Source organism: Eretmochelys imbricata, chromosome 19 (assembly GCF_965152235.1).
Source record: "Eretmochelys imbricata isolate rEreImb1 chromosome 19, rEreImb1.hap1, whole genome shotgun sequence".
NCBI lineage: Eukaryota > Metazoa > Chordata > Testudines > Cheloniidae > Eretmochelys > Eretmochelys imbricata.
This window is the reverse complement of record NC_135590.1, coordinates 19,569,975-19,630,922: the sequence shown is the minus strand read 5'-3', so window position 1 is coordinate 19,630,922 and position 60,948 is coordinate 19,569,975. Positions and strand designations below refer to the sequence as shown.

Below are 60,948 nucleotides of genomic sequence, written 5' to 3'. Positions count from 1 at the left end.
GCCTGTACTTTAAGAATTTAGGGGTATTCTTATCACTTGGCTAGTTCTAGAGGTATAAAAGAAAGAATCAAAATCACTGTCTGCTGGTGTAAGGGCCTTCTCTTACTGTGACAGTTTGAGGCCTGTTCTTAGGCTAAGGCCTTTGGCTAAGCAGCAGAGGCAGCCATAAGCTAGGAAGCGAACAGTCACATCCTCACATTCCAAACTAGTCACATTGAAATAAGGTGCTATTGGGCTGTTTGGCACTATCAGGACAGGATTGTATTCCTATCACCTCCAGAGAAAGGGAAGTGCCTAGAAAATGTAAAAGGAAACTTAGTTTGATAGCATCCTGTTTGGCAAGAACTCATTTATCAATAGCTGGGATGTGAAATCCTCACTTCTGTATTGTTTTGTCATTATAGTTCTCACTTTGCTATTGTTTGTCTGTATAATCTCTGTGATTGTTTCTGTCTGCTGTATAATTAATTTTGCTGGGTGTAAACTAATTAAGGTGGTGGGATATAATTGGTTAGCTAATCATGTTACAATATGTTAGGATTGGTTAGTTAAATTTCAGTAGAATGATTGGTTAAGGTATAGCTAAGAATATTACTATATAAATTAGGGGCAAACAGGAAGTAAGTTGGGATTCGAAAATAAGGAAAAAGGAAATTGTATTTAAGCTTGCTGGAAGTTCATCCCAATAAACATCGAATTGTTTGCACCTTCGGACTTCGGGTATTGTTGCTCTCTGTTCATGCGAGAAGGACCAGGGAAGTGGGAGAGTGAAGGAATAAGCTCTCTAACACCCCCCATAAGGCTTTATGGAAATATGCTTATGAATGTACATATGACATAACTGGAATATGTTTTATGCTACATATGCCATGTAACATCTCTCTGTAAAGGTTATGATCTACTGAATACATTCCTCCTATTGATATGCAGGTATCATTTTTGTACTTGAAGTTATGAATATTGGCTGTATGCTTGCTTGATTTCTAAGTAAGCTTTGTAAGGCATTTGGTCAGCTTCTTTAGAAAGGAATTTGCAAAGCTAAGTGCCCAGTCAAGAAGCACTTAATGAACAATGGATCTTGGAATGCTCCAATCCACATAAGAAGTCTACTTGAGGACATTCAAGGTAGCAGCCATGGTTCATATGCTACCTGTAGTTCTGAGTCATGCAGGGACATGTGACTGGCCCATGTGACTCCAAAACTCCATATTGTAGCTGGGATTCTACACAGAGGGAGGGAGGGGTGTCCACCCTCAAGAGAAAGTCTATTTAAACCCCGGGGGGACCCCTTCATTTTGTCTTCAGCTGGCTAAAGAGATAGCCTCTTCACCCCCAAGGATTCCTGAAAGAAAGTGGAACAAAGGACAGTAACTACAAGGAGTGTGAGTGATTGCTTGACCCAGACTAGAAGGAGACTAGTCTGTAAAAGGAAGCTTACTGGAACTGGTGAGGTTTTTATCTGTATTCAGTTTTATTACTGTACTAGACTTAGACTTGCATGTTTTATTTTATTTTGCTTGGTAATTCACTTTGTTCTGTCTGTTACTACTTGGAACCACTTAAATCTTACTTTCTGTATTTAATAAAATCACTTTTTACAGGGGGCGAACAATTTAGGAGTTTACCCTCTATAAGCTTTATACAGTGTAAAACAGATTTATTTGGGGTTTGGACGTAGTCTTGGCACATCAGGTGGCAGCCCCCAGGGGGTTTCTGTGATCCAACCCGTCACTATCCCCAACAGTAATTTTCTGGTCTGGGAAGTAAGTCCCTTCTTGCAGCTGCTCAAACAGCCCAGAGTTCCTAAAGATGCGAGCTTCATGCACCTTTCCCAGCCATCCCACCTTGATGTCGCTGAAACGTCCCTTGTGATCCACCAGTGCTTGCAGCACCATTGAGAAGTACCCCTTGCGGTTTATGTACTGGTTGGCAAGGTGGTCTGGTGCCAAGATAGGGATATGCGTTCTGTCTATTGCCCCACCACAGTTAGGGAAACCTATTGCAGCAAAGCCATCCACTATGACCTGCACATTTCCCAGAGTCACTACCCTTGATAGCAGAACGTCAGTGATTGCGTTGGCTACTTGAATCACAGCAGCCCCCACAGTAGATTTGCCCACTCCAAATTGATTCCCGACTGACTGGTAGCAGTCAGGCATTGCAAGCTTCCACAGGGCTATCACCATTCGCTTCTCAACTGTCAGGGCAGCTCCCATCTTGGTATTCCTGCACTTCAGAGCGGGGGAAAGCAACTCACAGAGTTCCAGGAAAGCGGCCTTATGTACGCAGAAGTTTCACAGCCACTGGGAATCATCTCATACCGGCAACACTATGCGGTCCCACCAGTCTGTGCTTGTTTGCTGGGCCCAGAATCAGTGTTCAACTGTATCAACCAGCTCCACTGCTGCCATGATGTCCCAATTGCCACATCCCGTGCTTTCAGGAATGTCTGTGTCCATATCCTCCTCACAATCGTCCTCGTGCTGCCGTCTCTTAGCCAGGTTCTGCACATACTGCAGTATAATGCGCGAGGTGTTTACAATGCTCACAACAGCAGCGGTGAGCTGAGCGGGCTCCATTCTTGCTGTGCTATGGCGTCTGCACTGGTAACCCAGGAATAAAGGTGCAAAATGATTGCCTACAGTTGCTTCCATGGAGGGATGGAGGGGAGACTGATGACATGGACCCAAAACTACCCGCAACTATGTTTTTGCCCCATCAGGCATTGGGAGCTTAACCCAGAATTCTAATGGGCAGTGGAGACTGCGGGAACTGTGGGATAGCTTCCCACAGTACACCGCTCTGTGAGTCAATGCTAGCCATGGTAGTGAGGATGCACTCCGCCACCTTAATGCGCTTAGTGGGGACATCGACAATCGACTGTATAACATCGATCTCTAAAAATCAACTTCTATAAAATCAACCTAATTTCGTAGTGTAGACATACGCTTAAAGTACAGGCAGCAGTAGCGAGTTTAGCAAACTGAGAAAGGATATAAAGGAAAACTTAACCGGTATGTAAAAATATTTGAGAAAGAGGTTCAGCGAGGAGTGGGGCTCAGCTGGGAACCCGTACCCTTGGTTTTTATCCTAGCTTTAAGAGGAGAGTGTGGGCTATTACCTGCTTTGGAAAACCTGAATTTGTTCTCCCAGTATATGCTGCTTTTGTGTGCATGCCAAATGGATTGCGGGAGTGCCCTTGCGTGTTGTGCAGTTACTGTTTCTGGGCAATTCCATGTGCTAATGCATCAACTTTAGGTGTTAAATCACTTACTCTCAGTTTTTCAATTTGAAATTCTTTTTTGTCCACCCCTCCGCAATCAAGTTGCAGCTCTTGTCTCCTAATGTGCTCTGTGAACTATTCAATTTTTTCCTTCATCTGATTTATCAGTCCAGTGAAAGTATTGTTTGCTACTTCTCCCTCCCATGCACTTACTTCTCCTGTTCAGATACGTACCAGTTTAGGTCTTGATTTAGGTTTTCCTGGAACCTGGGTTTTATTATATGGTGGTGGTTGCAGCGCAGTGGCCCTCTTCCTTTTTTTAATTTTGCTAGGAGTACCTTTTTCCATTTCTGTCCCCATTCTGTAGGCACAGGGTAGCTACCTGAAACCTGCTGCTGACCACCAATATTTATAACAGGGGACAGCACATCTCTTTTTTGCAGATTCTCTACTGCTGTTTCCAATGTTTCATTCTGTTCTTATGCTTAGAGTAAAATATCTCTGGATTACTTGTCGGCCCGCTAAGAGAGCGAAAGCATTCCAGGGTTCTGTTGCTTCTCCTGCTTCTTTTAACTCTATCTTTTTTTATGTTACTTGCCCCGCCAACTTTGTGGCGTGTTGTCTTAGCCATGTAATAGCCATGGCCATAGTTTGCAATATTCTACATTACTTACTCTTATGTTTCAAGGCTACAATCTCTGCCCCAGCCTTAAAGACTCCATTCCAGGTTTCTTCCCCACTATCATTTTAAAATTCATATGTACCGTCTTTGCTGACAATGCAGCATGTCCAGATCTTATCAAAACTTGGTTTCATTTCATGCACCAGTAGCTCTAGTTTCTCCATTTTGTTACCTAGACTCCTCGCATTAGTGTATAAACATCTTCATTTTTGCTGTTTGGCTTCTCTCGCATTCTTTACCCTATTAGGCACAGACATTCTACTGCCATTATCACCTATTAGACTGGTATCTACACTACCCTTCCTCCTTATGTCCATTCTCCTACCCACAGCTGTATCCTTTCTTACTTAGTTTTCTTCCCTCTCAATGTTAAAATCCGGCATGGAGATTACCTGGACATCTCCCAAACATCTCCCCCAGATTCCTAGTTTAAAGCTCTCTTGATCAGTTGGGCCTCCTCCATCCTAGAAGTCTATTTCCCTCCTTACTCAGGTGAAGTCCATCCCGAAAGAACAGTTCTCCGTCCATGAATGCTTCCCAGTGGCCATACATCCCAAAGCCCTCCTTATAGCACCACTGCCTGAGCCATCTGTTGATCATCATAATCTTGTCACACCTTTGTTGCTGTTCTCTAAGAACAGGCAGAATCCCACTGAAAATCACCTGAGCCTCAATTTCCTTAAGTGTCTTCCCTAGTCTGGCATAGTCTCCCTTGATACGTTCCAGTGAGAATCTAGCTGTATCATTTGGGCTTCTCCGAACTTGACCTGGCCTGGACTGCAGGCAAGAACATGAAATCTTTACTCAAGCTTAGAACAGAAGGTATTTTCAAACAGTTGGACATTATAGTTATCTGTACAGCAGATATGGCCACTGGGCTTTCTAATTTAGAGCATATCAATAATTGAAATATTTGGCTAACCTGAACAATAGTACATAAAGGATGGTCTTTATGGCTGTTTCCAAACTATGCAGATATTCTATCTAGAAAGGATGTATATTGTTTTTGAGAGCTATAATGTCAATCTTTGTCCGCACTGGTCTGGCTAGGTCGAAGATTTAATCATACTTTCTACTTGCTTGTAATATGTACTGTCATCTGAGAAGATAAATTATGAGTTCCATTCCTAGCACAAATACTATTTACTGCACTAGCTCAAAAACTAGAGTATTTTTTCTGTAGTGATTATATAGGTTATTACTGTATTTGCCTGCAAATACAAGAAAAATGTGTGTGAAAGGATGTGTTCATAGAATATCATGGTTGGAAGGGACCTCAGGAGACCAGCTAGTCCAACCCCCTGCTCAAAGCAGGACCAATCCCCAACTAAATCATCCCCGCCAGGGCTTTGTCAAGCCTGACCTTAAAAAGCTCAAAGGAAGGAGATTCCACCACCTCCCTAGGTAACGCATTCCAGTGCTTCACCACCCTCCTAGAGAAAAAGTTTTTCCTAATATCCAACCTAAACCTCCCACACTGCAACTTGAGACCATTACTCCTTGTTCTGTCATCTGCTACCACTGAGAACAGGCTAGATCCATCCTCTTTGGAACCCCCTTTCAGGTAGTTGAAAGCAGCTATCAAATCCCCCCTCATTCTTCTCTTCCGTAGACTAAACAATCCCAGTTCCCTCAGCCTCTCCTCGTAAGTCATGTGCTCCAGCCCCCTAATAATTTTTGTTGTCCTCTGCTGGACTCTCTTCAATTTGTCAACATCCGTTCCGTAGTGTGGGGCCCAAAACTGGACACAGTACTCCAGAAGAGGCCTCACCAATTGTATGACCCTGAGGAAATAATGTATTTTTGTTAGTTTATTTTTGTATATTTTTTTGATGGTGGAGGGTTGATTTTAAAGGTGTAATTGATTTTAGGAGAAGAGCTGTCATACGTTTTTCATTTTTGTGTTTTTAAAATGTGTTAATTTTATTGAGCAGTGTTGGTTTTAAAACATGTATTTGTTTGATATGAATTATAGCCTAGGGCTACGATGCTACATTAATAAATTTGATTTCAGTTGGCTGTGGAAGCATGGATGTGAGGTCATGTCAACTCCATAGATGGAGAAGCTAAAAACCTGCCAAGTCACAAACAAGATGAGTAAGAGAACCACTACAGCCCCAAATCACACATAACCCAATAACACGTACAAAGGGATAATTTTATTGATTACATATTGTAGAGCTGACAGCATCAGTCAGGAGATACATGCAGATAAACTGTGTTTAAACTTGGCATGCAGACTAGAGCACTATATAACTGGTAGGAGGTGAGCACCATCTTTAAGCAGTGTGGAGAGGAATGAGCAGGCTTTCCCCTACTGAACATGCTTACATGAGTTTTGTGAGAGTCAGGACACTGCTGGTAGCTCTCTTGGTGTGTCTGGAGTAGAGGGGAACTGTAAATAATAGAACCTCGGAAAAGAATTAACTTGAATTGGACTCACATAATTTAGCAGGAATATGTGAAAAGGAAAAGATACCTGGTTTACTGTCTGCCTGTAACACCATGACTGGACCCAGTTCCCCAATCAAACATCTACAAATACAAAAAAATGTATTTAGTCTCTTAAAAATATATTCCACACTATCTGGAGTACTCAGGGGCTGAATGGCAGCAAGGCAAAGATGCCTCCCCAGTGCACACTGGATAATCAAGGAAGAGTTAGCTGATCCCTTGTGCTGTATGCCCTACAAAGCAGCTACATCACTGTTCACCTTTTGCGCAGTAAATGGTCTTTATGCACGAGTGGGGTGAGTGTGGCTAGTTCTATTAAATGTGGGCATTAGTTTAATTATTTCTCACTCTGTGTAAATCCTTCCCCCCAAATACCCACCGGAGCCACATGCACCCTATTCCTTGTTTTCCTTGCTTTTCTGAGCATCTTCAGCATCATAGCCCTCCTGTTGCCTCTGTCATGTCTAATGAGCTGGTACCTGGCAATTCCCAGCACTGATAGACTAAGACAGCAATGAACATCAGGAATTCAGACCCCTGAATTTCCAGAGCCACTGGAGGGGCCATACCTTGCGCAATGCATCCCCAGGGATGGCTGCAGTTTCATTTCCAGACAGGAGGAAAGCTGAAGGGAGCTACTCTTGAACCACCTAGTCCAAGAGGTGCCTGAAGCAGGCCCGGCCTGAGGCTGTCCGTGGCAGTGTGAACACCCCCTCGGTAAATACCAGTTTTGCCAAAACCTCCTCTCTAGCTGGGAGGTGTGGTCTGCATATAAAGGGTTGGATTTCTTTTCAAGTGTTTCTTGGGAGATGAGAACAACAGTTATGCACTCCCACAGGCAACAAATACAGTTACAACTTTGGAATTCTCTGAATGTCTGATTCACATTTTCAGCATTATCAAGTCCATGGAAACCCCACCATATTCATATGCTACAATTACAAACAACATTTCCCCAGTGCTGACAATATTTACAAATATTTACTCTATTTTACAGCTGTTCTCAAAAGTGTGCAATTTGAGTAAAATAGCATGTTTCCTGAAATCATTAATATTAGTTTAATAATACAATCAGCTCCTATTGCACTCAGGTTTAGGGGATATGTCCCCGTTAGGTTTCAATGAGGATTTCTCGCTCAGAGTTAATCTCAGATTTGTTAAGAAGATAACCCACAACCTACAGTTACTGACTGACATTTACATTCATTATTTACAACCAGTGAAATGGTAGTGAGATTGTTTCTGTTCAAGAACAGGAATCCAAATAATATGTCTTAAAGTAGTGAATGAACAGTCCAAACTACTGGCCAGGATAACTGAAGACAAGTTCTTATCTGCTCCTCTCTCTGGGCCCCAGGGCCCTGGAGTAAGGAGACAGCACTGGATCCACTGTGTCTGGCTTCCATAGGACCCTCCTGTGGAGTGTAGAAGTGGCACTGGACACTCCAGTGCTTCTTGTCCACAGCTGAAAGGCTGCTGATGCTGCGTGTGGACAGGCTCTGACGGGAGCTGGAACCATTCAGAGTTAACGATGAGGCCCACTGCATTTGCCCTTGGCTCTGGTGACAAGGCCGTTAGAGGGAAAGGGCAGTGGTCGCATTGGATTTCAGAAATGAGTTTAAATGCAGGGAAGGTGGGCTGCCCCCCTGTGCTGATTGTGGGGCTTGAGTTTTATGGCTGTCCAAATGGGGAGTTCCTGTTTGCAGGCAGACCACTACCCAGTGTATGGAGAACTGCATCTAAGCCCCATTCCTGCTCTCAGTGACTTGTCTGGCAACACCCCCTCTGGCTTCAGTGGGAGCAGATGCAGGGGCTGTGTGAACTCTGCCTCATTAGCAACATAAGGGAACGAGGTTCTGTCCTCCTGCCCAGGTTCTGCACAGACTGAAGGGAGCTGGAGTGATGGTGCATGTCGCACAGCTCCCGCCTCAGGAGACACAGGGGCATTAAGCTGAGGAATGGCAAGGCCAGAAATCACTGCAGACTGCTGGCTGCGTTTGCCCAAGGCCCTGATCCAGCAAATCATCTATGCATGTGTGTAGCTTTCATTCTGAAGTCAGTGGGACTGTACTTGGGCTGAAAGTTATGCACATACTTAGGAGTTTCATTGGATCAAGGCCAAAATCACTTTGCTGCACAGCATCTTAGAGAGGGAGCCTGTGAGGGCTAGAGGACAAGGCAGGGACTTGTGGGTACATGACTGGCATCTGGTGACCTCAAAGCTGCCCCAGTAAGGAGTGAAATGAATGCCTTGGAAAGAGCCAGTGGCAGCCCTGTACTCAGCTGAGGCAGGGCGGGAATGAGGAAAGGCTGGGAAGGAACCACAGAGTCTATGCTGGGTACGTGACCCTCGAGGGCACTGAGAAGGGTTGTCCAGCAGGGGAACAGCCACAGCACAGACACCTTCACCGAGGCTGCGATGAGTTACTGCAGGCTAATGCCCCTTGGTAGCCATGGGAATGGTTCAGCTAGTTCTTTGCATGAATGGCAAGGCTCAGAGAGCTACTCTAACCCTGCACAGAGGGGCAGACTCAGCCAGCAGCAAGCTAGTGCATGGACCGGCACAGAGGCACAATGGCAGAAGAACAAGCCTTTGGAGGATGGGCTCACATGCTGCTGGTGCCCAGGGAGCCATTTACCACGGATGACATAGCCCAACTCACTGCTGAGACGAGGTCCAGTGAGAGCACTGGGATTTAGGCTTCAAAGTGACTTCAGCACTGTGAAATTTTAGCCATGAACCTTGGGAAAGTAAGGGGGAAAGAGGTAAAAAGCAAGGATTGGTTTATTACCACCATACAAAGAAAGCCTTGTACTGTGACTTTGACTATGCTTAGAGCGGAATTAACACAAAAGTGCAATCACCCTTCCCAAGAGAACGAAACCAGCCTGGTTGTGCTGCTCGGCCGGCCGGCCGGCCTGGGGAGCACTTCTGCCTTACTGCTCACACAGCGCTGCCTCCTGTGGGGTACCCTGGGAATTTGGGTCCAGTGATGGTTCAGGGCATTGCTGCTTCCAGATGTGATGGGACAGGATGTGCCCAGCTTAAAAGGAAAGAAGGCAAGTGAAGGCTAAACTCTCCCTCCGCACCCCTGGAAGGGACAAATATGGCAATTGTGTGGAGCATTAACGCTGTCAACAAACACTGAGTTCCAGCCTCGTTCCCTTTCAGCAGAAGTTCGTGGTGGCTGTGAGAGGGTGGGGAGGAAACTGTTCTATGCAAGGGCATCCTACCAGCAGAGGGCGAAGAGCCTACTGCAGCTGCCTCAAAGCGTAGGTGGAGGAGTCTGCAGGACTCCTTTTGCCCAGCACATGGCGCAAAGTAGAGGGACTGGAGCAGTGGGCCCCAAGGGGAATTGGTGCTACATAAGGTGTGAGGGAGGGTGTCAGATGGACCCCAGGGCCTGAGCCTCACAGGTGGGCCAGTCTGCAGTGTAGCAGCACAGACTTGTATCTGCAGCAGGCTGCTCCCCAGCAGCTAACAGTCTTACAGGGAAGCCCTGAGATGTTACGTAGTAAGATATTTGTTCTGGGAGCAGATCACCCCCTCTCTTCACCACAGTGACTAAGGCTCAGGGCACTCTTGTCATCAGGGCATGCTTGGCTCTGCTGTCCTTACCATATGAGGTGGCAGCATGGGCAGGAGGCAGCCACAAAATGAGCTCAGCTCTCCTGGTGTGGGGCTGAGGGCGTGAATGTCAGGCAATGAATCCTCCCCTCACATTGCACTGGATAGGCCAAGCACAGGGGCTCTGAGCGAACTGGCCCTTACCCAGCAGCCTCCCAGGCTGAGGTGCTGGGGAGACCCAGTGGCAAGCATGAGGGCAAGGCAATGTTGTTTCCTGGGACCTGACAGGGACTCCTTCCTTCCTGGGCCTGAGTGCAGAGTGCCCCAGTTACAGTGCACCGGGGCTCGGTGGGTGCAGAAGATAAGGGCTCAGTAGACTCCTATTATTGCTCCAGCTTCCCTCTCTAACCTCAGCCCCTGGATTGGCTGGGCCCACTGGTGATCTCCTATGGGGAGGGGCAGCCACTCCTGAGGGCTAAAGGAGAGGTCTGGGGAAAGGAGCAGGTGTTTCTATATGTGAGTTGGGGATGGGGAGATGGGACAGGGATGGGGTTGCCTATGGGAACATGAGGGCTCTGTACCCGTCTGTGGTTCACATGCAAACTGCCTTCCCCGAGAACAAACAGACTAGGAGATCACTGGACTGGTCTGGGAGCCAGGCAGCACCTCTCCCCACCCCGCCCTCCGCACTGACCGGGCTCGGAGCCATGCTGCACCTCTCCCCACCCAGCAATGACCAGGCTGGGAGCCAGGCTGCAACTCCCCTCCCCCCTCCCGCACTGATCGGGTTGGGAGATATGCAGCACCCCCTTCTCCCTCACTGACCAGGGTGGGTGCCTTGCAGCACTAATAGCCAATGCAATGAAGTCTGCTTCTGTCCCCTTCCCCTCCCCATCTCTTTCTGCTGAGGACATTGACCTTGGAAACACACTTCTATAGTCTTTGATTGTGCCTGGATCCTAGCCAGGGTGGAATGGCTCCCAGCCTGGCCAGAGGGGAGACAGGAAGGTTCAGACAACCACCCTGTCCTGAAGCATGATGAGGAGATTCATGGAATAGCCCCTGTCCAGAGGGGTAGTGGGGAGAAGGTAGAACAGCCTCAGGCCAGAAGGGAGAAGCACAGGATGACTCCTGGCAGGGCTGGAGAATGGCCTGAGCATATTAATCCCATCTTAGCTCAGTGCTCATTTGTGCCTTTTGGGAAGGAAGAGAAGCCCCTCTTGGAGAGGAGGGTTCTGCCTTTGAGTGCAGGGTGCAAAGCTCCACTCATGAACCTTAGTGCATGGCAGCTAAGGCGGGGGAGGAGGGTGGGTGGGGGGCCATGGGAGCAGAGAGCTCTGGTTGAAAGGCAGCCAGGTCCAAGCTGGGGGAAGCATTCATTGCTGTTTCGCTTGGCTCAGTAAACAGCCTTGTATTATCAAATCTCTGGCCAAGGAGGAATGGGGTGGCAAGGCATGCCAGGCCTGTGGCAGGAGGCCTGGGGAAGAAGCTCTCTAAGCAATGTTCTCTGCACAGGGATGTGACCTGGGGTGAATGCGTTCCTCCTACATGTGGTTGAAGAGTTCTTGGAAATCCTGTGCTTTCCTGGTGCAAGGTGTTTTGACTGAGCAATAGCAGAGGCAGATTAAGAATAACGCAAACTTTCATCATGACACTGAAAACTTTCAGATGTGGAAGGACTTGGTTCCTTTTGACAAACCAGATGTGCTCAGCAGCTGTGAGAGCCAGTTGCATTGTGGCCCCTGGGGTAGGTCTAGCGTTCTTTATAAATTACAGTGGTTAATGTAGGGTTCTCTTTTGTACTGCAAGTACCGTAACAGGCTATAGAAGCAGTGGCCATGGACCCAGATGAATTTCCATACTGATACAGACCTATATTCCCGTGGAGACAAATCCAGTCTCAGCCCAGAGATGAGAAGTGGGGTTCCCCTGAGAGAAGTCTCTGCAGCCACCTTCCTGGCAGAGAAGGAAAATGTGCTGGTTAATCTTCTGTCCCACACAAATCACATCAGAAAACAGATTCCAGGCTAGATGAAGGCTTCGTTGCATTTACAAGGCAGGAATGACACCCATGCAGCTGGTAACATCCTTGGTTCTTGCCTCACGAAATGGAGTGTTCATTTGGTGAAAGGAAAGAAGTTCATCTCCTAGAGGTCATCTGGGAGGAGTGGGAAATGGCCTAGAAGAGAGAACCCCACAGCATCACATACTGAGCAGCTCAGAGATCACAACTTCTCTTGGAGAGCCACCATCACCCAAGCCTTCTCCCTTTATCTCGCTCCTACCTTCCCCTGGGGGCAGCAAATGCCACAGCCTCATATACCAGACAGGGCAACTCAGAGGGAGCAGACAAGGTCAGATCTGGCCAGTGGAACCTACCTCCTTTCTGTATTTACACTGCAACAGCTCTGACATGCCCCATCTCATCCTTAGGCTTCCCAGTGATACCATGGCCTTGTCCAGGGACAGGTCCTATTTGTTAAATCATTGTCCTTGAGCTACAGAAGGAGCACACAGTTTTGTAGTTGCTGTTTTCTCAGTTTTATGGAATTTATCCTTTAGGGACCTGGCCTGTTTCCCAGTGGATATAACCTGGGCACTAGTTTCCAGGGTTTTCCAGCTGCCAATCTCAAGAAGGCAGCCTATGAATCTATGAATCGCACTGGTTCATCTTGTGCTTCATCACCAGTAATAGGTGACCCTGCAGGGCCAAAATAAGCCCTCAGCTAAGTCTGTGGAGCCTCATTTTCTGCAGATCATGACCCTTATGACACCTGTGAGATGCCCCTAGCCTTAAGGGGTCCCTGTGGGAATACTTTGGCTGCAGAACAACTACCACTGGTGATGATGCAGGTAATGGAAAGAACCCAGCTTGACTCTCAGACCCGAAGAGGAGTTGGTGGCATTGACAGTTATAAAACAGGTCTTCTTATTTCCAAATTAGACAAATCTGATCTCGAGTCATGGAGACACAATACATATGGAGCTCCATGATGCCATTTGACAGTCACTTTTCACAGCAGTCACATTAAGTTGCATAGTGCTTACTTTGCTAACAGCATACATCGAAAAAAGCATATTCAAGACAGATGTCATGCATCTCTAAGTGCCAGTACAGACAGGCTCTGCAGGAACAACAGCCAAATGTCAAAAAATTCGTCTCTTTATGGGTTCCCAGGCGGTGTTTCCCAGGCTTGGCCATGCACATGCTCAGGCCCATGTCAGCTGACCCAGGCTTGCGGGGCTCAGGCAACAGGGCTGTTTATTGCTACAGAGGCATTTGGGCTCAGGCTGAATCCCAGGCTTTGGGACTCCATGAGGGGGAGGGTCCCAAAGCTCAGGGTCCAGCCCAAGCCTGAACATCTGCAACTACAATTTCACAGGCCTGCAGTTCAAGCCCTGCAAAGCCAAGTCAGCTGCCATGGGCCAGCCATCGGTGTTAAAGTGCAGTGTAGGCTCATGCAAACCCCCTCTGAGCTCTCTGTGTGGGGAGGAAAGTGGTGCTTGTGAGAGAGGATTTTCTCACCCCCCACTGCTCCAAACACTGACAAACGAAAATCAATGGCAAGAGACCCTGCACACAAGCCTGTACCCAATGCAAAGTTCAGAGTGAGGCAAAACAGGATGTCACCCCAGCTGATTTGCAATCTGTTGGGTTTGCTTCTCAATGAACACTGAACAGAAAGAGTTCTGGGCAGCTCCAGCACTGTTCTTCACCCCTAATCACACAGGGAGCGAAAATAGCCACCTGACCTTCCACCCACTTACCTATGCCCCTGTGACCCTGTCCCCTGTGTGAAAAGAGGTAGGAAAGATCCTCATACCCCAAGCACATGGGCAGGAATGTCCCTCCAACCCTGCAGCAGCAGTGGCCCCAGGGCTGACCTGGCTGTAGGGTGAAAGTTAGTGAGCTTGCAAATCTCTGAAGCGCGAGACTCATGCTTCACCCTTGGCCAGTTTAGTTCTCTTTAGAATAGACCTACCTGGTCCTCTGTCTTGCTGCCCAGCTGTGCATGGGGGCTGGTTCCAGTGCGCCGTTGCAGCTCCATCTGGGAGGTTGGCCTTTTCTCTGAAGTCTCAGCCTGGGACAGCTGTTCAGAAGAGCCATATTGTTTTCTTCTGGAACTGGGAACAAAATCTTTGCTTTCCTCCTGTAGTAATAGAAGCAAAAATTTTGGAAATCTTGTGCTGTTCAATACATCAGAGAGTGCCTGGATCTGTAGCTGCCTCCAAGAGTCCTGCAGGTTTGCAGCATCAGAAAAGTTATGGCTAATTTAGCTAATGTGCCCACTTGCCCACAGTGAGTTTCACCATCCATTGTGCTGCCCAGTCTCACAGAGGCATAAAGGCTTCTGGGGAACCTCACAGTCCTCTGTCAGTTTTACTGAAGAAAATAACTTTTAATCATCAGCAAACAACCTGCTGCCCATGTATTCCCACAGCAAACACAGAGTGCAGAATAACTGATGCAATGACAAAGTTCCAAAGTTAAAAAAACAGTTTAATCAGTCAAGAAATGCAGAAACTAGGACTGCAACAGCACCATTAACTTGGCTTCAGGGCAAACTGCTTCGTTTTCAATTAATATTTACCAAAATAAACAGCAGTGTTCTGAAGCCAACATTTTTCAAAGTGGGCACTGAGTGAGGGGTTTCCCTTTTTGGGTGCCCAGCATTAGACACATAGGCCCAGATCCTTAGAGATACCTCAGCATTGCTCTGATCAGGGTTGCAATGCATAACCCCTAGGTGCTCTGCCACCCTGTTGCATTTCAGCCTATGCTAGGTGCCCAGACCCCCCATAAGAAGCCAGGTAGCTGAGCAGGGAGCCATGTAAGCCAGTCAGGAGCAAAAGGTTGAGGAGAGGGGTAGAGAGAAGAAAGGGGCATAGATGCCTAAGTGGCTGACCTGTAAGACCTGGCATCTCCCTCCACTGAGGATCCTCAGCCACGAATGCTCTCCTGCAGTTAGGGTCCTAGGTCCAGATTCTCAAAGGTATTTAAGCACCTAATTCCCATAGGAGTTAGGTGTCTAAATACCTTTGAGGATCAGGCTCTAAGCCAGTTCAGCAGCTCAGGTAGCCCATGTCCTAGCATCTGCAACCATTTCTCTCTCTCTGTTTCTTGCTCATGCTTGCCCCCTCTCTCATGTTTGCCCTACATTTCCCTTTGGCCCTGGTGCTCTTTTCTGCAGATGCTCTGCTGCCTATTGGTGGCCTGTCTCCAGCCCTCCTGCTGTGGGGTCTGACTGGTATCAGGACTTAGGCCTGCTCAGAGAATGCCGACTGGATTAGGCCTCACTAGCAAACCAGGCATTCCCCTGCCTAGTTTGAGAATCCTGCTTTGGGGGTTATGGGGTTTCAGCTTCAGCGAGGGCTCGGAGCAGCTCAGTAGCTGTGGGGCAGAGTCAGTACTTCAGCAGTTGTGCAACTCCGGACCAGTGGAAACTTAGGTACCCAGGGCACTTAGGCGCCAGCTGAGTCACGGCTTTCAAAATGCCAGTGGCACCTGGCAGAGGAAGATAGGCCTCTAAGCACTTTTGAGGATCTGGGCCCTAGTGTTTGATTTTGAGAGATGAAGAAAGTCTACAGCTCCCATTGATTTCAACCGGGTAGCCAAAAACTGGATACTCTAAAATTAGCAGCTGTCTCTGAAGATGGGACCCTAAACTACCTCTTAAACAAGCAAAGCAGAATTAAAATATACTCCACCTTTGCAATGCATCTGGTTACATATTGCTACTGGAAGCAACTTTTCCATTTCTGGACTTTGTGGTTGCAAATGTGCATAGTCACATAAACATAATTTTATGTATTTAGTTTGTTTTAACGAAAAAAATATCTACTAACTCTGAAGAGTTTGGTTTAATTCAGTGGGAGTCAGATCAGCCCCACATATTTAGCAGAGAAATGTATAACACCATCCAATGTCTGGAAGTTGAAGGAAGAGAAGTTCAGTATGGAGATACGGCGTACATTTTTAACAGTGAGAGTAATTAACCATTGGAACAATTTACCCAGGGTTGTGGTGGATTCTGAATCACTCACCATTTTTAAATCAAGATTGGCTGTTTTTGTAACAGCTGGGGCAGTTCTCTGGCCTGTATACACAGGATGATCACAATAGATGATCAAAATCATATGATCCCTGCTGGCCTTGGAATATATGAACACCCTCATTCTTTTCTTATTCCATCTACATCCTAACACCACTCTGTGTATTCTTCCTAGAGTTTTATCTGGGATGATTATAGGAAGATTTTGAAACAAGAAGAATGTCCTTCGCAAAATATTCATTTTGAGTGTGGCTAGTATCCCTAAACAAGAAATTGCATACTTCCCCCAGCACTCCAAATCTTTTCTCATTTCCTGAGGTAGTGCTCTGATATTGAAATCATGGAGCTCTTCTAGGCAGTTTGAGATCTGATTCCCAGATATTTGTATCCAATGTTTTCTGGAGGGGTGACTTCTCAGTGTCTGGCAAATTCACAGACAGCACTTCAGATTTGGCATAATTTACTTTAAAGCTGCTCGTTTTCCTAAAGTCATGGATTTCTTTAGCTGTTTGGGTTAGATACAAATAATATCACATCTCTGGTGATTACAGCTGATGTGTTCTTGCAAGTTCTATTCCTGTGATAATTCACTGTGCAATAGGCTCCATTGCTAAGGCCGCGAGTTTGTCACAGAGATCATGGATTCCATGACTTTCCAGGACCTCCGTGACTTCTGCAGCGGCTGGTGTGGCTGGCCTGGGGGCCGCCTGAGCAACTCAGGCAGCCTCTGCTCCATCTGCACTGGCCGCTGCTGGGGCAGCCTTGGGCCACGGCGCCCCCCGCCCCCAGCAGCAACAAGAGTTTGGGTTGGGGGCTAAGGGCTGGGGCACAGGAAGGGGTGAGGGCTCTGGGGTGGGGGCATGGCCAGGGGACTCTGCACGCTGCCTCTGTGTGCAGGCACCACCACAGCAGCTCCCATTGGCTGGGAACCGCAGTTGCGAAGCTGGTGCTTGGGGTGGAGGCAAAAACGGAGAGCCGCCTGGCCACACCTTTGCCTAAGAGCTGAGGGATGTTGCCACTTCTGGGGAGCTGCGGAGCCGGGCAGAGAGCCTGCCAGCCCTGCCAACCCCTCCCCAACTAGTGGGGGTCCCAGGCCAAGCAGTGCTGCCCGCCTCCTCCCCAACACCTGCGGGAAGTGGGTCTGCGGCACCCCCAGGCTGCGGCACCCCCAGGCTGCTCCCCCACAGCACCTGTGGCACCCTCTCCCCAAGATTTAGTCACGGGTATTTTTAGTAAAAGTCATGGACAGGTCACGGGCCGTGAATTTTTGTTTACTGCCCGTGACCTGTCCATGACTTTTACTAAAAATACCTGTGACTAAAATGTAGCCTTATCCATGGCTAATGTGAAGATTAAAGGAGATAAAGGACACCCCCCTTTAGTTCTCCAGCACAATTCCCACAAGAGAGACTTTGAACAGAAAGGGCTAGATCCACAAAGGAACTCAGGCCCCTAACAGACACTTCAGATGCCTGCATCCAACATTTAGATCCTCAGAAGCCCCACTCAGCTGCAACTTAACCCTGTAGGCACCTAAATTTCCACCTGCAAAGTCACTTAGATGCCTAAAATCTGTCACTGGATATGCGCACAGTCACCTCAGTCCTAACACCTAGGTACCTCGCTCACATGAGAGCCCTGGCAGCAGCCTCAATTTCAGCATTCCCATGCCGACAGGGCCAGCTGGAGAGGCAGGTGTCCTGGGTGCCAATTTCTGGGGGTGCCAACTCAATACCGTGGAGTCGGAGTGTGTGACATCACTTGGTTGGGTTTTTCCACCCTGGTTGGCAAAACACCTAGGGCCAGATCTGCCTATCTATCTTGCCTATGGGGCCTCACTTTGGCAGGCATGGGAGACTTCAATCACCCCGATATCTGCTGGGAGAGCAATACAGCGGTGCACAGTCAATACAGGAAGTTTTTGGAAAGTGTAGGGGACAAATTCCTGGTGCAACTGCTGGAGGAATCAACTAGGGGCAGAGCTCTTCTTGACCTGCTGCTCACAAACAGGGAAGAATTAGTAGGGAAAGCAAAAGTGGATGGGAACCTGGGAGGCAGTGACCATGAGATGGTCGAGTTCAGAATCCTGACACAAGGAAGAAAGGGGAACAGCAGAATACGGACCCTGGACTTCAGAAAAGCAGACTTTGACTCCCTCTTGGAACTGATGGGCAGGATCCCCTGGGAGAATAACATGAGGGGGAAAGGAGTCCAGGGGAACTGGCTGTATTTTAAAGAATCCTTATTGAGGTTACAGGAACAAACCATCCCTATGTGTAGAAAGAATAGTAAATATGGCAGGCGAACAGCTTGGCTTAACAGTGAAATCCTTGCTGATCTTTAACACAAAAAAGAAGATTACAAGAAGTGGAAGCTTAGACAAATGACCAGGGAGGAGTATAAAAATATTGCTCAGGCATGCAGGAGTGAAATCAGGAAGGCCAAAGCACACTTGGAGTTGCAGCTAGCAAGCGATTTTAAGAGTAACAAGAAGGGTTTCCACAGGTATGTTAGCAATAAGAAGGTGGTCAGGGAAAGTGTGGGCCCCTTACTGAATGAGGGAGGCAACCTAGTGACAGAGGATGTGGAAAAAGCTAATGTAGTCAATGCTTTTTTTGCCTCTGTCTTCACGAACAGGGTCAGCTCCCAGACTTCTGCACTGGGCAGCACAGCATGGGGAGGAGGTGACCAGCCCTCTGTGGAGAAAGAAGTGGTTCGGGACTATTTAGAAAAGCTGGATGAGCACAAGTCCATGGGGCCGGATGCGCTGCATCCGAGAGTGCTAAAGGAGTTGGCGGATGTGATTGCAGAGCCATTCGCCATTATCTTTGAAAACTCATGGCAATCGGGGGAAGTCCCGGACGACTGGAAAAAGACTAATGTAGTGCCCATCTTTAAAAAAGGGAAGAAGGAGGATCCTGGGAACTACAGGCCAGTCAGCCTCACCTCAGTCCCTGGAAAAATCACCTCAGTCCCTGGAGTGGGTCCTCAAGGAATCAATTTTGAAGCACTTAGAGGAGAGAAAAGTGATCAGGAACAGTCAGCATGGATTCACCAAGGGCAAGTCATGCCTGACTAACCTAATTGCCTTCTATGATGAGATAACTGGCTCTGTGGATGAGGGGAAAGCAGTGGACATGTTATTCCTTGACTTTAGCAAAGCTTTTGATACCATCTTGCACAGTATCCTTGCCAGCAAGTTAAAGAAGTATGGGCTGGATGAATGGACTATAAGGTGGATAGAAAGCTGGCTAGATCATCGGGCTCAATGGGTGGTGATCAATGGCTCCATGTCTAGTTGGCAGTCAGTATCAAGCAGAGTGCCCCAAGGGTTGGTCCTGGCCCGGTGGATTGCACCCTCAGCAAGTTTGCAGATGACACTAAACTGGGAGAAGTGGTAGATACGCTGGAGGGTAGGGATAGGATACAGAGGGACCTAGACAAATTAGGGGATTGGGCCAAAAGAAATCTGATGAGGTACAACAAGGACAAATGCAGAGTCCTACACTTCGGAAGAATCCCATGCACTGCTACAAACTAGGGACTGAGTGGCTAGGCAGCAGTTCTGTAGAAAAGGACCTAGGGGTTACAGTGGATGAGAAGCTGGATAGGAGTCAACAGTGTGCCCTTGTTGCCAAGAAGGCTAACAGCATTTTGGGCTGTATAAGTAGGGGCATTGCCAGCAGATAGAGGGACATGATCATTCTCCTCTATTCGGCATTGGTGAGGCCTCATCTGGAGTACTGTGTCCAGTTTTGGGCCCCACACTACAAGAAGGATGTGGAAAAATTGGAAAGAGTCCAGCGGAGGGCAACAAATATGATTAGGGGACTGGAACACATGACTTATGAGGAGAGGCTGAGGGAACTGGGATTGTTTAATCTGCAGAAGAGAAGACTGACGGGGCATATGATAGCTGCTTTAAACTACCTGAAAGGGGGTTCCAAAGAGGATGGATCTAGACTGTTCTCAGTGGTAGCAGATGACAGAACAAGGAGTAATGGTCTCAAGTTGCAGTGGGGGAGATTTAGGTTGGATATTAGGAAAAACTTTTTCACTAGGAGGGTGGTGAAGCACTGGAATGCGTTACCTAGGGAGGTGGTGGAATCTCCTTCTTTAGAGCTTTTTAAGGCCAGGCTTGACAAAGCCCTGGCGGGGATGATGTAGTTGGGGATTGGTCCTGCTTTGAGCAGGGGGTTGGACTAGCTGGCCTCCTGAGGTCCCTTCCAACCCTGATATTCTATTATTCTATGCTCAGAGCCCTGTGCTAAACAATGCTGATACAGGAAACGCAGGTGTTGGTGCTGCCTCCCCCTTATAGCCTTCAGCCCACCTACGTGACTTTAGAGTGGAGACCCAGGTTCAAATCTCTTTCGGCTTGGTGTGGAGCAGGGATTTGAACTCCCATCCCCCTTCAGGCTGCCCTAGCCACTGGGTTGTGGATTAGCATGAAATAGGTCTCTTCTAGTCTCGCCTGTTGATGCTGTTCCACTTTGTATAAATAGTTAGTCACTGGGCCAGAAAAAGAATGACTGACTCTTAGCCCAGCAGTTTGGGCACTCAGTGAGGATGGGGGAGACCCCTGTTGAAGACCAGTCATCATTGATAACTTTCTTTTTGAAATACAGACATCAGAACTAGACAGTATCTAGTGATGGTTTCACTAAGGCCTTACTACAGCGGTAATACCACCTTCCTACTGTACTTGCTATTCCCGTTTGTAGATCCAGGGACCCCTTATAGCATGTGCATTTGGTTATCTACCATAACTTCTAGGTCAGTGGTTCTCAAACTTTTGTATTGGCGACCCCTTTCGCTCAGCAAGCCTGTGTATGCGATCCCCCTTATAAATTACAAATCCTTTTTTTATATTTAACACTATTATAAATGCTGGACATGAAACAGGGTTTGAGGCTGCCAGCTTGCGACCCCAACATAATAATCTTGAGACCCCCTGAGGGGTCATGAGCCCCAGTTTGAGAACCAGTGCTCTAGGTCTTTTTCAGAGTCACTGCTTTCCAGAATACAGTCCCCCATCCTGGGAGGCTGATTTATATTCTTTCTTCCTAGACATATATCTTGTATTTGGCTGTATTAAAATGGATGTTGTTCAAATGAGCCCAACTTACCAAGCAATCCAGTTCGGTTGTCCCCATTATTTACCACTCCAATTTTTTATCTCATCTGCAAACTTTACCAGCAATGATTTTATATTTTCTTCCAGATCATTGATTAAGATAAAGAACAGAACCCTGTGGGACCCCACTAGAAACATCCTCATTGAATGACACTTACAATTACTTTTTAAAGCTATTTAATAATATAGGCTATGTTGATTTTGTGTAGTGCTAATCTTTTTTAATCAGCATGTCATGCAAGACTAAGTCAAACGCCTTGCAGTAGTCTACAGGAGTATTTTATATTAACAGTTACGTTTACCAACCAAACTTTTAATCTCATTAAAAATATCCAATTTGTTTGACAGAACCTATTTTCCATAAAACCACGATGACTGGCACTAATTATGCTACCATCTTTAACTCCGTATCAGCCTTTCCATGATTTAGCTAGGGATCAACGTCAGGATAATCCACCCATAGTTCCTTACTCGTCCTGTTTACCCTTTTAAAATACTGGTACAACAGTAGCATTGTTCCAGACTTCTGGAACTTCCCTAGTGTTCTAAGACTTGTTAAAAATCAACCTTAATGGTTCAGAAAGCTTCTTGGCCCATTCTTTTAATACACCAGTAACCTGTAGATTTAAAAACATCCCTGCTAGGAATACCGCCTCACCTCTGAGGTGTTGGGAAGATAAATTGTTTACAATATTTATTTTTTGGTGTATGCAATCCGACCAAGCCAAGCCATAGCGTTCTTATTAGCGATGTTCGAGGCAAGAAGATCTCCAGGGAGTCGAGTCATTTTGCAGTCCTCCACAATGTTTGTCATGGTTTGTGGCTGCCCACACTGACATAGTAGTGGACTGTCTCTAAAACACCAACAACATTCCACTGCTGTTTATAAAGAACTAAGAGGCAAATTTTCAAAGGTATTTATATACCTAAAGATGAAGACAGGTGCCTAGTAGGATTTTCCAAAAGGCTAGGGTACCCAACTCTCACTTAAATCAAGTTTGAAATCTACTGAAATCAATGAGAGTTGGGTACCTAGGATCCTGCTAGGTACCTATCTGCATCTTTAGATGCCTAAATACCTTTAAAAATCTGGCTGTTACACTAGGATGAAAGCAACATAGACAGTTTCATCCCAGTCTAATTCTGGTGTTTGCGTAGGATTTCCACTTCTTTTGAATGCTCTTTGAGCCTACTGAGCTCAGGAAGATTTTCAGAAGTGCCAGGTGGATGTTGGAGCACAAGCCCCATTGACTGTCCTTGATCTTTAATGGGACTTGAGGCCCTAAATCCCTTAGGCACATTAAGTACCTCCCCCTTGTTCACATCTGTACTTCCCCAGGCCGATTTTATTCTCCCCCACTACTTTTGTGCTTTGCTCCTTGGAAGGCCATCCCCTCCCTCCCCACCCCAGCATTGGCTCTGAGCTAGACACCAGGCTCATCCTAGGATTTGGAGCTTTGAACTTTGCCCTTCAACATGCTCTTAGCGTCTCTCCACATAGTGTTTGCTCTTATGGAACTAATCCCTTAGGACTGTGAGTTTGCTGGGGTGTGCCCAGGATCTTGCCTCCCATCTTTTTGCTCTGTCCTACCTATTGGTTGCCAGTCCTATCCCCTGCTGTGTGTGTGTGATATGACTAAAACTGCTCTCAGGAATGAGAACGGGTTTGCATCCTAAAGTAACTCCACGCTCAGAAATATGATGGAAGAAATTAACAGTTGCACTAGCTCTTTTTAAATGCTGGGTGTATTCTTCTGTTGGCTCCTTCTGTTTCAGAGTGGACTGTACATGACTTGCATGGGTTTGTAGTAGTGGAGGTTGTATTTTTATGCACTTTGCATTAAGAGTCTTCCAAAGAACTTAAGAACATCTCCCTGTGATGTATTTTCTCTCTCAGGAAGCTGTTTCTAATGACCTATGGCTCTTATAACTTATTGCCTCCAATGGAGGGTTCATTGTTCTTCTCAAGAAGTTCAGAAAGATTTCACTGTAATACTGTTTCTTTATGTGGGGGAGGGAGGGGGAGATCTGCTCTAGCAATTATTTGGGGGCAGGTCTCTTTGCCTGTGCTGCACAAGTGGTCAGAGTAGATGATCCCAATGGTCCCTGCTGGCCTTGGAATCTATGAAAGCAAGGGAGAACGGAAATAGGGTCATTTTGAAAATGGGAGGAAGCGAAGGCTAGGCAAGGCTCCTTAACTGGACACCTCACAAGCTTAACAGACAAAGGTCCTGTGCATTCCAAATAATTACACCTTAGTTAATCCAAAGCCAACGCCTTGTAGGCTCAAGTTGTGCCCTGCTCTTGAGGGCTATTTCTAGGCCAGAGGTCAGTGTTCGCACCCAAGCCACTGCAGATACATCTACTCCGAGAAAGGGCACCCTAGGTTTGTCAGTTAGGTTTGAAAGCTCAGCTTTCATTAAAAAAAATGGTGCCAGCCTTCACAGTTGCAGGGAAAAGCTCATGCTTAACCCAGCTGCATTATTCCTGGGATCCAACTCATGATTTTTGAGTATTCCAGCCATCATTGGGGCTGCACTCCTAAGACATTCATAGCTCTGCCATGTATGTCAGATGTGTCTACTTCAAACTGAAGCCAAAAAATCCTGTATTCCATGCCAGCATGTATTCTTTATTAATCTCTCTGTCTCTCCTCCCGAAGCTGCTCCCTGCACACAATCTCATCTCAATGAAAAAACTCTCTCTTCTACATCTCCAGCCTTCCAAGATCCCTCAGGCACTCGCCCTCTCATTTAAAATACCAACTAGAACATCTTCCTTCCCTCTGAAATAACAGTTGAGCAACAGAGAACTCAGTGCTAACTGTACTTCCTCAGGGCCAGATTGTCAAGGTATTTAGGTAGCTAAATGAAACAGTTACTATAACTGTGGTTCTTCGGAGTCGGAGCCTTTTGCCTAGGAGAACCCGTACAGGGGTGGTGTTCTCTTCCCTCCCCTGGCTATCTGAGGCAGCACCGCCCCAACCCTCTCAGTCTCTTCGCACCAAATGTCTAGGGCAGGATTTCGTAAACATCATTGCACCGCGAGCCCCTTCTGACAACAAAAATTACTACATGAGCCTAAGCAGGGGGGCTGAGCTCACCCAAGCCCTGCTGCCCCGGGTGGGGGTGCAAAGCCAAAGCCCAAGCCTACCACCCCAGGCGGGGGGAGGGGCAAAGACAAAACCCAAGGGGTGAAGCCGCAGGCAGGGGGCTGTAACCTGAGCCCCGTTGCTCAGGGCTGAAGCTGTTGGGCTTCAGCTCTGGCCCTGGGCAGTTGGGCTTGGGCTTTGGCCTCAGCGAGTTTAAGCCAGCCCTGGTGGCCCCATTAAAATGGGGCTGTGACCCGCTTTGGGATCCTGACCCACAGTTTGAGAACCATGGTCTAGGGGAAGACGCTAATGCAAAGGGGATGGGGGACAGGATGTGGAATACACGTCTGCATTACATCTCAAAGAACCAGTTACAGTAAGTAACCATTTCTTCTCCTTCGAGTAGACGCAGACATGTAGGCCCAGTAGGTGACTCACTCTCCACTTGTCCCAAAATCGCTAAACAGATTTTGTTCAAACGTAAAAAAAAAAAAAAAAAAAAAATTAAAAAAAAAAAATCAACACGTCACCTTCAGACAGAGGCCAAAGACATAACAAATTCAGCCTGGAAGGAGAAAGTCTGAAAATGTTTAGAGTGACGGAGAGGATGGGAACTTAATTCTCATGTCACTGCTGCTTTGATATACAGCTCAGCTCCATGGAGGAGCCAGAGCTACCACTGTGATTAACAGCAGAGCCACTGGATAAACTGCAGGTATCTTGCACCTTTGACTTGTGGGCCTGGTCTCTGCCTGCTAATCCATCTCCACAGGAAAGGTTCTAATACTCCAAACCTCCGGCCAGCTTCGAACAGTTGTTAAAAAGAACCTGCCAGAGAAACTCCTGCTTCTGTTTGGAATCTCTCAGAGCATCTGAGGGGCTGGACACGTAATGTTGCCAACGCTCAGTTTGTTACATCCACTTGTGATTTCCTGAGCAGCTCAAGAATTTCGGACTGACTGGTTTGTGCATTTCTCGCCTGCGACCACCAGAGGGAACTCCCCACAGCCGGAGCTGCTGGCTTTGGCTGGCAGTTTCAATGGGCCAGTACCCGCAGTGCCGCCCCCAGGTTTGCTGGGTCCTACAGGGCAGAGCTTCCACCAGCGGCTGATGCTGAGAGATGCTGAAGTTCTAAAGCTGCCTGCACCTCACAGATTTCCTGGCCACTCATTTTACAACTGACCCCTCTTTCTATCAGAAGTGAAGAGTCCTGAGGCTGAGGTTACAGAGTGGCACTGAGGGGCAAATCCCATCAAAGTTTAGCCTCCCTGCATGAAGGATTTTAGTGTCCCCTAGTCAGGGTCTCTGTCATACACTGGGCCACATATCTGGCCTCAGCAAATTGGGAAGCCTCCGTTTTCTGCTGTCTGCGTGCAGACCAGGGCCCTAGCCCAGGGACTGGCAGCAGCTTCAGCCCTGTTTAGCCTCCCACCGTGCTGCACTGAGAGGGCAGAACAATGCTGGGGGGTGAGAGAGACGGCAGGTGCATTGGCCCTCCATTGCCAAGCCCTGCTTAGCCAGCTGCCCTCACCGCAGCAATTGCTGCAGCTGGGCTCTGTGCAGACAAAGCAAGGGACAGGACAGGGGAGATAGGAGAGCAGGGGTAAGCCTCCCGGGGGAAGCACAGGAATGGCCTGGGGAGTGTGGCCCTCCCATCAGCCAGAAGTGGGTAAGTGCCCCCAGTTTGTGTGTGTGTTGAATTTGCACCATGAAATACACACACAAAGAGCCCGACTGAGTGCAAAAACCAGACACCACCAATGATTTTTTAAAATTATTATTTGACAGACAAACTTGTGATTTGAGGGGCAGGGAGCTGTATCATGATATTTGAACTCCCAAAGTTGGTAAGAGCATGGTCCTGGACTGGTAGCAGATTTAAGGTCCGATATCTCACACCAAAGTAAAGACTGGTGTTATATACCACTTAGAAAGGTCTTCCCATGGAATACAGTAGCCCTAGCAGACCCCCCAGATACAGACCTAGCTCCTTTAGGGGATTTTTTTGAGATTTCTCAATTGTATAATTTTCTGCGTTGCCAACTTTTACAATTTTATTGCAAGTCTAACAATAGTTGTTGTTTTTCTCAAAGACCATGCTCCTGGAGTCATGTTATTGTGTGAGAAGCTCAGCTTTAACCTAAAAAAATGTTGCCAGCCTTCACAGCTGCAGGGAAAGGCTCACACTTAACCCAGCTGCACGATTTTTGGGATCCGACTCATGATTTTTGGGGTTTGGCAGTACAGACCTTTTCTATCCCTCCAAGATCTGGAAAGTTGGACTCAAGGTGCTAAGTATATGATCACTCAAATGTGTGATGATGGGTAAAAGCTTCATTGGGGCTGCACTGCTAACACATTCATAGCTCTGCCATGCATGTCAGATGTATTTATTCCAAGCTGAAGCCAAAAAATCCTGTATTCCATGACAGCATGTATTCTTTATTTATCTCTCTGTATCTCCTCCTGAAGCCGCTCTCTGCACACAATCTCATCTCAATGAAAAAACTCTCTCTTCTACATCTTCAGCCTTCCAAGATCCCTCAGGCACCCGCCCTCTCATTTAAAATACCAGCTAGAACATCTTCCTTCCCTCTTACCTAGACTCTTAAACAGCTGAGCAATGGAGAACTCAGTGCTAACTGTATTATCTCAGGGTCAGATTCATTTAGGTACCTAAATACCTTGACAAAGTTACTGCAACTGTGGTTCTTCAAGATGTGATGCAGACTAAGTGTAAGTGTGCTCATGCCAGAGTTCGAGCCTTTTGCCTAGCAATACCTATAGAGGGGCAGTGTTTGTGCCTTGTGTCTATAACCCCATATTAGGAACGCCGTCCCAACCCCCCTCAGTTCCTTCGCACTGAATGTCTAGGGGAAGACTCCAATGCAGAGGGGATGGAGGGCAGGTTGTAGAATACATGTCTCCATCACATCTCAAAGAACCACAGTTACAGTAAGTAACCATTTCTTCTTTGAGTAGATGCAGACGTGTATGCCCAGTAGGTGACTTACAAACAATATGCCCGTCTCGGAGTCTATCTGAATAAGGATCGCAGGACTGCTCTTCCAACGTTAGTGTCTCCTATGGAGCAATCACGTAATGGTCTGTAAATGTGTGGATGGATGGCCACCTGCAAATGTCCAATATGGAAATATCACTGAGGAACACCACCAATGTTTCCTGTGCTCTTGTGGAATGAGCCCGTATCCGCTGAGGAATCATAGCTGGTGCTATCTCATATGCAGTCTAGATACAAGACATTATCTGTCTGGAGACGGCCTGTGCAGACACCACTTGTCCCTTCATGCAGTCCACATAGGATACGAACAGGCCAGGTGAAGCGCGAAACAGTTCAGTCCTATTCAGTGTCTAACGTTTGGAAGCGTTGCTCCTCGGGGGAGGAATGCAGCTTACGGGAAAATACAGACAAATACACCACACAGTTCAAATGCAACTGAGACACCACGTTGGATAAGAACTTCGGGTGTGGCTGGATCATTACCTTGTCCTTGGAAAACTGTGTGTAAGGAGGCCCCAGAGGCAATGACTATCAAGAATGCAGTTTTCTGAGACAGGAGGGGCAATGGGCAGGAAGCATGAGGCTCGACGGAGGTCCCATAAGAGCTGCTAAAACAGTGTTAAGGTCCCACAAGGGGACTGGCCCTTGGACCAGAGGGTGCAGGTGGAGAAGTCCTTTCAGAAATCTCATCACCATGGCATTGGAAGAAACTGATTTCCCTTGGATAGGTGGATGAAACATGGATATTGCTGCCAAGTGCACTCTCAGAGATCTGAGTGCCAAGCCCGATTTCTGAAGGTGAAGCAGGTACTCCAAGATGTGCTGGATGGAAGTCCCCGTTCTTCCACTTTGCCAATTAGGCTGTCCAAGGGAAGGTTTCCTACTGCTAAGTAGAGCCTGTTGGACAGCCTCCAAGCAATGCTCCTCCTCTTCATTCAGCCATGCAGCAGCCACGCCATAAGGTGTCAGGAGCTGATCGCCAGATGCAGAATGCAGCCATAGTCCTGTGTGAAGAGGTTGGGAAGGAGAGGCAGTGGCATGGGAGGCTGATCTGACAGACCAAGGAGACCTGAAAAACAACAATGTCTTGGCCATGCCAGGGCAATCAGGACGAGCCTGGCTTGATTCACCTTGAACTTGGCAATGACCTAGGGAATGATTGGGACAGGAGGGAAGGCATATAAGAGAGTCGACTGCCAGCTGCAGTGGAAAGTATCAGAGAAAGAGAGAGCCTGGGCTGAGACCCTCCCCAAGAGCAGAATAGGTTACACTCCTTATTTTCCCTCGTTGCAAACAAACTGATCACGGGGATGCCCCATACTGCGAAAGCAATCTGAAGGACACTCCTTCAAGGGATCATTCGTGGCTCAGGGAGAAAAACCTGCTGAGACACTCCGCAAGATGGCTCTGCACCCCTGGCAAGTAGACAGCTACCAGGGCGATGTTTTCTTTGATGCAGAACTGCCATAGGTTGATTGGCTCTAGGCAGAGCAATCTGGAGTGGGCTCCCCCTTGTTTGTTCACATAGTATATTGTGGTGGTATTGTTGGTGAGAAAGTGAACCACTGAATGCCTGATGTGGTCCTGGAAGGCATGACACACATTGTAAATAGCCTGAAGCCCCAATACATTGATGTGGAACAAGGCTTCCTATTCCAACCACAGGCCCGACACCCTCAACAAGTCCAAATGTGCCTCCCCAACCCAGAAGGGATGATTGTTAACCACTGATTTGATGGGGGAGGGCCGAGTGAAAGGAACTCCTTGGCACATGTTGCATGGGGACTCCCACCAGTGTAGGGACTCCAGGACCAGTGGAGGAAGGTGAACCAACCAGTCCAGAGATGCAGGGCAGGGCTGTAAACCATCCTGAGCCATATCGGAAGAGGGTGAAGATGCAACCTGGCAAACTAGACCACCTGGGAGCAACTGGACACATGGCCCCAAAGGCTCAAAGACACACAAACTGTCATGGAAGGTTGTGATTGTAGACTGAGACACATTTGTTAATTGCCCGGAAGCAGTCGCTCAGCAAGAACACCCTCAACTTTGTGAAATCTAACAGGGCCCCAGTGAATTCCATTTATTGAGTGGGAGCCAAGGTTGATTTTGTGGTGTTTAGAATGAGTCCCAATCTGTTGAGTAAATGGCGTGCGGTGTTGACATGGGCAAGAACCTCCTCTCTGGACCTCCCCCCCAGCAACTGGAAATCAAGGTAGGGGAAGATGTGGATTCCCTTCCTCCTGAGGTACACCATGACCACTGCCATATATTTGGTGAAAACTTTGGCTGTGGGGGTGGGGGAGGAGAAGAGGCCAAATGAGAGAACTATGTACTGACAATGGCATTTTCCTGCTAAGAAGCAAAGAAACTTCCTGTGACTTGGTAGAATGGCCACAAGAAAACAAGCATCCTGAAGAGCAGCAAACCAGTCACTCGGACGTGGAGCAGGACAGATAGTTAAGAGTGTGAATATGTGGAACCTCACATATCTGATGAATTTGTTGAGTCCACAAACATTGAGGACAGGCCTCATTCTGCCCTTAGATTTTGGTATCAGGAAGTACCGGGAGTAGAAACCATGACACTGGTGTTCTCGCAGCACTTCTTCCACTGCTCCCAACATTAGCAGACAGCTGACCGGCTCGAAAAGCAGCATCTCATGAGAGGGGTCCCTGAAGAGTGGGGAGGGTGTGTGGAGAGAAACTGGATGGCATAGTATGATCTTACAGCTGTCAGAGGTAATGGAGACCCAGGCATTATAAAAGCAGACCAGCCTGTCCCCAGTGGAACAGGGGGTGGGAGGCAATGAAGTTGGAAGAACAACTGGAACGGGGCTCTGGACCAATGAGTCAAAATGGGCGCTTAACAGGTGCCAAAGGAGAGGGAACAGCCCAGCCAGGCCCTGAGCTCAAGTGCTTCCTCTTGTGAGACCTTTCCCTCTTCCTGGGGTAGTCTCGCTGACTCGAGGAGAAGGGCTGCACAAAAGGATGCTGTGGTCTGTACAGTTGTTGCTGTGTCCTGTAGTGGTGTCTCTGCGTGGGCAGTGTATGCACCCACAAAGACCTTGCGGTAGCCCTGAAATTCTTAAAGGAAAGCAGGGTTTCCATCAGTCTTGTCTGAAAACAAGGCCCTGACATTGAAAGGCAAGTCTTCAGTTGTTTGATGGACATCCAGAGCGAACTTTGAGTTTTGGAGACAGGAAGCTCTCCTCATAGTAATCCCCAAGGCCATCACTCTGGTCGAGGTGTCCGCAATATCAAGGGCGGATTGCAAAGACATCTTGGCCACCAAGCAGCCTTCAGTGACAAACACACAAAACTCATCACAAGACACTTTCAGGCAACTGCTCCTCAAATTTGGGCCATAGTCAACCAATTGAGACAGTCTATTTGGACAGTAAAGCTTGATGGTTCACAATCCTCATCTGTAACCATGAGGAGGTGCATACCTTTCTGCCCAAAAGGTCCAAACGTTTAGAGTCTCTGTCTTTGGACATGGACTTGAACCTGTCCTGCCATGATCACCAGGGAGTTTGGGGCCAGATGGGAATAGACCCCCTTGTATCCCTGTATCGGCACAAAATAGCGCTTCTCTAAGCACTTGGCCACTGCCCGTAACAAGGCCAGTGTACCTCAAAGAGCACTCACAGGTTTGAGGAGCACCTCATTAATTGGGAGGGTCACCCTTACAGATCTGGAGAAAGTCCATGCATTTATGGATATTCTCCTGGAGAAACTTCCCTTGAATTCAGAAGGATGTGGCCACCTGACATAAGAGGTCCTGCTATGCCTTGTAGTCCTTCTGGATAGAAGGGCAGGATGAACCAGGCAGCACTGCATCATCTGGAGACAAGGACGACGCTGTTGGTTGAGCCACAGATGGGTCCTGCTGCTGAGGTAGAGTCTCCAGATGAAGAGACTTTGTGGCTCCACAGGGAAGGGGAACTGTGGATGCCTGGGCTTGCTGCTGGTCTGCAGCCACCAACATCACATGAGCAGGTGATCTCGCCTTTGACTTGGATGCTGAGCGAGACCTCCAAGAGTGAGCAGCTTTCCACTGAGCCCAAGGAGGCCATCGGTAAGGGTAGCGCCTTGGTGGCCTGAAGGTGCTGGACCAGGGACCTACATCCTGGCCTCAGAGCCCATGCCAACCCTGGTAGCTGTACTGGTCTACCAGTGACCTTCGGACCTCCTCCAGCAAAGTGGACGAAGATCCCAACTCTGAAATGGAGGAGTCCTGAGACCTCTGAGACATGGGGGTTGGTGGAAGAGCAACTCCAGAGGGGACCAACAGGTGATCCCAACATATCCATTGCCTCCAATGTAGTCAGCACTGCTGGTGCCCCAGGCAAGGTCAGTCCCGGTGCAAACAGCAATACCAGAGTGCCTGAGAGCCTCGACGTTGAGGAAACCTCGTACCGAAGAGCCTGTCCCAGCTCTGGTGCCATGTCCATATCAACCACCAGAAAGGGTGCCTCCTGGTGCGGTGCTGAAGGGCCTGAGAGTTGGGCGGCATGCTCCGACTGGGGGGCCACTACAGGCACCAGCCTTGCAAAGTCTTTGACCAGCAATGATGATGGGACCAAAAGGCACAGAAGGTCCGCTACAGCCTGGTATGCTGACGTCACCGACACGGTCAGCACTGGCATCCCTCCAGTTGGTACTGGACTCAGTAGATGCCTCGAGGCCAGAACTGGAGTCAACAGTACAGGGTTTCTGCCCTTCCTGCCCTGTACCAAGGGAGGAACAGATGTACACATGCCATCCTGCGCACCAGAACCGGTCCCATGCCAGCTGGTGCTCTGCTTAGGGAAGGCAGAAGAGTCGCCCCGGGACAACTCTTCTTTGGTGCCAACAATGGAGAACGACTCCTGTGCCTCTTCGAAGTGGCCGTTCCCCCAGAACAAGATGCAGCAGCATTTTCTGAGCCCGAGGGCTATCTGTGGCCCAAGGCAGGCCGCTGTGTGGGCTCAGCCACACGGCTTGTTCAAGCAGGTTCTGTTTGAGGCAAAGGACCTGCTCCACCTGCGTCCTCTTCTTGAATGATCTACAGATGAAGAGCACTCCTTAAGGTGGGCTTTGCCAAGGCAGAGCATAAGAACGGCCATACTGGGTCAGACCAAAGGTCCATCCAGTCCAGTATCCTGTCTGCCAACAGTGGCCAATGCCAGGTGCCCCACAGGGAGTGAATCTAACAGGTAATGATCAAGTGATCTCTCTCCTGCCATCCATCTCCACCCTCTGACAAACAGAGGCTAGGGACACCATTACTTACCCATCCTGGCTAATAGCCATTAATGGACTTAACCTCCATGAATTTCTCTAGTTCTCTTTTAAACCCTGTTATAGTCCTAGCCTTCACAACCTCCTCAGGCAAGGAGTTCCACAGGCTGGCTGTGCGTTGTGTGAAGAAATACTTCCTTTTCTTTGTTTTAAACCTGCTGCCCAAGCACTGTGTGTGGGGTCACTGTTGGGAAACACCACTCCATATGAAGGGCAATGCTTGAACCTGGGGAGGGCATCATGGGGGGGGGGGGGCCACAGCCACTAATACTCTACTTTTTTTTTTTTTTTTTAACTAAACTAAAACTAACTCTTAACTATGCAGAGGATGAATGCGAGGTTGTGAAAACCACCATCACACAAGCTCTGACTCCAGCCAATGGGTGATGAGAAGGAACTGAGGGGGGCTGGGGCGGTGCCGTCTCATATCGCCGGGTGCTGCCCCTCTAAGGGTACCACTAGGCAAAAGTCTCCGGCTCCAGTGTTCAGGGTGCACACACACCTGCCTGGAATATATGTCTGCAGCTACTCAAAGAAGAAATGTGCCAAGTGGGATTTTCAAATATGCCTATTAGCTCCAATATAAATCCACGAGGTGCCTATCTGCATCTTTAGGTGCTCAAATATCTTTGATAATCTGGCCCTAACTCTCTAATGACAATAGATGCTACAAAGTAAAGCTGTGTTGCATTGTATGCTTACTCCCTGAGAGGTGAAGTTGGTTCTAGGGAAAAAAGCAAGGTTTGGAAAACACAAATATCCTCTCACATCTTCATCTATATTCCCAAATGGAAACCTTTGTTCAGTGGCAAATTCATTTGGCTGAGAATGCCCTCCCTTCCACAACCACCCTACAACCCTTTGATCTCTTCTGTACTTTATTTGGCTTCAGACCAACACTGAAAATGGCGGTGGGAGTTAATGTGGGCACCCCTGCTGTTTGTATTGTATAGATACTGCATAAAGAGTGGCTACATTGAACTGGAACACATTATTTAGCATGGCCAGAATGGACACACCCCACCGGATGAACGTTTTAAAGTATTTCAGGGATTCTCAGTCCTTTTCAGAGGGAGAACCACCTCTTAACAGTGAGAACATCTCCTGGATTTCCCCTTATGCAAGATCTCCTCTCACTGACAACTGAATAACATCCTCAATAGCAAGGAAAAGTAATGTTGGGAAAGTAGTTCATGTATTTTAAGCTTTTTCTCAAGGTGATCTAGCAACTTGGAATCAGGAGGAGATGGCAACACCACACAACCAGCTGTCTCTCTGTGGTCTGCTAGGACACCCTCCAGGGAGCCATTTGAGGCATGTCACACATGGAGGTGACATAGCCAGTGTCCCTTTAAAAATGGAAGTGGAAAGTTCAGACTGAAGCAGTGCAGCACTTTTTAAATAAATTCTTTGCTATTTCCTGCTGACTCTACCTTGCAAAGCTTGACTTTAAAAGACATACAGGCCCATGACTAAGCTGGAACCAATTATTTCCTCTCTTAGCCTTGGCAAGAACAGATGAGTATGGCTTTATTTACACAGGAAGCAGTACAAGAACGCGGCAGATGGGAACACAACTAATCGGCCCAATTTTCCAAAGTCGCTAATTAATTTGGATGCCTCAATATTTAGGTAATCAGTTGAAGTGAACAGGAGCTGTGGGAATGTAACGCCTCTGTAAATCAGATCTGTTAGTATTTCAAGTTGGGTATCCTACAATTAGTGGACAATTTCAAAAAGAGAATGATGGTTAAAAGTAACAGAAGACAGAAAACACTTACTGGTAATGTTTTGTGATTCCAAGTAGAAGCAGTGATGGGATCATGGACGTAGCTCCTTCGAGTAGATAGCTCAGATGCACTTAAGCTACTTTGGGTCCTTCTGAATTCTAATTCAGGAGTATTCCAAGAATTAATAGTGGCCCTGGACCTTCTTGAATTCTGCTCAAGTAAATGTATTCTTGCATTGGTCCCTTCCATTTCAGAGAGGTCTGTAGATGACTTGCATGCCTTTGTACGAATGGAAGCTGTATTTTTTTCCACTTTGATTTGAGAGTCTTCCAAAGATTGTAATCCCCGCCTTGTCCTCCAAGAGCTTCTCAGAGTGATGTGTTTTGTCTCTGGTGAATCTGATTCTAAAGACCCATGGCTTTTCCAGCTGATTGTCTCTAAGGATGGCTCACAACTGTTCTTCTCAATGGTTTCAGAAGGTTTTATCATAATACTGCTTCTTGAGATTAGTGTTTCTGTCGTGTTTCTCAGAGCTAAGTCCCCAATTTTATCTGCCTCAGATAATTTCAGAGCAATATCACTCTTATTAATTGAGATCTCAAAGGGTGTGCTGATGTTGTTTGTTATGGTTGACAGCTCATTTGGAGTGACTCTAATATTGCTGGTAGAAGTATGTCTTTCCTTTGCTGCTTCATTTGTGTTGGTCCTTGTGTTGGCTGGCTCAGAGGGGAAGATTGTTATGCTGCTTTTCATTTTATTTGTCACAGTTTTAAAGAGAGATTTCTGTTTTTGAGAGTATTCTTCAGACCCAGCCCCTCCCATTACTTCTTTCATGTCCTTTTCAATTATTACAGGTTTAATGATGGCTTTTGATCTCAAAGCTTCTCTGGGACTGAATGACCGTCTGGATTTCAATCCTACACTGGTGGCATCTGAAGATATCTTTATGGATTTTGGGGGGTCATCTTCATTTCCAGTATTTTTATCACTTTCAAAGAGAGATGCTCTGAGAACTCCTCTGGAGCTTGAGAATTCTCTGGAACTGGGTTTTTTTCTCGTCTCCAGTTCCGACTCAGTAGTAACATTGGTGCTTTTACCCATCTCCTCATCTGTACTAAGTTTTTCATGGATAGCTGGTTTGATGGCTTTGGATCTCAAAGAGTCAGGTTTTATGCCAACATTTGTCTGACCTGTAACTGATGGTGCAGATTGGTCCATTCCCTCCTTACCTTGACTTGTGAGAATCTGTAAAATGTCTTCTTGACTTCTTGAGTTGTTTGAATACTTTAATAAAGTTGGGGGCTTTATATTTTCATGAAAAGAGTCTGTAAATTCTCTTTCTTGGGAGTTTATTGTTCTTTTAGATCTCCCTTCTGGGGACTGTCTGTGAGATACAACAGAGACTGTTGCTGCTTCTGCTTTAGAGCTGGTGGATTCAGCTGCTAACATCTGAGAAGAGATATGGTATCTATATGATGAAGCTGTTTCATTTGATGGTGCATGATTATTTTTCATAAAGGGTATCTCTACACAGAGATCAGACATCTCTGCTTGGCTTATTTTCATCTTTTCAGTCAAAGATACAGTCATTTCTCCTTTGCTTGATTTTTCATCAAGTGCATCAGAGTTACCTTGGCAAACATCACTAAATGTCTGAGATGGCTTTTCAATCTTGGTCTTCAGTCCACTTTCATTCCCAGGTTTGGAAGATGCTTTCCAAGATTTGTGCTCATGTGCAGCCGGTGGGTATCGACTCAGCACAGATGGCTGCTCTCTAGATTTCTTCACTTCATTTTGTGGCGCACCACTATCTTTCTGCATAGATAAATATGTAGCAACTGCTGATTTGTCTTCCATTCTTTTTGTATCACTAATCACAGTGTCTAGTAGAGCAGATGTACTAGATGCCTTTGCTGTTCTCCTAGTAATTAAACTTGGACTGGGAACTTGCTTGCTGCTTGTGGTATAATTGTCATTATTGGAAGAGAACTCTCTGTTCCGTGTTCTCTCCCGTCTATGCTGAGGTGAAAGCTCCCGTGACTTGTGCTTTGAAATTGCCGGCTCAGCTGTGATACCTCTGTATTTAGGTCTGTCATGTCTAATTCTGCTGGGAAAGCTCATTTCTTCACTTTCCACCTCACCGTTCTCCATATCCTTTTGTTTTTTTATTTTAATTTGAATTTCTTCCAATTGACCAGTCAGGAGCTTGTTTTTATTCTGTTCACTCAGATAACTATCTTGCAGGTCATTATTTTTGGCTTTCATTTTTTTAAGTTCTTCTTCTAAAGATTCAAAATGTTTAATTTGAATTTTAAGTTTCTCAATTTCTTGATTGAGATCTTTCACTTTGTTGTCTTCTTGATTTTTATTCTTTTGATTTTCTGATTTATTTCTGGTTTCATTTTCTACATGCTTTAGATAATCCAAGCTTCCCTTTCTTCTGGCTTCTTTAGAGGGCAACACAGATGTCAAGTCATCTTCAATTCTCAGGTCATTTCTATCCAGAAGACTATTTGATGATCTTTCTAGCAGGTTTGATGCATTTCTAGTTTGATCTGCCCTATTTAGTTTGTTGTTTTGTTCTAGTTTTTGTGTTAGCTCCTGGATTAATTTTTCATTCTGCTTTTCTCTTTCATTGAAGTGTTTTCTTTCACTAGCAAAGCTCAGTGTTAGAGATTTCAGCTTTTCTAACTCACTTACTAAACTATGTTCAGTTTTATCCAGTCTGTCTTCAGATGCTTCAAGTTCTTTTACTTTCATCCTAAGTATTTCCAACTCTGTAGATATTTTTTTAGTCAAATTTTTTTCTTCATTAAGGCTCAGACACAGCTGAGTACAATCATTCTTGCTCCTGCCAAAAGCTTCCTCCAGTTTTTCCAGTTCTGCCATTCTCTTCTGAAGCCGTTCAATTTCTGATTTAAGTTCTCGAGTGAGGCTTTCCTCGCCCTCCAGTTTTTCCTTCATCAGCTGACAGAGCTCTTCAGCTTTTTTTATTTCTTCATCCTTGCCTTCAATTTTCAGCACTCTTTTTCTCAGAGCTTCTACGTCAGCAAGCATGCTAGAATTGCTGCCTTCTGCCTGGATAACTTTGTCTTGAAGGTCAAGAAGCTCATCCTCCGCTTTCTGGAGATTTTTTGTTGCTTCTTCCAGTTCATCAAGACGACGGCCAAGACTCTGTAACTTGAATCGAAGATGGCGATTTGAAGTCTCCTTATAACCTGTAAATTCTGCCATTTTTATTTTTTGTTCTTGGGTTCAATTTTCTTCAGTTTGGATCAAAGGAGTGATTTTAAACATGTCAGTTTCTCCTTGAATCCTGCAGCTTCTTTGATAGAGACAATTTTAGCCTGAAAGAAGAAAACAAAGTGAGTACAGGAGGGTAGGAAATGTTTCTTTTGTATAATTTCTTCTTTCATTAAACATGTTTCTGAAAGCTATAATTCAGAGCATAAGGAATGACACAGTGGAAAAAATCAGTGCTCCATTTAGTCTAGTAATACAGGTTTCAGAGTAACAGCCGTGTTAGTCTGTATTCGCAAAAAGATAAGGAGTACTTGTGGCACCTTAGAGACTAACCAATTTATTTGAGCATAAGCTTTCGTGAGCTACAGCTCACTTCACCGGATGAAGTGCGCTGTAGCTCATGAAAGCTTATGCTCAAATAAATTGGTTAGTCTCTAAGGTGCCACAAGTACTCCTTTTCTTCTAGTAATACAGTGTACTGTCTCCAACAGTAGCCCACCACTGGTCGGTGGGAGAAACGAATACCCTCCTAACCTCAATTAGGCAGACAGCATGTATGTGTATCCACTCAGTGCCCCTCCAAGATTGGTTAGTGCTGTTTCTGTGCGTGCATGTGATGCATGCTCCTCTGTGACTGGTTAGTTGTGTGCATATGCACACATTATGGATCTCTTCACAAAACTATTCCATTAGCAGATACCTCACTTCAGAAAAATGTGCACATCTCAGGCAAATCCTTATCAGACAGAGAATCAATAACCACAAACTAGAGATGGAAACTGGAAGACACGAAGTACATAAAAAGAGGAATGATGGTTCAACACCACAACAGAGGAGAGGCTAAAATAACTGGACATTGCCTATACCAGTGTCCAAAATACAGGCAAGAAATTTCCTCAAATAATCAGGAATACTAGAACTTTTCATGAAAAGGCAACAAGGAACATCTCTGCCTGAGTCTGGCAGAAAGGAGATGGCAAAGATGGCATTGTTCTGTGGAGCAACCTGCCTCTGGATCAGAGATGGACACAAAGGGGTTAACCCAAACACAGAGGTTGGATATTTTGCAAGTTAAATCCAGAACAGATTAAAGTCTGGTACTGGGCAATGGCTGATGGATTGCATTTGCCTCTGACAGATACCCTTTGGCAACACCTAGATAGTTTGCAATGGCAATAAGGAGTAGAATCTGAGTGCACCCCAAGCCGTGGGTGGGTGGAGAGGGAAGAGGGAGAGGAGTTGCTGAATTTCTGCTGGAACCTGATGAGTGGTGTTTGTGTGAGCTGAATTCCTTACTGAATCCACAGCATATATGCGGAGATTGCCAGTATTGTAGCAGAGATGACTGTCTTGCCACTCAGCAGCTGTCTCTTGGGAAGAACTGCCCAGGTCAGAATTTCCTAGGTTTTCAAAGATCAGGGTACAGAAAAACAAAATATTCCCAGAACTTTTCTAATGCAGCTGTGTAACTGATCTATCTGCAAAACTGCCAGCCAGTATGCAAGCCTGCTGCCATCTACTGGAGACAGGAAACAAATGCAGAATGAGAGTTAGAACCCAGGATTCTGCATCTGTAGGGAGAAAGCCTCAAATCCATTTCCTTGGGCATCTAGAGGAGAACAGGGAGAGCTCAGATTTAGACCCCATAACATCACACAATTCTGGAGCCTCAGTAACTCCACAGGGCTCATTGAAGGTGACTGAGATCAGACCCAGGAAACATGGATGCTGCTGGTAGGTTCTGGGAGTCTAATGCCAGTTAATTCTGGAGTCTGACTATGTTTACCTTCACCAGAAGGAATTGGCGGGATGTCAGGTGCTCTGCCGCGAGCTGCTCTCAGCCCCAAGGCCCAGGAGAGGGGTTCTCTCAAATGCTCACTCCCATCTCTGGTATGTCCAGTAATAACAAGCAGCTATTTGAAAAGGACAGACAAGTTCTGGAGCCCCCCCACATCCCTAGCTGACATTTGCAATCCCATGGAGATCTTTTCAACATCAATGCTCCTTTTTTCATTTTAAAAGCAACTTTATGCTCAGCCAGGCGGTTGATGACCAACTGCCAAGCCATGTACATGGGAAATGTGTAAGTGCTTCCTCTCCAGGGAGCAGAGTGGCGATGGGAATACTTATGGCAGCCCTGTCCACCGCAGCCTCATCTCGAGTTGAGACAGGGACCGCTGGTCAAAGGACCGGATATCCTCCTCTTGCTGTTTGTATTAGTTCCTCGGGAACCTGAGCCTGAAGTGACTCTCCCACCAAACAAGGTAGAGAAGCATCTGAGAGGCTAATACAGCCAGAGGAGAGGAGGATTTCAGTTCCTTTGACCTACAACCCTTGCTCAGCCTGTAGCATTCCTGTTAGTGTTCCCTACAGAGGAAGCACTTAACGAGTTTCCTATTTCACAGAGCCAAGAAGGGAAGAGCAGGATGTGAGGAGGAGACTGCAGTGCCTGACATGAAGCCCTTGACAGGAGGTGACTCATTTCCTGTTAGGCAGAGGGGTGTTTAGTGCAAACACAGCCACCTGCCAAGCAGGCCCCTTGCTGAAGGAGATGGGGGGGCGGGGGGGAGGGAAGGGGGTTGCTTGGGCAGGGCAGTTATGCTGCCACCTCACACACCAAGTGACTGAAAGTGGCAGCAGCAAATCATCATCATCATGGCAAATCCCCAAAGGAAGGTGCCTCCTTGCAGGAAAATTTAACAAAAGCTAAGGTCAGTTGTGTGGCATGCAGGGGTCAAGCTGGGCGAGACACCTCCGGTTCAGTGCCAACCTCCGCCATGTCACCATACACAGCTTACAGGCTGCTGCTCTCCTAGATCAGATTCCTTTTTCCTGCCTATTGTTTGGGATACGCTGCTCGCAGGCCAACAGCGGGTGGAAAAGCAGGGGAGAGTTCAGCACCAGGCAAGCGCCTCTGAAGAAATGTCATTAGAACTGCACCCGATGGGCTAAGGGAGCAGCCAGGAGGCTCCCTGCTGCACAGAACTGCACCCAGGAGCTCTGAGGCAAAGAGGTGGCTGGCAGTTGTGGTTAACATTTAACTCCACATCAGCGACCATTCTGTACCTGAACTGCGCTGCTGCAAGGAGCCTTGACCAGCCCCAGCCCCTGCCAGGGAACAGCAGCAGCTGTCTCTCGAATCTGCCTGCAGGATGCCATTTGTGAACAGTGACTAGGATCACATTTGGCACATTTGAACAGTGCCTGCTCAAACCTCTGACATGCAGGCTGGAGCCAGCGTAAGAAGCGTCCACTGCATAGACTGCTCCTCCCTCTCCGTGGGACAGGGCTGCCTGAGTGAGCACCCTTTGGGGAAATATGGGGTCACCTCAGGGAGCTTAACATAAGGAAAAATGTTTAGTTTCTGATTGGGTTTCCACTGGTTCTGATGAAGCCACCGCAGCTCTTCAGGCAGTTTTGCATCAGTCAGGGGCAGCTTCCCAGGCTCTCTTATCTGCAAAGCATTTGCCAGGGGAAGTGCTAGGGTTGCTTGAAACCACACTCTGTGTTGGGGTGAGGAGGCCTCACCATTGATTCATCCAGAACTCCTCCTGGTGTGGCTGCTTCCCCACTCTTTGCAAGGCTGCAGCAAAGGAGCACCTGGGAGACTGCACCATCACCAGGAAAAGGCAGGTCTACGTGATTGGGGACTCCTTACTGAGAAGGATAGACAGGCCTGTAACCAGAGCTGATCCAGAGAACAGAAGGGTATGCTGTCTGCCAGGTGCTAAGATACGGGATGTGGACCTGAGGCTGAAAAGGATCCTAACGGGAGCGGGAAAGAATCCACTCATCCTTCATGTGGGAATAAATGATACAGTTAGATTCTTGCTGGAACGTATCAAGGGAGACTATGCCAGACTAGGGAAGACGCTTAAGGAAATCGAGGCTCAGGTGATCTTCAGTGGGATTCTGCCTGTTCCTAGAGAACAGCAACAAAGGTGTGACAAGATTATGATGATCAACAGATGGCTCAGGCAGTGGTGCTATAAGGAGGGCTTTGGGACGTATGGCCACTGGGAAGCATTCATGGACAGAGGACTGTTCTCTCGGGATGGACTTCATCTGAGTAAGGAGGGAAATAGACTTCTAGGATGGAGGATGGCACAACTAATTAAGATAGCTTTAAACTAGGAGTTTGGGGGAGATGTCCAGGTAATCTCCACGCCAGATTTTAACATTGCAGGGGAAGAAAACGAAGTAAGAAAGGATACAGCCATGGGTAGGAGAATAGACATAACGAGGAAGGGTAGTGTAGATATTAGTCTAATAGGTGATACTGGCAGTAGAATGTCTGTGCCTAATAGGGTAAAGAATGCGAGAGAAGCCAAACAGCAAAAATTAAGATGTTTATACACTAATGCGAGGAGCTTAGGTAACAAAATGGAGGAATTAGAGCTACTGGTGCAGGAAATGAAACCAGATATTCTAGGGATAACAAAAACATGGTGGAACAGTAGTCATGACTGGAGTACAGGTATTGAAGGGTATGTGCAGTTTAGGAAAGCAGTTTAGGAAAGGAAGCTAAACTTTCCTAAAAGCAAGCTAAACTTTTCCTAAAAGCAGTTTAGGAAAGCAAGCATCTCAGAGAGGTGATTAAGAAAAAGCAGAAAGCCTACAAGGAGTGGAAGATGGGAGCGATCAGCAAGGAAAGCTACCTCATTGAGGTCAGAACATGTAGGGGATAAAGTGAGAAAGGCCAAAAGCCATGCAGAGTTGGACCTTGCAAAGGGAATTAAAACCAATAGTAAAAGGTTCTACAGCCATATAAATAAGTGGGATCGCTAAACACTGAGGATGGAGTGGAGGTTAAGGATAATTTAGGAATGGCCCAATATCTAAACAAATACTTTGTTTCAGTCTTTAATGAGGCTAACGAGGAACTTGGGGATAATGGTAGGACAGAGGTGGGCAAACTACGGCCCGCGGGCCACATCCGGCCCGTGGGACCATCCTGCCCAGCCCTTGAGCTCCTGGCTGGGTTGGATGGGTCGGGATTTCTGAGGGGGGCAGTCAGGGGGCGGGAAGTGGGAGGGGGCAGATAGGGGGCAGGGAGCCAGGCTGTTTGGGGGGCACAGCTTTCCCTACCCAGCTCTCCATACAGTTTCGCACCCTGGTGTGGCCCTTGGGCCAAAAAGTTTGCCCACCCCTGGAGTAGAATGACAAATGGGAATGAGGATATGGAGACAGATATTACCACATCCAAGAAGCCAAACTTGAACAGTTTAATGGGACTAAATCGGGGGGGGGGGGGAGCAGATAATCTTCATCCAAGAATATTAAAGGAACGGGCACATGAAATTGCAAGCCCATTATCAAGAATTTTTAATGAAACTGTAAACTCAGGGGTTGTACCTATGACTGGAGAATTGCTAACATAATTCCTATTTTTAAGAAAGGAAAAAAAGGTGATCCAGGTAACTACAGGCCTGTTAGTTTGACATCTGTAGTATGCAAGGTCTTGGAAAAATTTTTGAAGGAGAAAGTAGTTAAGGACATTGAGGTCAATGGTAATTGGGACAAAATACAACATGGTTTTACAAAAGGTAGATTGTGCCAAACCAACCTGATCTCCTTCTTTGAGAAGGTAACAGATTTTTTTAGACAAAGGAAATGCAGAGGATCTAATTTACCTCGATTTCAGTAAGGTGTTTGTTACGGTTCCACATGAGGAATTGTTAGCTAAATTGGAAAAGATGGGGATCAATATGAAAATTGAAAGGTGGATAAGGAACTGGTTAAAGGGAAGACTACAACGGGTCATACTGAAAGGTGAACCGTAAGGCTGGAAGGAGGTTACAGGTGGAGTTCCTCAGGGATTGGTTTTTGGACCAATCTTTTTATTACTGACCTTGGCACAAAAAGTGGGAATGTGCTAATCAAGTTTGCGGATGACACAAAGCTGGGAGGTATTGCCAATACAGAGGGGGACCGGGATATCACACAGGAAGATCTGGATGACCTTGTAAACTGGAGTAATAGTAATAGGATGAAATTTAATAGTAAGAAGTGCAAGGTCATGCATTTAGGGATTAATAACAAGAATTTCTGTTATAAACTGGGGACGCATCACTTGGAAGTAACAGAGGAGAAGGACCTCAGAATATTGGTTGATCACAGGACGACTATGAGCCGCCAATATGATATGGCCGTGAAAAAAGCTAATGCGGTCTTGGGATACATCAGGCGAGGTATTTCCAGTAGAGATAAGGAGGTGTTAGTACCCTTATACAAGGCACTGGTGAGACCTCATCTGGAATATTGTGTGCAGTTCTGGTCTCCCATGTTAAAGAAGGATGAATTCAAACTGGAACAGGTACAGAGAAGGGCTACGAGGGTGATCTGAGGAATGGAAAACCTGTCTTATGAAAGGAGACTCAAAGAGTTGGCTTGTTTAGCCTAACCAAGAGAAAGGCTGAGGGGAGATATGATTGCTCTCTATAAATATATCAGAGGGATAAATACCAGGGAGGGAGAGGAATTATTTAAGCTCAGTATCAATGTGGACACAAGAACAAATGGATATAAACTGGCCACCAGGAAGTTTAGACTTGAAATTAGATGAAGAACCATCAGAAAGAAAAGGAGCACTTGTGGCACCTTAGAGACTAACAAATTTACTAAAGCATAAGCTTTCGTGAGCTGCATCTGATGAAGTGAGCTGTAGCTCACGAAAGCTTATGCTCTAATAAATTTGTTAGTCTCTAAGGTGCCACAAGTACTCCTTTTCTTTTTGCGGATACAGACTAACATGGCTGCTACTCTGAAATCTAACCATCAGAGGAGTGAAGTTCTGGAACAGCCTGTCAAGGGAAGCAGTGGGGGCAAAAGACATATCTGGCTTCAAGACTAAGCTTGATCAGTTTATGGAGGGGATGGTGTGATGGGATAGGCTAATTTTGGCAATTAATTGATCTTTGACTATTAGCGGTAAATATGCCCAATGGCCTGTGATGGGACACTAGATAGGGTGGGATCTGAGTTACTACAGAGAATTCTTTCCTAGGTGTCTGGCTGGTGAGTCTTGCCCGCATGCTCAGGGTTTAGCTGATTGCCATATTTGGGGTCGGGAAGGAATTTTCCTCCAGGGCAGATTGGCAGAGGCCATGGGGGTTGTCATAAATATAAAGGGAAGGGTAAACACCTTTAAAATCCCTCCTGGCCAGACGAAAAACCCTTTCACCTATAAAGGGTTAAGAAGCTAGGATAACCTCGCTGGCACCTGACCACAATGACCAATGAGGAGACAAGATACTTTCAAAGCTGGAGGGGGGGAAAAACAAAGGGTCTGGGTCTGTCTGCGTGATGCTTTTGCCGGGGACAGAACAGGAATGGAGTCTTAGAACTTAGTAAGTTATCTAGCTTGATATGCGTTAGATTATGATTTCTTTAAATGGCTGAGAAAATAAGCTGTGCTGAATGGAATGGATATTCCTGTCTTTGTGTCTTTTTGTAACTTAAGGTTTTGCCTAGAGGGATTCTCTATGTTTTGAATCTAATTACCCTGTAAGGTATTTACCATCCTGATTTTACAGAGATGATTATCTTTTTTACTTTTTCTTCTATTAAAATTCTTCTTGTAAGAAACTGAATGCTTTTTTCATTGTTCTTAAGATCCAAGGGTTTGGGTCTGTGGTCACCTATGCAAATTGGTGAGGATTTTTATCAAATCTTCCCCAGGAAGGGAGGTGCAAAGTTTTGGTGAGGATTTTGGGGGGAAAGATGTTTCCAAACGGCTCTTTCCCAATAATAAACCCGGTTAGACGTTTGGTGGTGGCAGTGAAAGTCCAAGGGCAAAAGGTAAAATAGTTTGTACCTTGGGGAAGTTTTAACCTAAGCTTCTAACAGTAAGCTTAGGAGGTTTTCATGCAGGTCCCCACATCTGTACGCATTCATTCCATTTAGCACAACTTATTTTCTCAGCCATTTAAAGAAATCATAACCTAACGCATATCTCGCTAGATAACTTACTAAGTTCTAAGACTCCATTCCTGTTCTGTCCCCGGCAAAAGCATCACGCAGACAGACCCAGACCCTTTGTTTTTCACCCCCTCCAGCTTTGAAAGTATCTTGTCTCCTCATTGGTCATTGTGGTCAGGTGCCAGCGAGGTTATCCTAGCTTCTTAACCCTTTACAGGTGAAAGGGTTTTTCGTCTGGCCAGGAGGGATTTTAAAGGTGTTTACCCTTCCCTTTATATTTATGACAGGGGTTTTTCACCTTCCTCTGCAGCATGGGGCACTGGTCACTTGCTGGAGGATTCTCTGCACTTTGAAGTCTTTAAGCCACGAGTTGAGGACTTCAATAGCTCAGACATAGGTTAGGGGTTGTTACAGGAGTGGGTGGGTGAGATTCTGTGGCCTGCGTTGTGCAGGAGGTCAGCCTAGACAATCATAATGGTCCCTTCTGACCTTAAAGTCTAAGTCAGAAAGTCTATGCTCTCACCAAGGTGCAGCCAAAACATTTTTTTTTATAATAAAAAAAATGGATTTTTAAATGGAGAAGCCCTGCTAAGTCATCTAGTTCCCTGGGACCAGTCCAGTTTTGTTCCTACAGGATTTTTTTTTAGTGCTTTCTTCATTCTTGTCTTAAAGGAAAGCTATTACAGCCTCACAGGCCTACATCAGTAAACGTTTCCTGATATTCTCCCTAAATTGTCCCTCTTTCCATGGATTTTAATGACATCTCAATCAGAATGGATCTCCTGGTCTAAGCTCCTGCACAGCACAGACCAGAGGACTTTACTCAAGGATTCTTGCATTAAAGCAAATAACTTGTGGTTGCGCGACAGCGGCATTTTCCAAAACGCAGCAGGCCTAGGCACTTCCACGGCCATTGCTGAGTGACGACAACTGTTCTCCAGAATCTCAGTTTTCATTCAATATGCTAGAACCAGATTTACAAAGGTATCTAGGCACCTAAAGATGCAGATAGGCACCTACTGGAATGTACAAAGGGTCTAAGTGAGTTAGGTATATAACTCCCATTTATTTCAGCAGTTATGCATCTAAATACCTTTGAGGATCTTGGCTTGGAGCTGTTCTGGTTCTGAAGAAAACTTTCATAACATTACCCATTACAACATAACATTGTATAACCAATACAAAGACGTCTGCTTGAAGGCTTGTCTACATACAAACTGGAACCCAAATGACTCAGTTGTAATTCACACCATTAGTTACTCCAGTGCAAATCTGTGTGTGGATTTTGGATTAAGAGTGCCCTCTTTTGATTTACATTGATTTTTAACCTTCACTGCCTAAAAAAGAAAAGGAGTACTTGTGGCACCTTAGAGACTAACAAATTTATTTTAGCATAAGCTTTCGTGAGCTACAGCTCACTTCATCGGATGCTGTAGCTCACGAAAGCTTATGCTCAAATAAATTTGTTAGTCTCTAAGGTGCCACACGTACTCCTTCTCTTTTTGCGAATACAGACTAACACGGCTGCTACTCTGAAACCTGCCTAAAAAAGTACGTCCTATTCTTAATTTGAATGTGTCTAGCTTCAACTTCTGAGCACTGGATTTTATTGAACTTTTGTCTGCTAGCTTAAAAACTCTTCCATCATAAAATAATGATGAAATACATCCAACCCCAACAATAACTAAGGAGGATGTTAACAGCATTAACTAAAGATAAACAAACTGCAAACTCAGCAGCCATAATATAAAAGGATTACTAACTGGTTACAAGACAGAAACAAAGGGTATGAATAAGTGATCAGTTTTCACAATGGAAAGAGATAGGGCCCCCCAAGGATCTGTGCTGTTAAACTTATTCATAAATGACCTGGTAAAGGGGGTAAACAGGGAAGTAGTAAAGTTTTCAGACAATACTAAATTTCTCAAGATAGTTAAGTCCAAAAGTGACTGGGGGCGTTACAAAGGGATCTCATAAAACTGGGTGACTGGGCAACCAAATGAGAGATGAAAATCAATGCTGGTAAATTCAAAGTAATGCACATTGGAAAACATAATCCCAACAATACATACAAAATGATGGGGTCTAAATTAGCTGTTACCACTCAAGAAAGAGATCTTGGGAGTCATTGTGGATAGTTCTCTGAAAACATCCACTCAATGTGCAGTGGCAGTCAAAAAAGATAACAGAATGTTAGGAACCTTTAGGAAAGGGATAGATAATAAGACAGAAAATATCATAAAGCCACTGTATAAATCCATGGTATGTCCACACATCAAATACTGTGTGTAGTTCTGGTTGCACCATCTCAAAACAAGACATAATAGAATTGGATGTCAAGAAAGGAAACAAAAAAAAGATTTGGGGTACAGAACAGCTTCCATATGAGGAGAAATTAAAAAACTGGGTTTGTTCGATTTAGAAAAACGACTAAGGGGGGAAATGATATGGAGAAAGCAAGTAAGAAAAGTGTTATCTGTCCATTCACATAACACAAGAACCAGGGGTCACCTAATTAAATTAATAGACAGCAGGTTTAAAACAAACCTAAGGAAGTACTTCACATAACGCATAGTCAACCTGTGGAACTTGCTGCCAGGGAATGTTAGAATCATAGAATATCATTCTGTGACCTCCTGAGGTCCCTTCCAACCCCCTGCTCAAAGCAGGAACAATCCCCAATTTTTTCCCCAGATCCCTAAATGGCCCCCTCAAGGATTGAACTCACAACCCTGGGTTTAGCAGGCCACTGCTCAAACCACTGAGCTATCCCTCTTCCAAGGAACATGTCAGGAGTGGGATTTGAACCTACGCCTCCATATGGAGGCCAGAACACCCAGTTGAGGGTGTTGTGAAAGTCAAAAGTATAACTGGGCTCAAAAAAGAATTAGATAAGTTGGTGGAGGATAAGTCCATCAATGGCTATTAGACACGATAGTCAGAGATGCAACCCTATGGTCTGGGTGTCCCTAAACCTCCATCTGGCAGAAGCTGAGACTGAGGACAGGGGATGGATCACTCGATAACCTGCCCACTTCTGTTCACTCCCTCTGAAACATTGGCACTGGCCGCTGTTGGACGACAGGATACTGGGCAAAATGGACCACTGGTCTGAGCCAGTATGGCCATTTTTATGTTCTTATTACACGCTTTAAGATCAGAAGATCAAGGTAACTTGCACCCAAGAGTTTTAAAAGAGTTGGCAAAGGAACTTTCTGAGCCATTGATGTCATTGACCACTATATTTACCTACATGCCTCCAGCTTCCATCCAGGACACACCACACAATCCATTGTCTACAGCCAAGCTCTAAGTTACAACTGCATTTGCTCCAACCCCTCAGACAGAGACAAACACAAACACCTACAAGATCTCTATCAAGCGTTCTTACAACTACAATACCCACCTGCTGAAGTGAAGAAACAAATTGACAGAGCCAGAAGAGTACCCAGAAGTCACCTACTACAGGACAGGCCCAACAAAGAAAGTAACAGAACGCTACTAGCCGTCACCTTCAGCCCCCAACTAAAACCTCTCCAGCGCATTATTAAGGATCTACAACCTATCCTAAAGGATGACCCAACACTCTCACAAATCTTGGGAGACAGGCCAGTCCTTGCCTACAGACAGCCCCGCAACCTGAAGCAAATACTCACCAACAACCACATACCACACAACAGAACCACTAACCCAGGAACTTATCCTTGCAACAAAGCCCGTTGCCAATTGTGCCCACATATCTATTCAGGGGACACCATCACAGGGCCTAATAACATCAGCCACACTATCAGAGGCTCGTTCACCTGCACATCCACCAATGTGATTTATGCCATCATGTGCCAGCAATGCCCCTCTGCCATGTACATTGGTCAAACTGGACAGTCTCTACGTAAAAGAATAAATGGACACAAATCAGATGTCAAGAATTATAACATTCATAAACCAGTCGGAGAACACTTCAATCTCTCTGGTCACGCAATCACAGACATGAAGGTCGCTATCTTAAAACAAAAAAACTTCAAATCCAGACTCCAGCGAGAAACTGCTGAATTGGAATTCATTTGCAAATTGGATACTATTAATTTAGGCTTAAATAGAGACTGGGAGTGGCTAAGTCATTATGCAAGGTAGCCTATTTCCTCTTGTTTTTTCCTACCCCCCCTCCCCCCAGATGTTCTGGTTTAACTTGGATTTAAACTTGGAGAGTGGTCAGTTTGGACGAGCTATTACCAGCAGGAGAGTGAGTCTGTGTGTGTATGGGGGTGGTTTTTGGAGGGGGGTGAGGGAGTGAGAGAACCTGGATTTGTGCAGGAAATGGCTTAACTTCATTATCATGCACATTGTGTAAAGAGTTGTCACTTTGGATGGGCTATCACCAGCAGGAGAGTGAATTTGTGTGGGGGGGTGGAGGGTGAGAAAACCTGGATTTGTGCTGGAAATGGCCTAACCTGACGATTACTTTAGATAAGCTATTACCAGCAGGACAGTGGGGTGGGAGGAGGTATTGTTTCATATTCTCTGTGTATATATAAAGTCTGCTGCAGTTTCCACGGTATGCATCCGATGAAGTGAGCTGTAGCTCACGAAAGCTCATGCTCAAATAAATTGGTTAGTCTCTAAGGTGCCACAAGTACTCCTTTTCTTTCAGTTATATAGAGTTATCTGGATTGCCTAGTACGCGGAGAGTAAACGATGTGTTTTAATGCAGTCAAATGTAAGGTTATGAATCTAGGAGTAAAGAAGGTCGGTCAAAGAATGTGTATGCGTGTGAGGGGGCTGTGACTCACCACGACTGAGTTCGCTTGTGAATTCGGCCCAGAACTACTGTAAAAATGGATCTATACCAATGTTAGGATTAATTTTATTCCTGTTATAGTTAAATAATTCCTTCTTATTACCCTTCACCCTTACTGGCCACGGATTTTTCATTGAACCTTTTAGCTTTCCTTATTGATTGTCTGCATTTTTTAGCTCTGACATATTTGCTGCTGTCAACTTCTCCCCTTTCCCCATTTGTTAGATACTGTTTTTTATTTTTCATTGGTGCTTTCACTTCCGCTGTAGACCAGGATAGTTGTTTTAACCAAAGAATTGTATGTGGGGATCTTGTTTCTTGGGCATCTAGTAATATGTTTTTAAACTATCATAAATTACCATTTATATTTGTCAATTTAATTTTTTCCTGACAGACAAATTTTGCTTATAATTATTTACAGCTTTATGGAATTGGCCTTTGTAAAGCACCAAGCATACACATTGCTGGTTAGTACCAGATCCTGTTTACATATAACAAACGAAATCAGGCTGTAATCATGCACATCTAGGCAATCATTAATTTTTAGACTGGAGATACATTTTATCTTTACATGTCAGAATGGAATATAACCTAGAACTACCCAGCGATGAACATAATACTGTGTGCTAGGAAACTGTTATCTATATGGGGGTCCTCAACTTTTTTCCTTCAGAGGCCCCCTGCACCCAACATACTATAAAAACTCCAGGGCCCAGCAGTGGGGCCTTGAGACTCCTGGCTTCAGCAACTGGGTGTAGTGGGGCTGCAGATGGCTTTAGCCCTGTGGGGCCCAGGGCTTCAGCTCCGATGGTGGGGGGGCCTTGGGGCTCTGGACTTCAGCCATCAGGTGGGGAGGCTGGGGCTTCAGCCATGGGGTGAAGGGGGCTCAGGGCTCTGAGTGGGTGGAGAACTCACGGTTTCAATCCCACAGGGGCACCAGGGCTCAGAACTTTACACCCAGGGGAGAACCAGGGCTCCTCGCAGCTCCAGCCCCACAGGAGCTGCCAGGACTCAGGACTTTAGACCTGGCGGGAGTACTATGGCTTGGGGTTTCAGCCCCACAGCTCCATTCTGACTTTAACTCTTTGGGAGGTGCTAGGGCTTAGGGCTTTATACCCAGGAGGGAGCACCAGGGCTCGGGGCTCCCCACGGCTCTGCTCCTGGTTTCAGCCCCTGGAGGCACTAGGGCTTAGGGCACCACACTACAGCCACAGGGCACCACAGCCCCCTGAAACTAGCTTGCGGCCCCCGCAGGGGGCTGTGGAGCCCTAGTTGAGAACTGCTGATCTATACTTTCAGATACTTTAAGGATGTTTTACTAATGGCTGCTTGAGACCTCCTGCATATATCCCCAGACTGAAGTCCCCCAAAACAACAGTATTTCTTTCTACACATTATAGATGCTTCAGGAGCTGCATGTCCAATTCTCTACTCTGATTTGGTGGTCTCAAACAGAGTCCCACTAGGAGCCTATTTCATGCTATTCTTCCTAGTTATAGCAGTTTCTCCTCCATGCTTAAATGGAAGTACAAGTGAAACCCCGCTATAACGCAATAATTGGGGGTCCAAAAAATTTGATCGCGATAAATGAGGGGTCGCTTTATAGTGGGGTTACAAAAATTTACCATTTCAAGCCGGTCAGTTTAAGTCTTGTAAAACAAAACAAACAAACAAACGGTTATCCTAGCATATTTTAAACACAAAAGTAGTAATTTAATTACATGCACATGAAAGAAACGTGAAATCAACTATACTAATCATTGCGCAGAGTGCAAAGTCAATTTGGTTGCATGACTCCATAATTTTAAATTTCATCACTTCTTAAAAAAAGCTATCTAGTGTGTCTGCTTATTTGCCGCAGACTGTTGGCTTCTAGCAAAGTCAAGAATGCTTCTGAGTTGGAGCCTTTTGACGCTGTCCACGTCTTGAGTTTCCAGCCACCTCAAACTGGCTTCTAGGTGCTTTAATGCCTCGGACACTTTTGGTGGGGGAGTTGAGGTGCCATAATCGTCATCAGCGCCACTGGTTTTGGGCTCTGGTGGTGCAGCTTCATTCTTCCCGCTGACATTTGCAACAATTTCGTCATCTGAGATGCGTTCATACATGGGGCAGATGTCATCTGCTGAAAACCAGCTGAGGATATCATGATGACTGTGCTTATATTCTCTGAGTGCTTCTTCGGCTAAATGTAAGTTGTCTTCAATGAATCTTGTAAATTCAGGCTTGTCGTTACCATCATCATGTGTAGATGATAGAAAAGCTGGACCAAGACCCTTTATCCAGCATCGTTCAATGCAACGTGCAGAGATAGCATCCCAGGCTTTCCTGCCAAGGTGACAGACTTCTTTCAAGTTGAGTGACACCAGTGATGTGTTGACAGAGGAGTTGTTATCCACTACCATCCTCTTGATCATTTTGCGACGATAGTTTTGCTTAAATACCGATATGATGCCTTGGTCCAGTGGCTGGATTTCTGATGTAGTGTTCTTCGGGAGATAAGAGACTTTAATCTTGCCGTCACAACTGACAAGATTTTCCGCTGCGGAGCAGGCAGGGCAATTATCCAGCAGGAGGAGGGCTTTTTGCTCCTGCTTGAGTTTTTGCAAATGAGCCCAAATGGCTGGCATGAAAATTTTACGGAACCAGTCTTCAAATATGGAACTATTCATCCATGCATTCTTGCTGTTGGTGTATTAAAAGGGAAGGGCCTTCATATCAACGTAATGAAAACATCTGGGAGACCTCACTTTTCCGATCATCAGAGGTCTGATTTTGTGGCTGCCAGACTTGTTGATGCAAAACAAGAGAGTGACTCGGTCCTTCCTCTGTTTAAAGACTTCTCGTTTGTGACTATCAGTCCTGGTTGCGAGGGTGCGATCGGGTAACATTTTAAAGCATAAACCAGTCTTGTTGCAGTTGTAAACTTGATTGGCTGTGTAGCAACCTTTCTTCAGCAACTTTTTAAGCTTAATTGGGTAGGAATCGGCAGCCTCTTTTTCAGCTGAGCGTATTTCCCCAGACACAAGAACTTGGCTTATAGTGTGCCTTTTCTTGAATCTGTCCAGCCAGCCGTTACTCACCTTGAATTTGGATTCATTTCCATTAATAAGATGATCAAATTTCTGTGCTTGAGCTTTCAGAATAGGGCCAGAAATGGGAACTCCTTCTGAGTGAGCCTGGACAAACCATTGGTACAAGGATGAATCTAGGCTTTTGTCATTAGCAAACTTGACCTTTTTACACTGTAAACCAGTTTCCTCTTCAAGAATGCAGGGGAGGCTACGGAGCTTTTCTTCTTCTTTTTTCCACCCTCACAGAGTGGACTCACTAATTCCTAGATCTCTAGCAAGCTGAGTTTGTTATTTGCCCTTCTTTCATTGGTCCAGGGCGTACAATTTCTCTTGGGCAGAAAACGACTTGCATTTGCGAACTGGCGAATCCATAACGGTAAAATATTTTTTAAAATATAGAAAATTAATAACAAGTTCATAGGCAAACACCATACACATGTACAACCCAAGAACTAAGTGCAATGGGTCTGCAATGGCCACGAGTCACTTTATCCTATAAGACCTGAAGAACGCGGTTTATTTATAAAGGTCATAAAAAAAGTATTCCGGCAAAACGTGAACAGTATTACGGCCTTAAAGGGGAGCCAATTTATGATCGCGTTATATCCGAATTCGCATTATCGCGGGGCGCGTTACTGCAAGGTTTGACTGTAGCTGTGGTGCACAGTCTCTCTGAGGACCCTATGCCATTCCAAGACAGAAACATGGTTGGCTCTAACTAGATTGTCACACATTTCCTCTTGGCTCTTTCACACCCTGTCAGCAGCCACAAGCACATTTTGTGTTTTATCCACTTAGTGGATATAAAAGCATGGGGGGTGGGGGGGGGGAATAAACTATGTGTAAGTGCTTGTGCCACCAAGAGTTTGTACCCTCAGCACTGACGGCAACTTTCATCAGAAGAGGTAATGGCACTTTTCATATGTTAAGCCTCAGCCTCCCCATGTCCTCAAGGAGGGGGGATTATTAATCACATTGGGACCTGGTACTTTGGCATTTAGTTCCCTGTCCTCTCTTTGGGAATGATTTTTAGGGGCTTTTGGCAGTCTTTGAAGAAAAGCATCAGGCACATAATAGGCCTCTTCACCTGGAAAAGGAGGGTGAGCAGTTTTCTCCCTCACTAAACTCACTAGTGCAAAGTCAGGCTGTAACTCAAATCTCAGGAAGCAAAGCAGGCAAACTATCAATTACATGAAAAAGTACCCCTCCCAGTACCCCTAGTTTAATGCCACACTAGGGTTATATAGTTAAATGTACGAAACCCAGAAATGTAAAACCCTAGCTGACTTCTCAACCTTAACTCTGCTCATATGTAGGCATGGTTGGCAACACTCTGAAACCAGACTATTTCACATTTTTACCTGCACCCTTTGGATACCTGTGTATAAGAACCTGTGTTCTAGTAATTAAAAACCGTACAGTATCATGTATGCACAAAGGGGAAGTTAAGACTACATTCAAATCTAGTTGTTGCAATTCTTGGTTTTGGAGGGTTTTACAGTTCAACCTTCAGGGAGCAATAGCAGGTTTTAATTTAATTTAGTTTCCCAGAGGTATTCATTTTTGTTTGTTTTATTTTTTTAAGCAAAGGCCAGCTGATATCTAACAATGTCATTACTAAGCTGCATAAAAATTCACCATTCAGGGACCACAGTGTCCTGTTCACATAGTGTCCTGTTCCTGACAGTGGCCAGCAAAAGAGGAAGATGCAAGAAATTGTCCCTTCATGGACAATTACAGACTAGCTTTTGTAATCAAAGATCATATTGTGGGAACTGCCAGCCCTACCCAGCTGTAGAACTATCTCTGATGCCCTTCTCTGGACCATTTCCAACTCAGTTTTACCTTTAAGTTGAGGTGACCAAAAACGGAACAGGACGCAAAAATGAGGAGCCCTTCTTCTTTGATGCTATGCAAAGATGTCCTGTTTTGTTATTCATTACTGTCTTTCTTGAGCTTCTCATCAGGACATTTATGCCCTAAAAGCTCCAGCATGTGGCCGAATCACCATGTAGAGGCCACCAGCAGCCTCTCCCCCAGGCCCTCACAACTGGGGTGGGAGTAACATCAGCCTCTTTGACATTTTCATGAACACCAGAGGCAGCAGATTTTGCTACCACCAGTCCCTCCCTATGGCCTATGTCAGCCACCTCCACCAGTCCAGGCTCTCCTGAGTGTCAGAGGCTGCCGCTGCAACCATCATTGACATTTTTGCCTGGCCTGTGCCACTTGCTGTCTCCTTTGTTCACCTCTCAGCAACATTCAGCTGCGTGAGAGCACTGTAACCTGTTGCTGGAGGAGGAACTGGATTGCCTGGATGAATACAAGAAAATACTGATTTATGGTAGCAGTATCTTATGAGTGGCAATGCATTCTTTGTTGATAACTGGATCCTTGGCTAAATCAAAAGGGGTGTTATAAACAAGATTATTATACTGCTGGAGAAGGCCATGAGGCTCAGCCACCTGGACCACTGCATCCAGTTTCACACACTCTCGTTCCATAAGCATATGCACACTACACTGGCCAAAGGTATAGGCTCTGAACAGTTAGGGTATACAGTCTGGGGAAAAGTAGACTACCGGAATGCTGCCTGCTGCACATAATATTTTGTACTTCCACAACTCCTTTCAACTCACGGGGCTTTCCAAAGGAGTCTAAGTCATCTTAGGGGGGGTAACTGAGGCACGGAAAGGTGAAGTGACTCATCCAAAGTAATAGTGAGCCAATGGCAGAGCTTGGAAAGGACTCCCAGCCCATATTCAAATCAACAAGACCATGCTGCCTCTCCCAGAAGTGACCACCATGACTTGGGTGATGTTCTATATGAGCTGAACAGTATAAAGAGAACGTGGGCAATCCTGGAAATAAAAAATAATCCCTGAAATTTAAATGCGATAAATGTAAATACTTTGCTGCCACTCCTGAGGCAGGCTCTGAAGAATAGATGCCAGGTTCACACTTGCAGATTCTGCATTCACAAGGGATATTTCCAAGGCTTTGGCAAAATGGAGTTAACCCTGCAGCCCAGAAAAGGAAAGAGATCATTACTCTCCTAGCCACGCAGAGAGAAGCTCCCGCTACCCACTCTGCTTTCACAGCCCTGACTACACAGCTCTCAACTCATAACCTGGGAACACATTACCAGAGTTTTGCCTCTGTCCTCTTCTCTCTCTGAGCAGGTGTCCTGTTATTTAACATGTGCAAAGCCTACAAATATTGTTTACTGATTAAACCTAGTATCTCCACCCTACTATGAGCGTCTTTTGAACGCAACAGGGAACTATGCCAACACATTTAAAGGAAATCACAAAGCTGAGCAGTTTCTATTTGGAAGGCTACTTCCCTCCCCACGCCTGAAGAGCACTGAGCTAATTTTACTCATGTCCAAGCACTAATCCACCACTTTCTACCAAACGCAAATAAAGAGTATATGATGGTCAACTCTTTATCTTTTCTTGGCTTCAGTGCTGTATATGGGCAGTCCTCGGACTTACGGCACAATAGGTTCCTGAAAACTGCATTGTAAGTTGAAACGTAACACGGAACTGCAATCCACTCCATTGTGGGACCAAGCATCGTAAAGTTGAAACCAACTGTCGTAAGTCGAAGCAGGGTGTCAATTCAGAAGTTGTAAGTTGAACATCGTAAAGTCAAGGACTGCCTGTACCTCCTGTTCTCTGACCTCACACCCCCCACTCCCCAAGTTCATTCCAAATGCTGCTGCTCAGTACCCTGTGTTGCTTATGACACAAAAATGAGGCCCAAAAGGATTTTTGAAGTGTTCTTAACTGCTTTCTTTTAACATTAGAAATCCAGCTCTTGTCTATCTTGGAAAGCTTTATAGGCCACTGGAGAGCTGCTGGTTAATGACATGACAGTCCTTAGGGGGAAAAAAACATGATTAATTGAGATGGGAAGGAATTTTTAATCGGTCTTTTTCAAAACTTGTTTCCATTTGTTTTATGCATATTTAACTCAAATGTCTGCACACACTTAGGAGAAAATACATCTGTTAAAATTCAACATCACCACTTCACGAAAAGGCTGAGAGAGTTTGCTGGCCACGTCTCTGAGACTCCCAGCAAGTCCTCCCACAAACCTAGAAAAGACTTAACATGACTCATCGTGCCATTCCTGATACTGCTAAGGTAAAAACAAGGAGACAAACAAAACTAGCACTGCCATAAGTTCTGACTGGACTTTATCAACCATAAAAAAGGGGCATAAACACAATTATAATTCTTCTTTTGCAGGAACTCATTATAATTGTTAATCCACCAATGAAAGATACGCCATTCGTCTTTCAAACACAGAAACATCTAATAACCAGAAATCCAAGAAGCAACCTTCTGACCCCCACTCTGCAAAGGAAAATGCACCCCCAAGGGGAAGAACCCCTTCTTTGTATGTCATTGTCCTCCCAGCCCATCTTACATAGAATCATAGACTTTAAGGTCAGAAGGGACCATTATGATTGTCTAGTCTGACCTGCACAACGCAGGCCACAGAATCTCACCCACCCACCCCTATAACAATCCCTGACCTATGTCTGAGCTATTGAAGTCCTCAACTCGTGGTTTAAAGGCTTCAAGGTGCAGAGAATCCTCCAGCACATGACCCAAGACCCATGACCCATGCTACAGAGGATGGCAGAGGCCCTGGGGGTTTTTCGCCTATCTGCCCTGGAGGAAAATTCCTTCCCAATCCCAAATATGGCAATCAGCTAAACCCTGAGCACGTGGGCAAGACTCACCAGCCAGACACCTAGGAACGAATTCTCTGTAGTAACTCAGATCCCACCCTATCTAGAGTCCCATCACAGGCCATTGGGCATATTTACTGCTAATAGTCAAAGATCAATTAATTGCCAAAATTAGGCTATCCCATCACACCATTCCCTCCATAAACTTATCAAGCTTAGTCTTGAAGTCAGATATGTCTTGTGCCCCCACTGCTTCCCTTGACCACTCCTCTGATGGTTAGAAACCTTCATCTAATTTCAAGTCTAAACTTTCTGATGGCCAGTTTATATCCATTTGTTCTTGTGTCCACATTGGTACTGAGCTTAAATAATTCCTCTCCCTCCCTGGTATTTATTCCTCTGATATATTTATAGAGAGCAATCATATCTCCCCTCAGACTTCTTTTGGTTAGGCTAAACAAGCCAACTCTTTGAGTCTCCTTTCATAAGACAGGTTTTCCATTCCTCGGATCACCCTCGTAGCCCTTCTCTGTACCTGTTCCAGTTTGAATTCATCCTTCTTTAACATGGGAGACCAGAACTGCACACAATATTCCAGATGAGGTCTCACCAGTGCCTTGTATAAGGGTACTAAAACCTCCTTATCCCTACTGGAAATACCTCGCCTGATGCATCCCAAGACCGCATTAGCTTTTTTCACGGCCATATCATATTGGCGGCTCATAGTCGTCCTGTGATCAACCAATACTCTGAGGTCCTTCTCCTCTGTTACTTCCAAGTGATGCATCCCCAGTTTATAACAGAAATTCTTGTTATTAATCCCTAAATGCATGACCTTGCACTTCTCACTATTAAATTTCATCCTATTACTATTACTCCAGTTTACAAGGTCATCCAGATCTTCCTGTGTGATATCCCGGTCCCTCTCTGTATTGGCAATACCTCCCAGCTTCGTGTCATCCACAAACTTTATTAGCACATTTACCCTCTGTGACCTTTTGTTGGCCTGGCCTATGCCAGCAATATCACCCAATACTAAGAAGGGCTCAGCGCTGGCTGGCTCATCTGTATGTGCTTAGCTTCGAGTGTAGACCCAGCCAAATGGGGTACAGCACCATTTCAGCAAGCTGCGGCAGGGATTTTCTCCCAGCAGACCTTAACCATGGTTTTCCGCAGTGGTGCTGAACACAGTCTGTCCTAGTCTGCACTTGCAGCTAAAATGTGTACAGCTGAACTGAGGCCCAACAGAGTTCCTCTTGAAATCACTGGAAAGGCTCCCATTGACTGGAATGGAAGATGGGTCAGGCTGCTGGTGCTAAACCCACTGCTGACACCGGCTGTGCAGAAGCAGGCGACTGAGTCTTCATCTGAGTTTGGTCTGTAAGCAACTTAGGGCAGGGCCTCACCACCATGCAAGCCTGCAGTGTTATACAAGTACTGACTCTTCATCCTGTGTGAGCCCAATTGTATAGGAGACAATTGGAGGCTCAGTGGCTGCTACAGAAAAGCATTCACCAGAAAGCAAAGAGCACTAATAAGCAGCATTGCTTAAGGCAGCCAGCAGAGGGACATAAGGGGTTAACATTGCTGGTACCAAAAGATTAGAAGGAAGTTGTCAGCCATTTGAAACTCTCCTGGAATTGAAGCTTTGGGTAGTTTACTTTACAGCATCCCTGCAGGACTCCACTGCACTGATACCATTGTTCAGTTGCGACAGATGAAAACAGACTATTTGATCAAATCAAGAAGGCTCCTTGCATGTCTCTGCACCAGTGGCTCTGACTTGCTGCTGTTGCATTTCAAGAAATCCTTATTCTAGAGTTTTGTTTTAAAGCAAGACCCTGTGGGTTTTAGCAAATCGATCAAGAACCTGTTGAAGCTCTTTCGGGGGGCTCCTTGGGGTTCTGCAATAACCAACCCCAACCTTTGTCAGCCCACACCCAGCCCACACCTGGCTGCACCACAAAAAAGGTTGGCTCAGGAGGAGCTAATGTGACACCTGCACAGGAGACTGACAAGATGAGGCATGATAAGCAAACCAGGAAGCCCCGCCTTTCAGTTAAACAGGAATGGCAGATACCGCACCCACTTACATGAGGCACTGACTCACAGATGTGCAACAAACCAGCTAAATGACCCTGCGATTTCATAGGGAAGTCATTTGAATTGGGTGGACCTCAAGTATACTGTTTCAGGACAATTCACACAGGTAAACCAAGACTGGCTTGGTAATGCACAGCAAGTAACACTGAGCCTTGACATTCACTTACATGCTCTCGGGACTCTGTCCCTTAGCTCCCAGCATCCCACACATTAATTATGTTCCTTGGACTTCCTTACGGCATCTCAACTGCTCTTATGGAAACAATGCTAGGCTCCTGCGCTGGGGCTTCTGAATATTGGAGTTGTTTGTTCACTGGCAATTGAAAGCCAACGAGACTTAGGCTATGTCTACACTAAAGACATTACAGTGGGACAGGTGTACGCTGCTCTAAGGTCTCCTGTGTAGCTGCTCTATGCAGACAGGAGAGAGCTCTCCCGCCGGCATAATTAAGTCACCTCTAATGAGCAGCAGTAGATATATTGGCAGGAGAGCATCTCCCACTAACATCGCGCTGTCCACACCTGCGCTGTGGTTGGTGAAACTTTTGCCAGTTAGGGGAGTGTTTTTTTCACACCAGACGGACAAAAGTTTCATTGACTATAGTGCTACTGTAGACAAAGCCTTTGACTCAAATGCCTAAATCACTTCTGAAGATGTGACTTAGGCTGCTAAATCACTTAGGTACTTTTGAAATTTTTACCATTAAAATTTTTACCATTAATGTTTTGCATTTAATTTCCTAGGGTGTTTTTAAAGATAAACAAAGAAAAAAGAAACTACACAAACATGTGACTCCTGCAGATAAAGGTAAATTCTTATAAATATCATGCTACCCCGTCATTTAACCTGAACCATTAACACCATT

At 45.9% G+C, this 60,948-nt stretch overlaps 1 protein-coding gene across 4 annotated transcripts; it reads right to left on the bottom strand.

Annotated features, from left to right (window-relative positions):
* Window positions 1–6,044: 6,044 nt before the first annotated feature.
* On the bottom strand, window positions 6,045–37,616 carry LUZP1 (leucine zipper protein 1). Of its 4 annotated transcripts, none has more exons than XR_013348424.1 (4): window positions 34,297–37,616; window positions 13,911–14,078; window positions 11,800–12,106; window positions 6,045–6,440 (listed from the first exon to the last, which is right to left on the bottom strand). XR_013348424.1 is itself a non-coding variant. In XM_077837954.1 (4 exons), the coding sequence occupies exons 1-3, from the start codon at window positions 37,477–37,479 to the stop codon at window positions 11,800–11,802; spliced, it is 3,435 nt and encodes a 1,144-aa protein (XP_077694080.1). In that variant the 5' UTR covers window positions 37,480–37,616; the 3' UTR covers window positions 6,045–6,440. The 4 variants fall into 4 exon arrangements, 2 of the variants coding, with proteins under 2 accessions (XP_077694080.1, XP_077694081.1); XM_077837954.1 differs by having other exon boundaries at window positions 11,800–11,883; XR_013348425.1 differs by lacking the exon at window positions 6,045–6,440 and having other exon boundaries at window positions 11,771–11,883; window positions 11,981–12,106.
* Between the last annotated feature and the right edge of the window lie 23,332 nt (window positions 37,617–60,948).

Excerpts from the sequence above, each read along its gene's own strand:
- LUZP1 (XM_077837954.1), bottom strand. The coding sequence starts at position 37,479 with ATGGCAGAATTTACAGGTTATAAGGAGACTTCAAATCGCCATCTTCGA. Across the intron at positions 14,079-34,296 it reads GGAATCACAAAACATTACCA|GAGGAAAGCAAAGATTTTGT; the intron begins GTAAGTGTTTTC and ends CTATTACTACAG. Across the intron at positions 11,884-13,910 it reads GCAGCAAGACAGAGGACCAG|GAAGGTGGCTGCAGAGACTT; the intron begins GTAGGTCTATTC and ends CTTCTCTGCCAG.